Source organism: Vitis riparia, chromosome 5 (genome assembly GCF_004353265.1).
Source record: "Vitis riparia cultivar Riparia Gloire de Montpellier isolate 1030 chromosome 5, EGFV_Vit.rip_1.0, whole genome shotgun sequence".
Lineage (NCBI taxonomy): Eukaryota > Viridiplantae > Streptophyta > Magnoliopsida > Vitales > Vitaceae > Vitis > Vitis riparia.
In genome coordinates this window covers 8327789-8399877 of record NC_048435.1, presented here as the reverse complement: position 1 = coordinate 8399877, position 72089 = coordinate 8327789, and the positions used below count along the sequence as shown (strand labels likewise).

General features: G+C 32.9%; 5 protein-coding genes and 1 long non-coding RNA gene across 7 annotated transcripts; 3 read left to right on the top strand and 3 right to left on the bottom strand.

The window, feature by feature from the left end:
* Positions 1-4335: 4335 nt before the first annotated feature.
* Positions 4336-6234, top strand: LOC117913888. Its single transcript, XM_034828986.1, has one exon. The coding sequence runs from the start codon at positions 4822-4824 to the stop codon at positions 5269-5271; it is 450 nt and encodes a 149-aa protein (XP_034684877.1). The 5' UTR covers positions 4336-4821; the 3' UTR covers positions 5272-6234.
* Positions 6235-13423: 7189 nt separating this feature from the next.
* Positions 13424-16395, bottom strand: LOC117914093 (peroxisomal membrane protein PMP22). Its single transcript, XM_034829282.1, has 7 exons — positions 16219-16395; positions 15803-15901; positions 15591-15692; positions 15377-15452; positions 14300-14370; positions 14121-14206; positions 13424-13639 (listed from the first exon to the last, which is right to left on the bottom strand). The coding sequence occupies exons 1-7, from the start codon at positions 16288-16290 to the stop codon at positions 13588-13590; spliced, it is 558 nt and encodes a 185-aa protein (XP_034685173.1). The 5' UTR covers positions 16291-16395; the 3' UTR covers positions 13424-13587.
* A 3585-nt stretch (positions 16396-19980) lies between these two features.
* Positions 19981-29994, top strand: LOC117914404. Its single transcript, XR_004651280.1, has 2 exons — positions 19981-20271; positions 29527-29994. It is a non-coding gene; the product is annotated as an uncharacterized LOC117914404 (long non-coding RNA).
* A 4771-nt stretch (positions 29995-34765) lies between these two features.
* LOC117913930 (phosphate transporter PHO1) lies at positions 34766-40193 on the top strand. 2 transcript variants are annotated; one of them, XM_034829054.1, is made up of 15 exons: positions 34766-35110; positions 35818-35964; positions 36044-36278; positions 36617-36959; positions 37073-37121; positions 37339-37410; positions 37597-37726; positions 37850-37970; positions 38080-38329; positions 38410-38514; positions 38614-38658; positions 38732-38884; positions 39058-39336; positions 39418-39554; positions 39633-40193. In XM_034829054.1, the coding sequence occupies exons 1-15, from the start codon at positions 34874-34876 to the stop codon at positions 39721-39723; spliced, it is 2394 nt and encodes a 797-aa protein (XP_034684945.1). In that variant the 5' UTR covers positions 34766-34873; the 3' UTR covers positions 39724-40193. The 2 variants fall into 2 exon arrangements, with proteins under 2 accessions (XP_034684945.1, XP_034684944.1); XM_034829053.1 differs by having other exon boundaries at positions 34767-35110; positions 36044-36284.
* Positions 40194-52647: 12454 nt separating this feature from the next.
* On the bottom strand, positions 52648-56543 carry LOC117913939 (long-chain-alcohol oxidase FAO1). Its single transcript, XM_034829072.1, has 3 exons — positions 56190-56543; positions 55784-56056; positions 52648-54608 (listed from the first exon to the last, which is right to left on the bottom strand). Exons 1-3 carry the CDS (start codon positions 56397-56399, stop codon positions 52809-52811), a joined length of 2283 nt encoding a protein of 760 aa, XP_034684963.1. The 5' UTR covers positions 56400-56543; the 3' UTR covers positions 52648-52808.
* A 9634-nt stretch (positions 56544-66177) lies between these two features.
* On the bottom strand, positions 66178-70338 carry LOC117915409 (KIN14B-interacting protein At4g14310). Its single transcript, XM_034830990.1, has 3 exons — positions 68320-70338; positions 67305-67915; positions 66178-66989 (listed from the first exon to the last, which is right to left on the bottom strand). Exons 1-3 carry the CDS (start codon positions 70204-70206, stop codon positions 66458-66460), a joined length of 3030 nt encoding a protein of 1009 aa, XP_034686881.1. The 5' UTR covers positions 70207-70338; the 3' UTR covers positions 66178-66457.
* Between the last annotated feature and the right edge of the window lie 1751 nt (positions 70339-72089).

Below are 72089 nucleotides of genomic sequence, written 5' to 3'. Positions count from 1 at the left end.
TAAGTAGAAATTTAAATTACTAGAGCTGAATTAAATTTTACTATTAATCTATATTTATCTTCATCGTCATTTGTTTCTTATGTCTTTACTTTTTATTTTCATTTATCATAAAACTTTTTTTTTTATATACTTTTCTTTTTTCAACTTCATCCCACATTATCATTTTTTTTAGAAAAAGTAAGAAAAATAGTAAATTAAATAAAAATACAAACAAACATGTTTTAGAAAATAAAATAAAATATTTATGTTTGAATTTAAAAATTAATTAATACAAAGGTTACCTTCTTATTATGTTTGGTCACCCAAAAATTCTTAAAAAAGAAAAAAAAATATTTAAAAAAATAATTTTATCATATTAGGTTTTATTATGAAAAAATAAAATAAAGTTAAATATACTTAAAAATAATGAGATATTTATATGTTTTTAAATTATTTAATTTTTATATAAAAATTTAAATAAGTAAAAAGATTGAAAATAATATATTAAAATAATTTATTAATTTTAAATCTATTTCTTTTTTTTTTCTCTTTTTTTCCTCCATTTTACTTTTTCTTTATTATATTCTTCAAACTTTTTGAACACGAAAGATAACCTAAATGTTAAAAGCTAAAAAATCAAATAAAAGAAGAAAAGCAATATATGATTTTTATTACAAATTTACATTGACTAATGGAGTTAATATCATATTTAAAGTTGAACAAATTGAAATTAATTTTTTTTTTCATACACTGTTTTTTATTAATTTCTTATTAAATTAATAATTTTCAATGAATTTACCCATTAAGATTTGAATCCATAATTTCACTCTGATATCACTTGTAAAACCTCAAATATTGTAAACTCTCTTAAAAACAATAATTATTAATAAACCTTATATCATAGTTTTATAATGCATTTATCTAAATATTCGAACAAAAAAAGGATTAGGTAGTATTTATTTTTTGGTTGAATAGAAAAAACTAAAATATTTAGCTTTTGCTATTTAACTAAAACTAACATGTTGACATCATTCAACACAACTAAAATTAACTTATTATCAATATATTCAGTTTAGTTATGTTGGATGATGTCAATATATTATTTTTAACTTAATAAAAAAAGTTAAATATTTTGACTTTTTCTATTCAGTCAAAAAACAAAAATCACCTTAACAAACGCAATTGGTTAACCTATGAACAATATTCTATTATTTGTCGGTAATTGTAATAGTGGGTTTTATTAATATAATTATTATTTATGGTACAAAGGATGGATATTTGAAAAAAGAGGGTGTGGGAAATGAGTGGAAGGGCGCGTGAGAAGGGGAGAAAGGGGGGGACCTACACGTTTCATTCTTGAAACCAACATATCAGTGGTGGGTTGTTTTCCGTGATTTGTACATTTTTCCACAACTATATTTTGTAATTTGAATGCTTCCTCCCTATCCTCATTTATTTATTTATTTATTTATTTTTATTACGTGGCACCATTTTAACATCCCTTGCCTTTTCCTTTCCTAACCACCATTTTCATTGCTCCTTCCTCCTGCTTTCCGGGGCTATAATCATTCCTTTCATATTTCTCTCCCTTTCCGAACTTCAAATGTTAAAATAATTCTTAGTTTACAGAATATTAAAATATTTTTATTAAAAAACATTATATTGACACCTGTCAAAATTCTCTTTGCATCCACCATATTTACGCGTTCACTTAAAAGTTATCGTACAATTTTTAAAATACCCAAAACATTATTTTCCATTTCTCTCCCTCAACTCATTTTCGTTTTCTTCCTTTCTCTCTCCATATATGATATATCTCTTTTCAACCACAAACCTTAAGATAAAATCAACTTCTTTGAAATTCATTTGATAAAAATCTTCTTGTAAAAAAAGTTAAAGAATAATTAGAAAGAATTTAGAAGTGAGAAATTGTAAAAAATAAAAAAAAATTACAAAAAAAAAAAAACTCATCTTATGGTGTCTAGGGCTAAAAGGTTAAACCTTGTAGTAAAGTCCAAGTCAAAGGCAATAAAAAAGATTTCTAAACTTATAATTTCTAACATTTTTAAGATGTTTAAAAGTACAATATCAAACCATTGTAAAACGACTCTATAATACCTTCTTCTTCTTTCAACTCGAAAAATACTATAAAAAATATAGAAAATTTTATTAAAATAATAGAGTATACTTTTACACTTATATTATTATTAAAATGGTTATTTGTTTATCCATTATTGAGAAATATAACTCTCGTTTTAAATTTAGTATAAAAATATTAGAAGAGAATAAATGAAGGAAGAGAATCGAACTTCATGTGTTTTTAAGCTTAAGAATAAATATTAGAAGAGAATAAATGAAGAAAGAGAATCGAACTTCATGTGTTTTTAAGCTTAGGAATAGTTTAAGGATTCCTTCGTAGGTTTTTTTTGTCTTAAAAAAATTATTAAATGGGTGGATGTAAAAAGAAATTTGGTGCATACAAATGTAATTTTTCTTTGTTAAAAGGGGAAAAAGTTTATAAATATTATAATATCGTATAAAAGTCATATTTATATTATATTTATTATGTGTTATTTCATCTAATAAAAATTCATTTAGTATGGTTTCAAAATGATATTATTCAAAAAAAAAAAAATTAAGAGTAGAAGCATAAAAATGATTTTTTTTTTATTTAATTTACCACTAAATTGGTTCTTTTCCACTTTTTTATTAACCTCTCCTGGTACAAACAACAATAAATGAGGCATGTGACACACGTGCAGGGACTCACATGTGAAATTGAGGTTTGAGAATGTCACTCCCTAGTCCCTGCATTAAAACATGGGAAGATTCTCTATTCCAACAAACTTGACTTCATTTGTATCTCACATTTTATACGTTTATTCTTTTATAAATATGGCGACAAAGAAAAAGGCAATTAGATTAAATAAATTTCAACTTAAATTAAAATCAGATAAAAATTGTTTTTGATTGTGATTTTACTTGAAGTATTTTTAGTAAAAATATTTTTCAAAAAATCATATATCAAGTATTTTTTCGAAAAACATTAGGCTATGTTTTGTTGTCAGAAAATATGATGAAAAATGTGAGGGAAGAAAAGTAGAAGAAAAGAGAAAATAAAGGAAAATAAAAATATATTTAAAATCAATAAATTATTTTATATGCTATTTCAAACTTATTTATCTTATTTTTCTATTTCTATGTAAAGGTTAAATAATTTTAAAATATATAAATTTTTATCTAATTTTAATTATATTTGATTTTCGTTCTTATTTTTCATATTAAAATCAAATATGAGAAAATCATTTTCCTTAATATTTTTTTTAGTATTTTCCAGGAACCAAATATAACTAAGTAATTTTTCTACACTATAAATGACTTTTCAGATTTTTAAAAATATTTTTTAAAATTTAAGCTAAATATACTTATATTTTTTTTTTAATTTCAAAAACACTTTTTAAGCTACATATGTTTCGTAAATCACTAACAAAGGGACTCTACCTTATGAATAAGATTGTAATAATTGATAAGCTAGACTCAAAATGACCAAACATTCATAAATTAGCATGCTATATATATATATGTTTGTATGCTCACAAGTATAAAAAAAATAATTAATAAAATTGAAAATATAACGATCCTACATTGAATGACTAAATTTTTTAAAAATTATTTTCTATTTTTTAAAATTGAAAACTATTTTTAAATTCTTCGTCACATATAATCCAATAGAATCTAACATATTTGTGGGAGTTTGATTTTACCCATGTCTCAAAAATTTCAAAATATTTCCATATATGATGAATTTGATGATTAAAGTATGTCTATTTGGAAAAAATGGAATTGGATGGAAAGAAAATTCAATACTTGCTTTTAACATGATTTTACATGATAGTATGAAATTAATTATTTTAATTTGAAAAAGAAAATAGAAAAAGACATAATAGCCTTTTGAGAAATTATGATTTTTTATTTTTTTATTAGATTTTATATTTTATATTTTATATTATTTAATCAATTAAAAAACGACAATTTTTGTTTGTTTGTAAGAAAACACCACAAGAAATAAGAGGTAAAAATAGTTTTGGATTTATTATTTTTTAAAGTTATATATGGGTTGAGTTGACTCGCATTAAAAATTTTCAGCTATTATGAATAAGACAATTAATCTGAAGAGTTTCCTGACTACCTCTATATACTTATCGATTGTAAAAAAGAGGAGGGTATTTTGGGAAATTCAGTGACACAGGATGGCATTACAGGTATTTGTTACAAACAAGAGGGCAACTAATAAAGAGGCCTCCATATAAATATCTGGACCACGCCGCTGTACCACTCTCGCCTCTCCCTATAAATCCCCAATCCTCTCCCTCCTCCTCCTCTCTTCTTTTTCATCTTTCCAGTAATCTGAATCTACGCTCTTCCTCTCTCTTCTCTGCCTGTCAGCGCGGCGGCGACACCCTATCGCCTACCTCCGTGCACCTAGATCCGACCGTCGCTTCAGATTCCGGCGACGGTTTCCTCGATCCGATTTCACCCACTCTCTCGCTCTCAGTTTTTCTTTTTGTTTGTTTTAAAATTTAAATTCCTAATTTGTTTTCCTCTTTTTTTTAAAAAATATTTTGTGGAAAAAATGATTTGGCGATTTTACAGTGTTAGCCTTTAGTTTTTACAGTATTTTACCAAGCCAGCTGGTGACGTTTCCATTTACCTGATTCGGGCGTTTTTCTCGTTTCTCAATAAAAATGATTTGACGCGCTAGTCGAAATCAAAAGAAAAAAAAGAAAACATCTCGAGGGTTGGGTGCTGACGTGGCACGCTGAAGACGAAACGAACGGCTAGATGAGCCATCAACCTCGTCGAATTTTGACGTCAGGGGCGTCAAGAAAGCGCAAAGAAGTGGAAGGTTTCTACGCCAATAAGCCCTGCTCACCACCGGGTCCGGCTCCAGCTCCAGCCTCACCCACGGCTGCAACTCTTAAGGCCGCTGAGCCGGCTTCTTCTAACCGGCTTTTAGCCGGGTATATGGCTTATGAGTTTCTCACGAAGGGCACGCTTTTCGGTCAGAAGTTGGACCCGGCTCGAGCCGAGGCGGTGCCTTTGCCCAGCAGCGCAGCGGAGGGGAAGAGAATGAAGCCGAGCCAGATCGAGGAGGCGGCTGAGCCGAGCAAGCAGCACCAGAGCTACGGTGAGTTAGCGACTCTGCTAAAGACAGATGGGGCCCATATTCCAGGGATCGTCAACCCCACCCAACTGGCTAGGTGGATTCAGATGCGACATGCTCCACAGTAGGGCAGCAACGTGGCGCCTTTGTATTGGTCAGGAAATTCTTGGTCCACATAAGAGACTGAAAGAACCTCTCCCCTCAAAGCGTACGAAGGTGGTGAGTAATACGTTTTGAAATGGAACAATTCAAGGCAACAAGCCCCCTATCTCTCTCTCTCTCTCCCTCCGTCCCCCCTCTCTCTATCTCTTTCTCTCTCAAAATTTCAGGTAACGCCGGAATGTTATAATGTAGTCGGATTCCGGCGAATCCCATGAATGTTGATTTGGTTTCTTTGTTTTCCCTGTCAGTGGGAGAGAGAGGGAGAGAGAGAGAGTGAGAGTGAGTGATCAGAGAGAAACAAACCAACTCGTGTTGCCGTTTTGATTAGTGTTGTTAATTTTTGTTCATTGTGAATGGATATGCATGGGTGGGAAAAGTAGTATTGGATGATCATTGTGACGTTGATGTGGGTGTATGAATGCATGCATGCATGTTTGTGTGATGTTCATTTTTGTTCTTATATTACATGGGTATGAAATAGGAGAATAAAGATGGAAGTATAGCCAACTGGGAATATAGAGATGGGGAGTAGTTGAAGAATGAAGATGGTGTTGTTGGTTGCCCATTTCTAAATGTAAGAGAGAGAGAGAGAGAGAGAGAGTTGAGTTGATTTCATCAACCCGAATCTTCAACATCTTCTAATGTCGTCATAAAATCAAACATATTTTGTGTGCCGCTTTTATTGACAAGATGAAACACTCCTCAAATGATAACAATAACGTAAGAAGAAATATAATGACTGAATTCATATTTCTACAGGAGAAGCTGACATGTTGATGGATGTTGTTGCTAACAAAGGCCCATCTTTTAGTTGTTGTATATGCTTTTCCTATTTTTTTCTGCTGTAGTTGGTGTGTTGTGTTTTGTTTCTTCCTTGGTTTCGATCTTGGAAAATTTGGAGTTTGGTTAATTTATGCTTAATTTTTCAATTGGTGTGAATGATTTAAGTATTGTGTATGGCTCATGGGTGGCACTCAATGCAATAGCTGGGGTGTGTGATTCTTTGCTCACTGTTTAGCCTTAATCAGGACCATTGTCCAAACCCATTACAACCCCACACCCCAAACAATTCTTCCCTTGCTTTTATGATATTAATTTTTTCTGTAACTTTTATATGCTTGCTTCATGAAAAGCTACCATCATTTGAATTTTTGTCCTTGGCCTTTCCCTTTGATAAAAAGTTACAAAAAAACAAAAAGAATATCTTAAAAGATGGTACAAACAAAAACCCTAGCAACTGTTTTTAATCCTTTCATACGTTGTATTGTTTTTACATTATACCAATAATCACTCTTTTTGTATCATCTAACTTTATTTCACAATCACTCATCATACCCATCTCTACTTGTTGGGAAAGATGAAATTAAGGGTCCCCCTATTGGTGGAAGACAGGAAATTGAGGAGTGATTGCCAATTTTCCTTCCCTACCATTGAAGTTTATAGATATTTATACTTGTTATAAAAGTTAAGTTACTATTATCTTTCTGAAATAATGAATAGCAGTCAAATCTCCTTTCTTCTCCATTGCAGGAAGTATTGACCTATCCTTGAAACTGCAAGGGTTTTTATGTTTCTAATTAGAAATGGTCCATACAGATTTAATTGCAACAAATTTTGTTAATCAGCTTTCACATGTATGGGTGTTTGGTTGTATTTGTTATGCACGTCTGCAAGCTATTCATTTGGGTATTCTTCTAAAAATTGGCTACATTTACTGGAATTTGAAAACCCAAAAGTTTGTCATCTCATGGGATGTGCCATTTTTTGAATCATAATTTTATTTTCAATCATAAAATAATGATAGGAATCAATCTTAGGGGTAGTACATATCTGATTTGGTATCCTTATTACTAACTATTACAAGTGATAACACTTATTCGCATCGTAAACCCATCAGGGTAGTCCGGTTGGTTGGTTAGGACGAATATTAGAAAATATGCATGATTCCAGTAAATGACACATGGTCTTGGATTCGAATCCTATCATTGATAATATCCTGAATTTACTTGATATTGGTTGTTGCGGGACGATCAGCACCCTGAGGTTTGGGTCTTCATGGAGAGTCTTAAGGGCTTTGGTCTTGGAAGGTTTCTCGATTATAAAAAAAAAGACACTTATTCTCATGAAGATGCTCAATTTGAAGAAGTAACAAGGACACTTATTCCTATGAAGATGCTCAAATTAAAGTAACAAGATCAACATCAACAATAACATTTCTAGTCATTTCCAAGATATGAAAGGATATTTTTTTGCTTGTGACTTCTTAACCTATGGGCTTATATGACATATGACAATGTGACATGTTCCCATTCAACTTTTCTTTATGAGCCAAAGACTTTTAGAGAAGCTAATTCTAAGTTCAACTAGGAAATGACTATGCCAGAAGAACTTCAAGCTCAAGATGAGAACAAGACATGAAACACTGTTGAAATACCACCTAGAAAGAAAACGGCGAAATGCTATTGGATATACAAAAGAAAGTACAAAAGTGATGGGTCCCACATAAGGTGAGGATGGTTGCCAAAGGATTTAAAGAGATATTTGCTTCGATTCCCTGGATGAATATTTTTCGACTGCTAGTGTGTCTCTGAAAATGAAGCCCGAAATCCCAAATGGATCTTCAAAAAGCTTTCCTACTTCTGGTGTAACAATTCTTTCATTCTATTTCAATGATATGATGATTAGAAATAGTAACTATGTCCTAAATGGAAAATTAAGATTAAACCAATGGAGACATCTGTTGATAGTGGATGTAAGCTTGGTGATAATGATAAATTAATTTTTAATGTTAGTCAATTTCAAAGGCTGGTTGAAGGATTAATATACTTTTGCAATCACTATTCGATTGAGCATGCATGCTCTTAAAGTTCAATATATGAATAGAATATATTGGAAGATGCTCTAGGAAGAGGTATGTGGATGTGCAACAGTGTACATACCTCTATGTCTGCTTATCCTGATGTTGATTAGGTAAGATACCAAATTCACAATAAATTTACTATAAGATATTGAAAGTTCTTCTCTTCATATATGGAACAACCTAAAAAGGGAGAATAGGTAATCCAAGTCACACATCCCAAGATTGTAACCACTAGATGTAAAACAAAACAAAAAGAAAAAAAGAAAAAAAAGGGAGAAAAAGAAAAAAAAAAAAAAAAAGAAGAGGAAAGATCAACCTATTTTTCAGAAAATCCAATGGAGAAAACAATTTGGAAATCAAGGAGAAAGATTGATTTTTTTGGCAACCAAATACCCCAAATTTGGCATAAAGAGTGAGTACTCGTGTCTCTCGATAGGAAGCAATTTTAGATTATAAAAGGAAAGAAGCCTTTGATCCAACGACTAAGGAAAAAAAAAAACCTGAATAGATCTAGATCAATTTTGGAATAGGGCATTTAGACAAAAAAAAGGTTCTAATCTCCTCAACTCTTTTTAAAAAACAAATAGTTTAAGAAAAAACAATTTAAAAAATTTGATTAATTTCATTTTATCTATCTATAACCTCAATTATATACTCTAAACAAATTCAATATTTCAATCTTTATTAGACAAGCAGTTTGATGAAAGATTCAAAAAACTGAGTTAGGAGACGATTAAAAATTTTATCTAGAATTACCAATCTAGTTAAACGCTCACAACGAGAATTATAACTTTATTTGAAAAAATGCGTAAAACTAATATAATTTGCATGTCTTTCATTAATTTTAATAAACAACTAACTGATTTACAAAAAGTTTAATCACAACTAAATTTTAAGAGATATTGTTCATGTTGGATTCTATTAGTATTTTTTGCACCAATTTAAGGAGAAATATTAATAAAGGAGGAAATCGAAGGGTAAATTGTTGTCAATATTTCATTTTCCATTATTAAACTTGAAATTTGTATTTGTCATATAAAAATATCTATAATTGTTATATAAGTGGCACTATAGTAATCTTTGCTTAATAATGAACAAAAATCAAATCTTCTCTCTTTTCCATGCACGTAAGTCACTTTATTAGTAACTAAAGCATGTAAATTTTTGCCCATTATCATTATTATTTTCATATTATATTCTACTTCACTAGCCTAAGATAAAGGAATGCTCAAATGGCTTATCAAATTAGCAAAAGTAAGAAAAATGAAAAGAAAATGAAGAAAAATATTTAAAGTTCCATGAAAATTTTTAAATGTTTAAATTCATCAAATGTATCCCTTATTTTGAATCAGAGAGGGGATAAGGACGAAAAATATCAAATGATAAGGAAATAAAAGATATGTGATGAAATTTCAAACTAATGAGAGCTAGTTGTGTTTAGCCAAATCCTCGTAATATGTCAATGAAATTAACTTTATTTCCTTTCTCTATTACTTTTTTTAATATAAATTTTAAAATAATTTAGATTTATACATGGCTAGTTATGATAGGATTTTCGTGAAATGGCATTTGACTTAGAAAAAGTCATTAAAAGTTAAGCACTAGGATTATAGAATCAAAGTCCATCCCTAAAGTGCCTTTCATTAAAGTAAAGAATCATTAAACCCTCGCATCATAAAAAGGACTATCTCCCTCCAAATCATAAGAAAGTATAAACCTTTTCTATATACTAATATGCAGCTCATAGGAAAGATAAGAAATTCAAATTAATATTTTTTTTAATAATTCTAAATTTAGAACTTAATTATAATTTCACATTTTTATATTTTAACACTTAGAGGTTGTTTATTTATTTACTTAATTCTAGAACATTTTTAGAATAGTTTTTTTTTTTCTAACTTTTTAAAAATAATTTGTCTTGGTTAAAATATTGAATTTTTAATTTTAAAATTTTTTACCTTTGATTTTTTTTCTTTCTCTTTATGTTTTCAATCTTTAATTTTTGTTATAATATTTAAATTCATTTTTTCACACTAAATAAAACCAAATTTATTTTTAAAAATTTTGAAAAGTTCTTGTTCTAAAGACAAATTCCACAATTTCAACTTTGTACAATTTGCATGAATTTTTTTTTCTATAAATTAGTAAATTTGTTAAAGAAAACCAAATATAATTGAAATATTTTTTTTTTCATATTTTTAATTTTTTTCTCAAGAAAATTTAAGTCTAAAATTTTCTCACACTCAAAAACATAAAAATCACAATTGATAAGAAATTAATTTAAAATAAATCATAAAATTCCAAAAGGAACATCAAAATTCTTCTACCTACAATCACAATTTTTATCATCATATTTCATCAAATTATGAGAAAAAAAAATTAAATTTCATAAATTTTAATAGATTTTTCATTCAAAAATAAATAAATAAATAAAAATAAGCAACACTAAAATCATAAAGTTTAGATTAAAAATAAAATTGTTATTATTTTCAACATTCAATTTTCAACCATACAACAAAACCAATGTAAACTAGCAATCATCAATTACAATAATATATTAACAAAAGCTCCAAAAGATAATTAGGCTCTATTTAGGAACTATTTTTCAAAGTTTTTTTTGTTCTATTTTTCAGAATAAAAAACATAGAAAATACTATTGACAACCAAAATCTATTTTTTGTTTTTTATTATTAAGAATAAAAAATAGAGTATTTTCAAATAACATTTTTTAGTTGTTTTTTATTATTTTTACTTTTTTTTTTCTTAAGGTTTTTTTTTATAAATAATTATACAAACATGTAAAATAATTAAAAATAAAACATTAAATATAAAAATTTTAAAATATATTTTAAAATACTAAAAACAAGCTAAAAATATTTTAGATTTTCAAACAGACTTTTATTTTACAAAAATCAGATAACAGTTTTAAAAAACGGTTACAAAAAACTATTTTTCAAAATTGTTTTAAAAAACAGTTATTAAATAGACCCTTAATATTCAATTGAATATTCAATAAGATCAATCATTGAAATTAATTTTGAAAAATAAAAAAATTAGGATTTGATACTCTTTTTCAAATAAAAAATAAAATAATATTGAATTAATCTCAATAATAAAACATATATATTTTAATTACAAATCCATGAATAACCTTGGTCTAAATAAAATTTTCTTACACTTGCAAATAATATTATCAACAGAAGATCTAAGCAGAGAATAGCAAAGATATTGCCTTCCCTGTGTAAAGCTCTGCTAAAATATGTATATACCTGAAATCTTTATAGTAAGTGTAGTCTTTTTGTAAGCCCCAGTCCAAGTCTGTCCAAGTCATCATAGTTTTGCATGTCATCCACCCGTACAAAAGGACAAACACTATGGTTATCTGACTAATCTTTGGACTCTTATGGACAATAGTGTTTTTCTTTAAAAATAAAATAAAATATAAAAACATATTTGATTGTGGATTTTTCCTAAAACAGATTTTTGGGAATTATTGTGAGAGATTTTTTTTTTAATTAAAATGATTGAAAATAAATTATTATAGATAAAAATTATTTCTAAGAAATATTTTTGAAAACATAAAAATCAAATGGTAAATATTCCAAATTTGAAATAGATTTTTGATTTAGAAAACATCAATTGAACTTAAAAACAGTTTTTTTTATATTTTCTAGTACAACTTCAAATATTTTAAACTTGTTTTATATGTTTTCATATACTTCTAAAAATAAATTTTGTATATAATATTTTATTTTAAATTACTTTTCTCAAATTATTTTTTTAAAAAAACCCTTAAAAACTAAGTGAAAATAATTAAAATAAATTCTTAAAACATATTTGTTACATGTTTTCTATGTTTTAGATATGAAACATGTTTTTTTTTTTCTCTAAAAAATAGAAAAGTGCTTTTGAAAACATTAATAAACTAGCTTAAAGTTTCTTTATTTTCAATCTTAATTTTAATTCTTTCTATTTTATATTTTTACGATTTATTTATGAACTTATTTATAAATTTATAATAAAGCATTTTTTTCATGGTTTACAAGCTACATAGGCTTAAATACAGTGACCATGAGAAAGGCTGTTTGGTGTTCCATTTTCATGAAGCATGTTTTCTGCCGTCATAAAGCCTATTTATGTTGTGATGACAATTAGAAACAATATGAAAATTTAATGAAAAATAAGGGTGTGTTTGGTTGCTGTTTTTTAAAATTGTTTTGGAAAACAGTTTTTGAGAACAATTTTTTGTGTTTTTAGAAAAAAAAATTGTGTTTGAGAACTAAATTCTGAAAAATAGTTTTTGTTCTCAAAAACCAAAAAAACATGTTTGGTTGAGTTAATAAAAAAGTTTTTTAGAATAAGTAAAACAAAAAACATGTTTGAAAGTTATTTTTTTAATTAATAAAGTGTTTTCTTCTATTAACTTGATATTATAAATATATAAATAATTTTCATATGCACAATTCATTTAAATTAAAAAAAAATTATTCCATTTTGAAATTTTTACATCAGTTATAATTTTCTTAAACAAAGGACGACTTTGTCTCTATGTGTAAGTATATTAATTTCAATAATTTAAAGAATAAGAAAGGGTTTGCGGGTAGAGGTGTCGTGGTTGGGTGGAACTCACCTTTGTGGAAACACAAAAAACAGCCAAGAAAACACAAAAAGAAGGAAGAGAAAACACGAAAAACATTCTATTATTTGAACGGTGAAAAAACAATGAAAGCATCTTTTTATTGTTCTCAAAAAAATGGTTTTTGAGAACACATAAAACACAAAAACACACCCCCTTTTCCAAACAAGTTTTTTGTATTTTTTGTTTTCAAGAATAGAAAATAGGAACCTAGCAGACCCTAAAGCACCCATTTGATAATGTTTTTTCGAACTTGTTTTTAAAAGCTATTTTTTATTATTTAATTTTAAAACAATTTTTACAAACATGTTTAAGGAAATATGGCCAAACGGATCCATGTTTTTCCTTTGTTTTTAAAAACATGCCAAAACAACTCCTTATTCTCTAAAAATTGGTTTCTCTATTTCACTTTGTTTTTATAAATTGTTTACAAAGAGCAACAACCAAACAATATTAAAAAATTTTAAAACAGAAAACTGTTTTTAAATAACACAACCAAACAGGTTAAAAAAAGATTTTGTTTTTTTTTTTTGTCTTAGAACTCATTTTCAGGAAATGAAGCGTGAGAGCAAAAAAATATATCCCATTAGCATTCAAGGGAGAAATTTTTAAACAATACCAATAATACCAACAATGCAAGCCCATCATAACTTATAGAGGAAAATGGTTTCAAAGGAGTGATATTGTAGTTTTGAGTACAAATATAAAGATAGGGAAAAAGTGGAGTCTATGAAGAGAGAAGAGAAAAGAAAAGAAAAGAAAAGAAAAAGAAAAAATTCCTCCATTTTAGGCCTTCTTAATGACAACAGATCTTGCTTTCAGATTCAGAAAGATAGCCCTGAAGTAGCAACCAAAGGAGTATATTAGCAACAACCATTCATATTTGAAATATACACACATGAAAAAAGCTTCGTTAACAAATCAACCTGTCTCGAACTACTCTAAAGAGATTACAGTTTAATGACCTGCTCCTTCCTATGTGGGTGTTGCTTGCAAAGGTATAATGGACTCTCAGAGCTTAAAAAAGCGTTTATATATATGGTATTATAAATTTTTTCCTCTATTTGATATGAGATATCACAATCATCTTCATATAAATATAACGTCCTCGTCTCAACTATATAGACTTGTTTGTGTAGACATGTTTTAAAACCGTGAGAGTTCATTGGACCCAAAGTGAACAATATCTATATGGAAGGGAATGAGTCGTTATATACGGACTCCCTCTTATTGGAAATTTCATATATACTAAGAACATGCATGAGTTGGTAGAGGAAGGGAAGTGAAGTGAAGGTGAAGGTGAAGGAAAAGAAGCATACCAGCATGAGGCAACAAAGCTGTGGAAAACAACCCGGAACTGTAGAGGCATATACTGGTAGTTTACCCAACCAACAATAGGCCAAAACTGCAATCAAAGGCATCAACACTTTGTATTGTGAGTTTAACACACCACTCAAATTTCCTTATGTGCCAACCAAAGAGGTTCCCATTTCCTTACCTTCCATGCAGTCAATTGTACAGAAGGGTAGTCTTTCCGAACTTTGTTCCTCACTAACCCCCATCCTCTTCCTGCGATGCCAGATGATTGCCTTAATTTCTAACTTAATTTACAACAGTTTGTGTGAAATCATCTCTCACATTCTAACATAGTATTTGGAAATCAAACCTATCAGAACATGGAATATATACATAGGCTACTGTAAAATTCCAACAGCAGAACTTTATGCACATTCGAATATTTGCAAAAGAAAAAAATTCAAGGATTACTTGAATCCTATTCAAAACATTACAACATCTTTATCCAGTATTTTTTTTTAGCTGACACGATTATAGAAAATATACCATTGCACCGATCACAATCAAGCCAAAGAAAAAGAAAGAAAAAATAGGAACAGAAATTTTCAGGTTGTGCTGAGAGTGAAAAGCAGAATTGGACTTTGAAGTTGGGGGAAACATCTCTATGTGGAGTGTTTTTTCTTGGGTTTTAAAAAGCATAGGAAATAACAGAAAAATACTGATTCTTCTAGCCTATTCTTCTAGCATTTCATTGATCTGTTTAAGTGTTCCAGTTTCTAGGCCATGATGATGAGGGAACTCATTTTTTGTCCTTCAACATCCATCAGGTAGAATTTTCACTCTGTAACCCATTCATTACTTTCCCTTTGATCACATTGTGATTGAACTCAAAATCAAATCTCAATTGAAAGAATGATCATACTGAATACAAGGGTCCTCTGTGAATCCGTACATTCAATTTTAAAAGGTATCTACATTTTCTTTGACCTGTTACTGGACAAACACAAGCAACAAATTTGTGATTCATGATCATCACCATCTCAACTCAACTTTCCTTCTCTCCCATATAGCCCGTGTTTTTCGAAAGCACAAACCATGATTTGGGGCACAAACCCACAAATCATCTAGCTAGAGATGGTCCAAGTCACAAATGGAGAAGTGGAAAATGAAACATCCCCATGGAAGTTGGTTTTAGTCACACTAACTTTGTAAGAGATAAAAGTATTGAAACTGCTCGGAATCGAAACAAACAGTATATCTAAGAAGGAAAATTGAATACCTTCTACTACCAAGCCATAGTACATCATGAAAAACATGTTGTTCCAGGGAGAAGAAGTCAATTGTTCCAACACCACCTAAAACAAAACAATTGATCTGTCATTTTCAAAATAAATACAAACAAGTTTTTCATGGAGACAAATATTAGAAACACACATCAAGGGCCCATAACATTTATATGCTAAGGCTTTCAAATCCATATAAAAGGGATTCACCTTTTTAGCAACTGTTGTATTGTCCTTCTTTCCCCTAAAAATAATATCCATCAATTTGTGGAGGAAGTGCCCAAATGGCCCAGAATACGCAAACCCATATAGCTGCGTATCAATTCAACCATCAAACATAAATCATATTGCAAATTTAACAAATCAAATGGCCAGAATGATCAGCGAATCTGAAGGGGAAAAATAGAACGACATCTGCATACCATCATAAGAATCAGTCTTCTCAATTGAAGCCTTTTGATCCCAGAAATCTTCTGAGCGATTACATCGCTGCATCCAACTAAAACCCCAGCTGTAATTGCCTGAAAACAACATCAATCCCATGAGGATTCACAGAACAGACTCCGATTTAGCTTTGACATATTCCACAAGAAAAAAAAAACATATATAAAGCAAAGCTCGGTTTGGTTGCTGAGGAAACGGAAGGAACTTCAAAGTCAACTCAACTCCAGCCAATCCACGAATTCAGGGAATCCAAAACCACAACAGCCATCATACCCAAAAGCTCAAATTTTCCTTTTCTGTCTCCCCACTTTTCTCAGCAACCAAACATGATGGGAAAGAAGGTTCTGAAGTAAAAGGAACGCTTAAATGGAAGAAAATGAGAATGAGAAGAAACCTTAGTTCTGAGAGGGTGGAGTTGGAGTTGAAGGAGATAGTTTCTCCATGCTGCTTTGATCGAGTCAGACATGGTGTAATCAATCTGCTCTCTGTGTCTCACAAGTCACAAACCTGAACCTCCCCAACCCTTTATACAACGAGAAGAAAAGAGAGACGACTCGACCTTTGGAGAGGGTGAGCCAAAGGAAGAGTCGTCCAATTTTTTAACGTATAGTTTATATTAAAGATAAATAAAAATGATCTAATTTTATTATAGACTAAATTATGATTAAGATTTCATTAATCACCGATTAGAAACTTTAATCCATGTTTTGTGACCAATAATTTGAATGATAATTTTTATATTAAGAGTCTAAAATTTTTAGATATTAAGGAAATAAAATAATTAAAAAATAATAAGTTATTCACATCTATAATTAATTCATAATGTGTTCATATGGTATTGTTTAAAGTGAAGCCGCCACGTGGGTCAAAGTCAAAAGCATGGATAGTAGAATTTCAGAGCCCCATGGGGTTCACGATGATCATGTGTTTCATGTGAACATATTTTACATGCCTCTTAACATCTTTTGTGAAGTCCCACTTTAAGTTGAGGGAAAGAATTTTCTGACATCATGTGTACAATCGGTTGTTGGAATTTGCATTATTTATTTATTTTTAGGAAGGTTAATATTTGTATAAAATTACATATTCGGGTTTGATTAGGATGAACAAACTATAAATTTATGGTCAGAGAGAGGGAAAAAGAAAGCAAAAAGTTGAGAGATAGGAAAATGGTGTATTGGATTTTGAGTTATAAAAAAAAGATGAAGAGAGTTTGACGCGTGTATTTTTAAATTTATTAATAAATTTGATTTTTTTTTCTCTTATTTATGGACATTACATTGAATCATATAACATATTTTAAAGAAAAAATCTAAAATATGTATTGAACGTTTTAATAGAAAGAATGATTTTATAGTATTATTAAAGATATTTTGAAGCAATAAGGACATTTGAAAGTATTGCAAGGCAAGAAACCAAAGAGTACGACAATTGAAGAATGAGAAAAATTTAAAGTAAAAGTTGTAAATATTATTAATTTAAATATAATATTTTGAATAAGAAATCTTCTTCCTATTTACAGGAGAAGTTAGGAAAAAAATTATATGTTAAAATCTCTAACAAATTCAAGAGTTTTTTCTTTTACAAATTATTTCTTTGAATAAAGTGCTCTAATGAAAATTTTGAATTTTTTAAGATTACTTTCTCTTCACATTCCAATTTTAAAAATAAAACACTTTTTGAAAAATATTTTAGAATAGACAATTTATTCATCAAGATATTACTAAGGTTGACATTCTTAATTATTTTAAAATATTAAGTAGTAGAAGATCTTAGCAAAATCCATAGCCTCTATTATCAAACCCATTTTGATTTTGGACCATCACTAACCCAAAGAATCACCATTATAACAGATGAAACATAAGGAATCAAGGGATATGAACTTTCTAAATTGGATAAGACTAGACATATTTGTAGTAGGAGTAATCACCCTAATGGTGAATTTTTTTACGTGATTATCAAAGATAATGGTTATATTATTAACTTGGATATAAAGTGGTTGAATCACCCAAGGAGGTCTCAGTGTTAAATTAGTGTATATCTCTAGATTTGTGTTCAAACTTTCTCAATATATCTTATGTATGTGATGTTATGCATTAGAGTGGATATTTTCATTGAAATTTTTAATAAAAAAATCCCATTTTTATCATTTAATTACTAGAGTACATAGCATACATAATAATTTCTTTTTTTTTTTTAAAAAAAAAGGGAGAATAAAATAATTTAAAATCATGAAAAAAGTATAGAATTTCATAAAATGTTAGTGATATGAAGTTATTATCATGACATAAAATTTGATATATTGGATGTAACCTAATGAGTGAATCATTGCAATTTGCTAATTTATGATCATAAACTTGAACATCTGCTTAACCAAAAGAAATCAACAAATAAGTTCATTAATGAGATAATCTGAATGAATAGATAAGTGTATTAATTGAGTTTAAAGCTATATATTGGCTAACAAACATATAGGTATCACCAAATTTTTTGAGAAGTAAGAATCCTAGAAAATCTTATTTGTATTGCTAGAATTAGCCCTTGACTTGCGATCCAAGAGATGATAGGGAATGAGAAACCCGAATAACACTATTGTATGGAAAATAGGCTCTCTACAAGTGCTTATATTTCCTTTATTAAATAGTAGACTTACAATCATCTAAATTACTTGTAATGACTATTTTGGGTCTTGTTCTCCCTTCAAAATAATAGATGATGAAGTTGGTTATTTGTATATGGAAGGAGGCATCGAGGGAGGTGCATTTGGGGTTCAATCCATCCTAAATAACAACAACAACAATAATAGCAACAACATATCATAATAAATTAATAATAAAACTTTGATTTATAAATTAAAAAAGGTATATCAATCGAACAGGCAATTAGTCAATAAAAAGAATTAAGATCTTTGGAGGGGTTTAAGCCTCTATTTTTGAGCTCAATGTGTCCTTGGCAAAGAGCACATGTCTCACAACAGAAGTGTACAAAGAGTCACAAAAAAGCTAGTTGGTAATCCAAATTTATGGTGTAATTTCTCTCTGTAAATACATGAATATATTCATTGGATTCATCAACACCCAATATATGCATCCATGTACACAACATGCTGCCAACATACCCTTTGTGAGTGACAACTTCAACTCTACATTACAAGTTGAAATTTGAAAGAGACAGTCTTTAAGCACAAATATTTCTTAACTATTACAAGTGGACTTTTGGAAAAATATTGTCCTCAAGGCATTAATTGGAGTCAAAATATATATATTTCAATCACACATAAATAATAAAATTTATACAATGCAAAAGTTCAAATCAATCAATTAACCGTAAATTAGTATTGAAATCCTAATTATAGTGTTAGTGTCGTTCCCAATTGAGAAGGACACGTGGAGGGAAATCTCCCACATATAACACTAATATTTATTTTGAATCTAATTTCAAGATAAAGAGATGAGAAAGATGCTAAGTAAATAATTCATCTTCAACCAAGGTAGAAAGGGGTTCAAGCATTCAAAAAGAGGAGATTTAAGATTTGTGGAGGAAGATGAGAGTTAAGAAAAGCTAAAAAGAGCAAGACATGGACGTGAAATATAAAAGACAAACTATGAAGATGATTAGCAAGAATGAAATTATGCGGAAAAGGCTAAATTCGCATTGTGGAGCTCATTTCAAAGTAGAAAACATCAATTCGACGCGAGGAATTGCAAAGGAAGAGGAGGGCAGTGGATGAATACAAAATATATTGAAATTTAAAGATGCTGTAGACCCCATTTTGGGCCGTCGGCGTGGGACTCTCTTTTTGGGCCACCTTTGGTTTTCTGGGGACTTTTTTTATTAAGCCACCCTGGAGGAGACACGCGGCAGGGAAAGGGTTTTTTAATTTTTCTGGTAAGAGTTTGTTGGGGGTGGGGGGTAGTTTTCTGCAGTTGGAGGGACAATCTCTGCAGAGGGCAGCACGTTTTGGAGGGGGTCCTTAGAGAGAGAGAGAGAGAGAGAGAGAGAGAGAGAGAGAGCAGAGGGGCTTTATTTTCCAAGGGGTTTTGGAGAGGAGAGGGAGAGAAATTTTGGAGGGCAGAGGAGAGGAAGAAAAAGAAAAAGAAAACTTGGGGAAGGAGAAAACCGAAAAGGGTGGGTGGGGGGGATCGAGAGAGATGGTGAGCTGAACTGTGAGAAAATATTCTTGGAGGGGGGCAGATTCTAGTCTGGGGGACCATTTTCCGGTGAGGAGCTGTTGGAGAGGATCCATTGGGTAGCTGTTTTAGAGAAAGGGGTAAAGAGGGAAGGCTGTTTTTGAGAGAGAGAGAGTAAGTGTGTCTTGGAGGACAAGAAAGCAGAGCAGAGAAGAAGAAGAGCAGAGGAGAAGAAGAAGCTGGGAGTTCTCGCTGGCTTTGGAGGAAGAAAGAGTGCTTGAAGACGAGCACACCTTGCTCGGGGAGGAAACTTCCAGGTATGGTCTCTGTGAACTTCACATTTCCTCGTTATCACATTATTCTGCTAAATCTTTCTGCAGATTCCTGGGTGTGATTTTATTGATTGGTTTGGGCATCAAGGATTACTGCTTTGTTTTGCTGAATCTGTTTGTGTGCATATATGCTCTGTTTGATTTTATCTTGGTTTCCTTGACTCCTTCTATAAGTATCTGATGTATGGCTTCATCCCTGAACTCGATGTATAAAAATCATGCTTTGTTTCCTGTTGATTCCACCTCCTCCTTTCTTTGACAATCCGTGAAATATAGATAAGTTCATATCCTGTTTCTATTTTTTTTTTTGCTCCTCTCTGTCTATTGCTCTGTTTCTTGTTGATGGTGGGGATGAGGTCATCAATGGCCAAGTTGCTGAGACTGGAGAAGTGAGGTTGTGAAGAGAAATGAACTCAATGGAGGGTTTCTGTGATTATATCTGTGCTCCAGTCTATTAGTCCAAAATATTGGCCATGGAGCTGAATTGGAGTTTTGTATTTGGGATTACTTTGCCATCTGGGTTTGATAAGCCATATACTGGTAGTGAAGATGAGACTATGAGGATTCGGGATTGTCAAGCTGGTCAGTGCATTGGTGTAATTAATCTTGGTGGAGAAGTTACTTGTATTGATTAATGAGGGCTCATGGTTGTTTGTAGATATGCTGAATGTTGTAAGGCAATTCATTGGGTTATGTCATCAAGTAAACTCACTAGTGTCCCTGCTCTAACCAGAATCGCTGAAAAGCTGCAGGAAGCTGTTAGAAAGGGGGTCCTTATCCTGCAAGAAAGCTTCAGGAAGCTTAACCTGAAGTAACAACAGTTGAGATATGTCAGGTTCCTCTTGATAGCCGTAACCATTTCAGTTCATCTTGAAGCCTTATTTCCAAATCTTACATTTTCCAACATAATCTCACAAACCTCATCCGAGAGATCTCCGGACTCCCATGCCTTTAAGGTTACTCCAATGAAGTCATCCGGCAGTGTGACCACTCATTCTCCTGTTTCTTATCTACTCAGTTGCTCTGGTTTCTACTCAGGGATCTACAAACTGAACCAGCTCTTGTCAGAGACTCTCAAAGCCCTCAGCACTGTCTAACAACAAACGAACACTTGCTGTCAGGAGCAATCTTGCAAACCCAGTGCATGATTAACCATGGTGCACTTCCATGCCTTCTGAATCCGTTGACCCGTAGTCATAAAGAGAACATCAGGAAAGAAGCTAGCCTACGCTCGTCAGCTTTTTGTCCTTCACTTGTAAAGCCTCCAGAATATATGCCGGAGAACTTGACACTGTATTCTGCATGGGGTTTGGAAATCGGGTCTTTGTGGGAATTCCTTGGGGATCCAGAAGTTCGATGTTGCCTGCTTTCTCCAGCTGCTTTTGATGATCCTGAGAAGGGACATAATTCTCCCAAGTTTAGCTGTTCTGTACAAAGGGGAACAAAGTCGGAGATGTCAGATTTTTGTGCCTGAAAATTCGATTTGATGCAAGGGTCATTTACTTGAATGAACCATCAGAAGTTGAACAAAGATCAGAGGACTTGAATACCATATCCAATATTCACTTCCTAAGTCCCCGGCTCCCATGTGTGCATGGCCACCCTAGTGTGTGCTACACTGACTTGGTCAACAAGAATGAAAATTGCTTTAGATGCAGCAGAGGGTCTTGCTTTTCTTCATGGTGCAGAATACAGGGTACAGGTTGCGGCTATGTGGTGTTCCATGTGAGGTTTGCTGAAAACTATAGGCTATACTCAGGCATACAACCAAGGCCGCAGTTCAAGATTTCCCCATAGCTCCTGATGAGATAGTTAAACTTGGGTTGATGAAGCTTTTTGCATCTTCAATGCTGAAGCTCACAGAGAGTCTGTCAGTACGTGTGGAGCCGTCAAAAACTAAGGATCACCTTCTATCCACCTTCATGAAATACATGCAGATTGCTGTCCTTACAAGGAAAGAAGATACTATCTCTTTTGTGCAATTAGGACAATTTAAACAAGATGGTACAAGGGAGGCCAGATTCCAAGGAACACTAGAAGAGAAGAAGGACAAGGTGTTATCTATTTTGAGTATGGCTGTAAGCTCTCTGTACCATGAGGATAAACATAGTGTTCTGGGTGTTTTTAGTGATTTGGCCAAAAGAAGCAGTGCAGATAACAGGTTGCAGTCTGATTCTGAACTATGTTCTGCAAATTTGAAGAGCAAGTAGAGAAATGCATACTTGGGAAGGCACCCACAATGGCAATATATAGCAGCAACATCAGCATAAGCAATACAGTCTCAGTTACACTCCTGCATGTACTTTGCATGGCCATCTTCCTTCCCCTTGGTGTGCTTTTCCTATCTTGATGAGGATTTACAGGTTTTTAAATTGAATTTTCAAAACTGTTTTCAACTGAAATAGTCCCAGTTTTAAAAATTCTTCCTTAAAAAGACTTTTTTTAGGACTCTAAAATCATTTCAATAAATTTTTGCTGCCAAATTTTTTTCCATCATGCACCTTTTCTTATTTTCTTAGATTTTAAATAATTTTCTGATTTTTCTTGATTTTTAATAAACATGAATAAATTTTCTAATTCCAAAAATAATAAAATTCATCCAAATTTCTATAATCCCTTGTGATAATCAATAAAATGGAATTAATTGATGAAAAATAAATTGAGCTTTAGTGGGCCCTACATATGAGTTTTCTCCTTTGATCATCGACTGTTATGCTTAATGAATATTGATTGGTCTCTGCCTTGCTTTGTGACATACATAGATATTTTGTGTTTGTTATCATATACTAACATAATTTCTCATGAAACACTCACCTTGTTGCCAAGATACGGTCTAATCTCCATCTTATTTTTTTATTTACACCCTATGCATGATTTGCCTTTATCCTATTAGTACTCATACATTAACTAATAAATTACCTTATTTGCCTTAACTTGATTAGGAGAGACTTGATTTTAGGGTTTAGAGGAGTGTTATGGTTTATCACCATATTTTTTCGATAGGTAATCTAATCCTGGACCTAGACTTGGTTTTCATAAACTTGCTTTTCTTTCGGGAGTTTTATTTTGTTTTTCCTTCTTAAAAACAAAACAAAAATAAGTGGCGACTCTAAAAACTTTTCTAACTATATATATATATATATATATATATATATATATATATATATTTTTTTTTTTTTTCACACATAAAAAGCGAGTCACACAAGTGAGTGGGAACGCATGATAAAAATGTGGGTCCTTAGATGCCCATTGCCATTTAGATTTGCATCACTTATGATTTCGAAATGATTTTGAATTCACCCTAAATTTTGAGATCAAGGTCTACAAAGTTGGGATCAAGTCTCCATCCATTTCAAAATCACCTTCTAATCTTTTTAAACAAAATTAATCAAATGAGTATAAAAATTTTATTTAGCTTAAAAAAGAGTTTTCAACTTATTCAAAGTAGAACAAAATAGGGTCATAGCCTTGTAAATATTTTAATATAATTCTTGATTTTAAATCATACCTTTCCTTTTCATGATAATGTTTTTCATTTCATTTCCATTTCCATTAGGCTATGTTTGGTTTTTGAAAAATACTAGGAAAAGAAAAAAAATTATTAAGGAAAATAATTTTCTCATATTTGATTTTATCATGAAAAATGTAAAAGAAAGTTAAATATAATTAAAATTATTAAAAAAATTGTATATTTTTAAATTTTCTAATATTTATATAAAAGAATTAAATAGATAAAAAAATTTGAAGGAGTATATAAAAATAATTTATTAATTTTAAATCTTTTTTATTTTTATTTTTCTTCTACTTTTTCTCTTTATTTTCTTTCCCTCTATTTTCCCCTAAACTTTCCACTAACCAAACATGACATTAGTAATTGTGGATTGGTCTCTAATGGGAGTTGGAATAGAGTTTTAATTTCAACCAACCATTTAAACCACTTCTCCAAAACTATTGCTCAAGATGGGTCATTTGTGACACGTTTTATTCTATTTTATTTTTTATAATTTCTCTAAAACCCGATTTTGAAATTATGGCTTCAAATTTAGAAACTGCATGTTGGAAAGTATAACTTTCCTTGAATTAGGAAATGCTATTTTGAATTTGTATAGGATTGGTATTTTCAAAATATGATTTTAAATTAATTTTAAAATAGTTTAAAAATAATAATAAAAATATTAATTTTCACAATAGTTTGAAAATATGCCAAAAATCCTATATTTTATTGGGAGGAAACCTATCAGAGCCAAAATAAGCAAATTGAACATGGAATCTACACCAAAACAGTGTCGTCATGAAAGGGACAACCACACTCTGAGTTTGACTGAGCCAACGCGGTGCTCTCACTCAGTCAGCCCTATCCGAGTTATTCTGGTGAGAGTCGGCTCCCATGAATGTTACAGTTATCTTGTTTTACAGTGATGATGGTGATGCCGATGAACTGTAAGGACCTCTTTACCATGTTTGATTTTATTTAACAAAACCCAGTTGTAGATTGGATTTAGAACAGAGTTTTATGCTAATTATTAATATAATATTTTTTAATTTCTCATTTTTTTTTTTGTCCTGATCTAATGTTTGAATTAAAAATATGTGAAGGAGCTAAATCCAGTTGTTAAAGCACTTAAGGCTATCCCCAATTGGAGTCTCTATGGTAGTTTCACTAATATTTGTTAATAATTTCAAGAACAAGGGTTTGTTCTCAACAAAGCCTGAAAACCCAAGTGCTTAATTTTGGTTAAAGTAATTACCCAAGTGCTTTTGGTTGCAAATTTTGGGAATTCAAAGTGTTTTTTTAAAGCCATAAGGTTGAATCTTAACCAGCTTGCCAGGTAGACAATTTTAGATCCCCAAATAGTTGAAGCTTGCTTAGATGAGAGATGTAAGAATTGAGTCCCCATATATGTTTCATCCTCCATTTGGAATGAATGTATGGTAGAGCAATGAAAATGGTTTGCTGCAAGGGTTGTCTTTGAGCTGATGAACTTTGGCAGTAGTTTTTGGTAACACTATCTGCTTATGTGGTAATGAACGAGAATACACCATGTCGCCCTTGGCGATAAGAGTAAACAACTCCTAAAATTCATGATCAACATCATACCAGGTGAAACATCTAGCCACCAGTGGAGATCATCTACAGCTAATTGAACTGTCCACAAGGGTCCTATAATCCACACACTCGATTTCTACAAGAATGGCACTTGTAATTTGTCTCCCACTTATGGAAGCACCTTTAGCCAGGGAAATGGTGTCACCCAAAACCCTTTTCAGTCTACTGGGTAAAATATTTGAGTTATCCTTATAAGGGCCCTTTCCTTAGAAAATAGGTTGAAAGTCCTTAAAACTTACAGAACCCCTTTCCTTTGCAATCTAGCTAATCAATGAACTTGATACTGGTGCCTTCATTGACAAATGGAATGCTTTAGAGATCTTCCTCTAATCATCTTAATAATATCCCGGCAACTGAGAGACAATCTAAAAGGAAACCTGTCTGAGTTTGGATCCTATCCCCCACCAGATTAAGAAAGAAGCCACCTTCTTAACTTCTTCTAGAGCCCATCAAAATAAGTTTCAAGCTCAGATGCTCTGCCAGCATTATTAGGTCTCTAGTCCACACAATCAACTTGGATTTTTATCACTCAAATCAACTAAAGTTAGAAAATAATTAACTATAAGCTGATTGATTCTGCCACATAAGGCATTCAGCAATATTTTATCTACTGAAGCGTCATAATGAGGTGTATCTTTCTCCATTCGGGACTCTATGGAAGAATGTTTACTGTCCTCTAATCTAGTTAAACGTGGATTCTTTTCCCCCATCTTGTTCCTCATGGTGAAGGTTTCTTCCATGCATGATGAAGGCTAATTCTCTCTCTAGTAGGACAGGGTATAATTCTATTTGACGATACTTGGATCTTGCATGTAATGTTGGTTTTTGGTAGCATTTGAATTTCGAGGGATCAATCTAATCTACTAGAATGGTTATTGGAGAAAATGGAGATGCCACTCTAAAACAATAGCAAATAAGTGCACTAGCGTCTTTTCATGCAGTTCCAAAAATAAGCCTACATGAGTTGGAAAGGAGTCATTTTTCAAATGTTGTGTGAAAAAAAGACACCTTTAAAATTCTTCATGAAGTGCAATGGAAATGTTCCATTTCCATGGGTCATTCCATGTCGCCCTTACTACCTCTAATGATGATTATTCAAAATTCCTGCACTTGCCACATTAAAATGGATATGGTAATAGTACAATTTGTGTGGTTTTCTCGTAATCCTTGGATCCATTGGCCATTTTACAGCATGTATGAAAAAGAACAACAAGAAAAGGCCTGTGACATGAATTGTGACATGAAATGTTCCATTTCCATGGGTCATTCCATGTCGCCCTTACTACCTCTAATGATGATTATTCAAAATTCCTGCACTTGCCACATTAAAATGGATATGGTAATAGTACAATTTGTGTGGTTTTCCCGTAATCCTTGGATCCATTGGCCATTTTACAGCATGTATGAAAAAGAACAACAAGAAAAGGCCTGTGACATGAATTGAGTTCATTGACCATCAACAATAATACTCGCTTTACTTACTGCATGTAATAAATGCTCCAATAAATCAAACATCAGCCCTGTCAAAGGATTGTGATGCAGTGATTCTCTGTTTGATATATTTCTTTTTCTTTTAGTTCTTTTCTGAATAAGACATGAAGGTTGGACATTTCATGACCATATTAGGAATTATCCTATTGATAAATCAAAACTGTGTTGAAAATGGAACTTCAGAGCCACTAACTACATTAGAAAGAGTACTTTTGAGGTAGGTATTACTTATGGGATTCAACTTTCCTGGAGCATTTGGATTTCTGATGGAAGTTGAACAAGTCAATGTATATAGAATTTGAAATGAGCCTATTTAGTTTCTGATAACATTCTGGTGTCTGTCTTTTATTTTTCTGAATACTTCTTCAAATTAGTGGCACTCAAGATTTTGTCACATGATCTCACTGCATCCCAATATCAAAGAACAAGCAGTTTGATGACATGAAATCTGAAACATGATGCTTCATTTCTATACCCATGTGATGCTGTGCTATAATTAAGTGAAACTGGAGCTCTTCTTTTCACATTATGCTGTTATGGACATTCAAGCAGAGTGGAATCCTTTGCCGACAGCAAGATAGCTTTGTAGATTATTACACATGTCTATAACTGTTGAACTTGATGCGGTATTGTCTGTCATGCACATATATTTGTGGTTTTTTGTATGTGCACCAGAAGAGCATAGAGCTTCTTCAAACTGAATAAATTATCTTTATGAAGCAAGGGAGATGTCCACTCTGTTTCATCTTTTTGCTAAGGAAATTGTGTTGTCTTGCAAGGTCATTTTTACCCATTCTCATTCTTGAGAATCTGTGGTCCTCTGAAACTAGCATTTTTTAGGATTAAAAAAAGAATCCTGGATCAAATGCCTTTCCCTGTTATGTGAAGGAACACTTCCTTGCCTCCAAGTCAAGTGGATTCAAGTTGCCATTTATCAAAATGTTTCTTCATTCTTGAGCAACCTCCACCACCCAAGAAAAGAAAAAGAACATTCTAACAGGGAATGAAGAATCTAATAATGTTTGTTTACCAGTGGGCTGGCCCGGCCATATGCTGATTTATGAGGGTTCCATGATGATGATCGCGTCATGACTGCATCTTGATCACGTCAATTTATTTCATCTGGCATCCCATGGACATGAACCAAGGTGTAATAGTCTCATTTGTCGTTCTTGTATTATTGAAGCACGTCCATTGTTTGAAGATGAAAGGCTGTTGTTTGATTCAGTGTGTATGGGATGCCCTATGCAGCTCTTTCATAACGTGAATTTGACATCATGTCTTAGATATGCACTTCATTGACCTTTCAACACTCAGATTACTTTTCTGTTTGGACAAAAATTCCAACAGATCCTACCTTTATATGATCTCATTATTTTAGTGCTTGTGCTGTGAAGTCCTTAATGGGGTTTTCTGTGTGATACTTGAACGATATGGTGTTATGGAAGAATGACTTGTTCAATGACAACTTAGAGCACCAGAAATCCTATTTTGCCTCAAACTATTGGTCAAGCATTTCAAAACATGGATCTGATATTGATATTTATGTATATTTTATTTTCTAAGCTTTGAATAGAAAATGATGCATCCTGATAGAAGTTGGGGTAGGTCTTGAGAGGTAAGTGTTCTGATAGACCCACCAAACAAGGGTCCAAATAATACTGTTTTTACGCCCACTAATCCTTTCTTTCTTTTGCTTGCTTGATTTAGTGGTACTGTCTCTATCATTGTTTATAAAAAGTCTCCACTAATATATCCTGTGTGGTGATGAATTGCTTCTATTAGCCTTAACACACTAATGCATTTCAATGTTCCCCACTTAGTGTTGGGGCCTCTCTCAATTTCTTTCCTCTTTCCTTTCCATTTTTTTCCTTAACAAGGCACCAGTAACAAAACATACCGTCCATATATGGGCACCTAGGGGACCCCTTCTGCATCGTCCTTCCCATCCATTTCAGAAAGTCAAGAGTAGGAGTTTTGAGTGCCTTCCCACTGACTTCCATTGGGCATGTGAGTGTGGGATGAATCATCAAGGCCTGGAAATGGGTCTAGCACTGTGGCATGATTCAGACTTGTGTTACATGAGAAAGGTATTCAACATTGAGACACTGGGTCCAGGGGTTGGTGCTGCTAACAAGCTTTCGGCATGCTAAAGCTTCTTAAAGGATGTAAACAATGCCAGCTAATGTAAAAGAAACCAAAATGACGAAAAGGAAAGTGTTGTAATTGCTTGACATGTCTTTTCGGACTAATGATTTTCCTTCACGTAAGGACAAATTGACAGAGATATCAAATATGGAGCTATGCTCTCAAGTAGTATCATGCATGCTCAAAACGTGGATTGTGACTGTAATGCTGGAAATTTGGAGGGCTTTATTGATATAGAGAGGATAAGACATTTTTATTTTCCTGTAGATTTGAGCATCCGAAAACAAAATATGCCACTGGTTCAACTTTAATACTACTGACAGTAACACATACTATTCCCATGAAGTACCAACAGTCCATGTCCAACGTACTTGGCACCAATCCTTAATTAGGAGAATCTTCTTGAGTTTTCGCCCTCCTTTTTTCCTTCTTTTGATTGGTAAGACAATCTGTTAATCATTTTGAGTTGTGAGTTGCTGTCTTTTTATTCACAGGATGCAGGGGAGGAAAAGGGGTGTGATGATTATTTGTTGAGGTCATTGGGGTTGTGACACAGTACAATGGTGCCTTCAATGATGGACTTACATAGAATTTTTGGCCCCCATCATATCTCCGTTTACATGGTGGAAAAGCCTATTATGGTGTGTAAAGTGATCTGCTGTTCCAAGGGATGTCCTGTTGCAGCTTCACTCGCTGGTTTTCAAGCTTGAAGCCTCAACACCTCAGAGTTTGGAGTAAAATGTTGTCAAACTCTGCTTTTTGCTTCATCTTTTCTAATATTTCCATCTTATCATCATTTTATCCATGAAGGGGGAAGGAAAATTTTGATGTAAACAAAGTTAATACTATTGCTGGATTCAGTGAATATTGTATTTAGTATACATAAGTTATCTGTACTATGAGACCATTGGAGGGGTCCTAATCACTTTCTATTTGCTGAATTGATATATTTTTTTCTCACAGAATGTCGTGTAATGCACCATGCGTTTCCTTGTTGCTTGATCATCTGTGACTGATATTCCTTGTTGCTTGATCATTTGTAACTCCTATTCTATGGATAAGTAATATATATTTGTGCATAAAGTGCCAATCTATTAGATCATTTGAGTCAGAAGCCAGGAAAGAAAGACGATAAAAAAATTGGCAAAATGGTAAGTTGCCTAATTAGTGTTTGGCAAATGGATTGGCTTTGCCCTTGTGGTGGTGTATTTAGGCCAAATACCAGAAATCAAATCTGATAAAATTGTTATATAGTATGGTTTGGTTGTGGCCTCCATTATCTTTCACTAGTATCTTCAAACTTACCTCTTTTAAGTTTTTGTTGAGCTTGTTTAATAAGCCTAACCATACATATCCACATAAGAAAATGATGGGTAGATCCAAATGTTTCTATAATTTGATTCTTGGATAGACATAAGAGTATGGAAAGCAAAATTTTTTATGAAAAGATTGAGGAGATTTACATTCTTTGCCTATTGGGAGAAGTATTTTGCAGAACCAAGTTGATGTGTATGAACACACAATGAAGCTCAATAACCTAGTATTTGACCTCTGCATGGTAGCTTTAAAAAAAAGGAAGAAAGGGTGGGGGGAAAGGAAAAGATATGTGATTTCCACCAGCCAATGTCCATGGAGCCTTCCACGATGCCAATACAATGGATTACAGAGCAGTAACTGGCATTAGTTTTCCTAAAATAGTCCTCTTTTAAGATTTAAAAAAAGCCCAAAAGACACTGAATGAAGAAGAAGAAAAAACAAATAAGGCACCATCTGATAAAGGGAGGAGAAAATAAAGGCAGATAAGAGAGGCTTAGTGGGGGATGCATTAGAGTTTTGGTTACCAAAAAAAGTACACATATTAATGGAAAGGTGACCTAGAAAGGGCCTTCTCATTCTTACACAAATTGCCCCATTAATCTCTCCTTTGGTGGAAAGTGAACACTCACAGATTAATTAACCTGGTGAAGGTGTTACCCACTCATCACTGCCTCTTGTTGCAGGATAAGGTCATTTTCTTAACCTTCCTCCCTAAGTATAAGGGCACCCCTTTAACCCCATATGATCCTCATTGACCTTTTCCCAAAGGGCAGAAGAGTCCTAAGAAGGGGTCTAATCCCTTCCCAAGTTTAGGGTCACCTTTGGACTCAAAAGGTGTCCTCTATCCAGATGGTTCCCCACTGCAATCCAAATAGATCATACTTCCACTTCAAGTACACAGGTAATAAACCTCGACCCCGAGTGTCCTAGAGCCAAAAGGGCACACAGCACTATCCCATTAGATTATTGTTCTCCAATCCCAAGTGGTGACTGGTGAGTGAGCCCCCCTCCCCTTTTAAGGCTTACTACCCTAAAGCCTTAAAGCCTGTCCCTTCAACAAGAGGGTAACATAGAAAATACCGTTAAGTTAATGGGTAGCACCATCCCCACTTCAAGTACGAAGGTTCCCCTGAAATGTCTTTGGACTCCAGGACAAGTCTCACAAGGACCCCAAAGGTTCTTGACCTGCAAGGACACACAGCACCATCCCATTAGATTATTGTTCCCCGATCCCAAGTGATGAAGAGGCCTATAAGGCTTAATACCCTGAAGTCTGTCCCTTAAGCAAGAGGGGGTAGCCCCATAGAATCCCATTAAATTAATTGGGAATAGTGTGATAGTGGGGAAACACAAAGAAAAGGGAGTTCAATGTTGCAACGTCAGACACCCTCAAAGCCAAAAGGAAAGGTGAAGGGTTGCACAAACATTCATCAGCAAATCCCACTACACAACCGAAGGCAATTTGTCCCATACACTGTAGAATTCAACTTTTCAACAGTCACAGATCTTCTTCAGCCCATCATTTCCCAGTTGGCAACTGACTGCATATTCTGGCAAAGAATCTATACACGTGTTTCCACCCACCCAAACACTCACCACTATTACTCTTACTGCCATGTCATCTACTCATCTCTGAGTTGGATCCAAATACCACCATTTCTACTATTTTTTCCCTCTCCCTCCTCGTTTTTTTTTTCAGTACATGTACATTTGACAACAAACCACATTTGCATGAACACACTCAAATCCCTCTTTAAAAAAATACCCACATTAGACTCAATGACTGCGTTACACTGTTAACCAATAACCAGTAATGCCCATCAGCAAATGCCATGCAAAGATTTGATATGCTCTACACTTCCATCATCTTTTTCCCAATTTTTTTTTTTTAAATTTTTGTCACTAGGAATATTCTGGGTATATATGCCCTCTACTAAATCTCAATCTCCTTTATATCAATAATACATAGTGGGATTAATAAAGAACTAAAGCTTAAACCAACAGATTTTCAGCACCATCTCCATTAAGCCATGTCTACTTACACCAGCTTGTTCTCTTGTGTTCTCTTTTCTAAGCTTTTGATTATCACTTTTAACCTAAAATTTATTATTTATTATTTATTTAGTGCTAGTTTAAATATATTTTTTATTATTTTTTTTTTAAAAAAAATAATTTCTATATAAAATATAATAACTACCATATAAGAAAATGTACTTATGCCATGTCTTTAAAAATTATTTTAAAATTTAAATAGTTAAATTAATTTAACACCTTAATTTTTTAAAATTATCAATTTTTTTAAGTAAGTAAGTGTAAAAAAATTCTTATATTTTACATAAGAATTACTATGATTTTTTGTTTTTTAATAAGAACTTTTTTTAATACTTCAAATTTTTTTAAAGGTTAGTAGCTTTTTATGACAAGTATGAAAGGTTATTATATTTTATATAAGAATTATTATCATTTTTCTTTTTTAAAAAATAGAAAACAAAAATGTTTTAAACCACACATTAATTGATTTTTTTAAAATTTCAATTATGTAAATTTATTTTTTTCTGACGTAAGCAACCATTTCATGGTGACGTGGCTCTTCCTGGGCATCCACTCTCCACTTTATTTAGGAGCCACTTGATTCGGTCTCTAAGATAATTGGGGCTTCTGAAAAAAATAAGATGATATTCAGGATGAAAAGATATAGCTTAGAAAAGTGTTTTTCATAATGTTAATTAATTTAATGAAACAACATATGTTTAAAACTTTATGATATCATGAATTCATAAGCCATGGAGCTTAAAAAATTAAGGTGATGCAAAGGGTTTGGTCACATGGGATCTTAATAGATTCTACAATCATTTTTAGCATAATGCAATTAAAATTACAACTTTCTACTGTCATTATCATCGTGGTCTAATCTTAAAATTCTTTAGGAGGTCGTGGGGAATGACTAAGGTCCTCAAAAGATGAGAGGAGATCATACGACTCTTTATTTATTTATTTAATATTTCTACAAATAAATATTTTTTACCAACTCAGAAGTTACTTCTTCTTCTTCTTTTTTTTTTCTTAAATTGATTTTGATGTATCTTCTGTTTTATGGTTTTTAAAATAATTTTTTTATATAAAATATAAGAATAATATATATATATATATATATATATATATATATATATATATATATATATATATATATATATATATATATATATATAACATCGTGAACTAAGTTTTATTTTTAGTAGGGTGATCAAGTTTGATACAATTCATCAACATCACATGAACTCAATGTCCTCACAGGTTTGAGTTGAGTATAAATAAGTTAGAATTTTGAGTAGATGAACCTGACGGTTTTTTATGAGTCTAAATAAAATATAAATAAGTTTTGAGTTAAATTCGTGTCAATCTGTATATCCATTTAATAAGTAGGTAATTTTTTAATCAACCTATATACATGAATTTGATCCGAATTGACTCACTTAATTATTTTCCTATTAATATAATTATATATTTAAATTATTTAACTCATATTTAACTCATTTTAAATTTATTTTTAAATAAATAAATCAATCGAGTTATAAACATATTAGTTAAGATATTAATTATATATACATATATAAAATATAACTGATTATTAGATAAAAGGATTTGATTATTAAAAAAGTTAAATGGGTTACATGTTATGTTATCTATTCAATAATTAAGTAGTGGTTGAGTTTATAATTTTAACATGATTATTATTTGTATCGGATTTGGATTGAGTTATATAATAGAATATCTTTTGTTTTATAAAAAAGTAAGAAGAGTTTTAAAAAATTATTATATAAAATAGATTTTTTAAAACTGTTTTGAAAACAGTTACTAAACTTCCATAACTTTCAAAATTTCAATTCAGCATAATTGTTAATATGATTTAATTTTTTTTATTGTTAAAATTCAAAATAATTTATGTAATTCCATTATTGTATCTGCAGTCCAATGCATCGATTAACTATTAACATATTTTATGCTTTATTTTTTAAAAAGGTTTGTCATTAACTACATACAAATTCGTTGAAAGAGAGAAGGAAGAAAAAAAGTACAAACAAGAACACAAGGATTAACTCAAAGGATTAAATAATATTTTATTTGATTAAAATGGATAAAATAATAAAATATTTAATTAAAATAATCAAATATATGACCCTATTATGTTACACTAATATTCATTTAAAAATAAAAATAAAAATTCAGTACCAATATTTTCATTTTTCAGTTCTAATGAATTCTAAAACGTGCGAAATAATTAAAATAATTTTTTAATACATTAATTAATCTATTTAATTTTAAAATAAAAGAAAATATGTTAGAAGGTCGAAGTCGGAGATGGGAATATTAATTTGAAACAAAGGAGTGATGTCTCGTCTTTGTCCCTCCCATCCCATGCTCTGTATTCACCAGTCTTTGTGTATATAAACCTGGAGGCCGTCTCATATATCCGATCTCTTCTCCTTCTCTTCCCCTCCACTTTTTCATTCTTCTTCCATAAAAATGGTGAAGTTCTCCAAGGAGCTCGAAGCTCAACTCATCCCAGAATGGAAAGACGCCTTCGTCAATTACTGGCAACTCAAGAAGAACATCAAGAAGATTAAGCTTTCCAGAATACCCAAACAGACCCAAGACATTGACACCAATTTCGGTCTCTCCATTCTCGATCCTATTCGCTCCCTCGTCAAGAAAATCCGCCATAAGTTTCCCAATCCCCATGACAAAGCGGACACAATTCAGGTATAAAAGTGTGAACATATTTTGATACGATTAATCTCCATTAACTTCAACCATTATAATTCGGACCGGAGATTAATGGGTTCGGATTCCGGTTGCTTTTATAGCTTCTCCGGCCGTTTTACAGAGTGGGTTTAGCTTATTCTTGATTTTCCGGCGAGTTCGAAACTTGAAACTTTTCTAAAAGTTGACGAAACTTGCAAAATTCATATTTTTCCAACCGAAAAATGAGGGAAATCCGGTTTTCGTAATTTGGGGAATGGAAAAATGCAAAATTGAGGTCATTTGCAGGCATAAGTTTCGGGTATCCGGTATTCTGATACCTAAACTGATATGCCGACACTCCCTCTTTTTTGGCTTCTTAAACTTACTCTCTCATCCTTTTCCGGTTCTTCTCACCAACCCCAAACTCTCTCTCTCTCTAGACTTGTGAATGACTTTTGAAACTTGGTTGATTTCACACTAAAAAAAAAGGGGAAAAAACAAAAGGGTTTTGTCTCTCTCTTTTTCTTTCTCTGAGTTTTCATGGCTTTTGAGGCCTGCCATCTTTTTGAGTTCCTCGCTGTCTCACGAAAGCAATGAAACGGTTGGTTTTGCACCTATGATCACGAAATCATCGTGAACATTTGGAAATAAAATACAACCACAACACGTAAAAATATCAATGACAGAGACGCTAAACAACAAGAAATCTGTTGGTGAATATGCAGGTGAGGAGCAACAAAGCCATAGAAGGAGGAGAGAAAGATGAAGACGAAGAAGAACAACAACATCATCATGGAAAGGAAGAAGAAGAAGAAGAAGACCAAGTCTCCGAATCTGATGAGCTGGTTCAGTTGTTCTCCGAAGAAGATGAGGTACCAAAAAACTCGATGAAAACATCAACAAAAATGGTTTTTTTTTGTAGATCAATTTTGAATCGTGGTGAACTCTCAGGTGAGGATGTTCTTTGAGAGGTTAGACGAAGAGCTTGACAAGGTGAACCAGTTCTACAGAACCAAAGAGACCGAGTTTCTTGAAAGAGGAGAGAACCTCAATAAGCAGCTGCAGAATCTGCTTGACCTCAAGCAGATTCTCACCGACCGCCGGCGCAAGAATTTTCAGTCCCGCTCCAACTCTGGCCATCTTTTTCGTTCCTGGTCATCTTCTGCCCGGAACTCCGACTTGTCAGGTGCCGGTGAGGGTTTTTTTAGTTATTACATCGAAAGTGTGGGGGTGTTATGGTAATTCATTCCAGATTTGACTGCATGGTCCTTTACGTGGTCTGCGACAAATTTACTCATTACTATTTGTCAACCCATATCTTCTGTTGCATGGTGTGGCTTCTAGAGTGCCATGTCCTTTCAAAAATATTAATATTAAAAATTTCAGCCAATTCTTAGATAATTATTTCTGGCGGAGTCAGTTTTCCACCAAGGGAAAAAAATGATTATTTTAGAAAATCCAAGAAAATTATCCAAGATGGAATGTAGAAAAAGAAAATCAGAGGTGAATTTCTTACTTGTGCAGAAAGTCCAACTGAATTCGAGGAAACTCCCGGACAAACCCCAGAGACAGATAGCGTTATTGCAGCATTAGAACGAAATGGGGTGAATTTCATTGGGTCTGAAGTACGATCCAAAACAAAAAATGGAAAACCAAAGATGTCCATGAGAATTGACATTCCAACCACAACACCTACTCGTTCCATTTCAGCCGTTACATCTATGCTTTGGGAGGATCTAGTAAACAACCCCAAAAAGGAAGGCGCCGGAGATTTCATTAATAGGAAGAAAATTCAGTGTGCTGAAAAAATGATCAGAGGGGCATTTGTGGAGCTCTACAGAGGCCTCGGTTTATTGAAAACTTACAGGTTTTTATTTTTATTAATTGGTGCACATGGTGCCTTGCAAGAGAATTTATTTATAGTTTCTACGCAAAAGATTTCTTTAAATTGGGTTCTGATCAGCACTCCATTTTTGGCAGCTCCCTGAATATGGTGGCTTTTATCAAGATACTCAAGAAATTCGATAAGGTAAGATTTGTGAAGCATTAGATCAAACATTTCGTATATTTGACCATCGGATGGTAATAGCCTCAACCCAATTCAATGGGACTCTACACCCTCAAGGGCCTCGTCCCCCACCCAAAGTGCCTAGGCCTAATTGTTTTCTAATTTCATATGTGTACTATACGTGAAGAGGTATTAATTAATGAGTTTAATGGCCTACTGTTTTCTTATGGGTGAGCAGGTGTCGAATCAACAGGCATCAGGAAATTATCTGAAATCAGTGAAGAGATCTCATTTCATTAGCTCCGATAAGGTACATAGCTTGGAAACCCTTTTATATTATATGCAGTATCTCTGATTTATATGTTGCATAAGTATTGTGTGGAAGACATAATTGTTGAGTATGAAGACACCTTTTCCCACTTTGAAAAACAGTTTCTTAGTTGTTTTCATTAGTCATATATATAATTTGTTGTTGTGATTGTGATGATAATTAAAGGTGGTTAGACTAATGGACGAAGTGGAGTCCATATTCACTAGGCACTTCGCCAACAATGACAGGAAGAAGGCAATGAAGTTCTTGAGACCCCAACATCACAGGGACTCACACATGGTCACCTTCTTTGTTGGTACCATCTCCCTCTTTTATCTCAATCCAAATTAATATTTCCTTTTCCATTCTACCTTACCTTCATCAAGCTTTTAACGTCAATTTTTTTCTTGTTTGTTTGTGTTTTGTTCCGTGCATGCAGGGTTGTTTACAGGTTGTTTTGTAAGTTTGTTCAGTGTGTACGCAATCTTAGCCCACCTAAGCGGTTTGTTCTCCCCTGGAACAGAGGCGGGTTATATGGAAACTGTTTACCCTGTTTTCAGGTGCATTTTTCACTCCTTTTTAAAGTTCATATTTGAATTGAATATGAAAAAGTAGGTTTTTTTTTTTCTGATGTACGATAGCTGAAGCTGTAAGTGTAATTGTGTGCAGCGCATTTGCATTGCTAAGCTTGCATTTGTTTATGTATGGATGCAACTTGTTCATGTGGAAGAGTACAAGGATCAACTACAATTTCATATTTGAATTCACACCCAGCACAGCCCTCAAGTACAGAGATGCATTCCTCATATGCACCTCCTTCATGACAGCAGTGGTTGGGGCCATGGTCGTTCACCTCCTCCTGCGTTCCAGTGGCTTTTCTCCAACCCAAGTTGACGCCATTCCTGGATTTCTTCTTTTGGTTAGTATTGGTCCAAAGATTCAGAAAAAGCAAGAGTCAATCCTTTATATCTTTGTGCTAACTGTCAATCCCATTTTCAGTTTGTCATCGGGCTGCTGATATGCCCATTTAACATCTTTTATCGTCCTACTCGCTATTGCTTTCTTCGGATCATTCGCAACATAGTCTGCTCTCCATTCTATAAGGTACATTTTATTTCTTCTCATTTCATACATTTATTTATATGTGGCTGAATTACTTCAACAGTGGCAATTAAAGCATAATTGATGACAACTTCTGTGCAGGTTTTGATGGTGGACTTTTTCATGGCTGACCAACTTACTAGCCAGGTAAACATTCTTAAGCCTAAAACTCAATTTCGTAATTGTGTTATAGGTACTGATTGTTTCTTCCTGTTTGTAGATTCCTCTGCTGAGGCACATGGAATCCACAGCCTGCTACTTCCTGGCTCGAAGTTTCAGAACGCATCGCTATGAGACCTGCAAATCTGGAAGGTTATACAGGGAGCTTGCTTATGTCATCTCCTTTGCACCATACTATTGGCGTGCCATGCAGGTAACCTTTGTGAATATAGTTGTTTTTATTTCCTTCATACCATTTCAAAGGAGTTTCTGTTTCTAATTTGTGTTTACTCTTGGTCCATATCATATATTTTCCTCAACACTTCCCCTACAATAACTTTATACTACTAGTCTAATTAACAAATGTTTTTTTGATGTAATTTCAAGTGTGCAAGACGATGGTTCGATGAGTGTGACCCCAAACATTTGGCTAACATGGGCAAGTATGTTTCGGCCATGGTAGCAGCTGGTGCCAGGATAACGTATGCTAACCAGAAAACCGAACTATGGTTGGTTGTGGTCCTGGTCACCTCTGTGTTGGCCACAGTTTATCAGTTGTATTGGGATTTTGTTCAGGACTGGAACCTTCTAAACCCCAAATCCAAGAACCCATGGCTCAGAGATGATCTGATTCTCAAAAACAAAAGCATCTACTATGTCTCCATTGTGAGTTGTCTTTCCTAAAGTGAAATTTAATGCTCTGTTAATTTTTTTATATTCTGAAAATGACAAGAAACTGGTCCTCAGGCCTTGAATCTGGTCCTGAGAGTTGCTTGGGTGGAGACAGTCACACGATTCAATGTTGGAATGTTGGAGTCCCGGATGCTAGACTTTTTCTTGGCTTCTCTTGAGGTTATCAGACGTGGGCACTGGAATTTCTACAGGTACTTTTGGTGTCACTTTAGCAGCTGTTTTGTATCCTGAAAATTAGGCTTCTGATACTGATAACCCATGAACCACAGGTTGGAGAATGAACATTTGAACAATGTTGGCAAGTTCAGGGCAGTGAACGCTGTTCCTCTACCATTCCGTGAGACCGATTCAGATGGTTGAGGGCATTGCTTAGACCATTGTACAGACGTCCCCTTACACCAAGGGGTACGCAATTTCCCACTAGCATTGACTCAAGGGATCCACATTGACAAAGTGTAGAGTCTCAACAATCAATCCTCATTCATGACAATCCAACCGAAGAAGTGAACCGCAAGGCTCCAAATTTATTGAACAACAAAGGGGGCGCTGAATAATATTTGATGCCCATTTCTAATTTGGATTCCATGATATCAATGTACCACCAATTTTTAGAATTTTCTTCCTTTTTCCACATTTTCTTCTAGGGCTTTGTTGTGTTGAGGAAAAGGGTTGATATTAATGAATTTTCAACTAGCTTGGCAGTTGGAAAATTGCTTTAGTAGGTTGGAGTATTTAGATCCAGTGACAAGGACTGGTCAATAATATGTTGTGGTTAATTTTGATTGTATATAGAGCTTGTCATTCATCTAAATGATATCAAGTTTATAGAATTAAGGAACCAGCCATTACTGACAACTCCCATTTTGAAATTGAACATTGCTGCCAAGCAATTTGTGAAATGATGCTTCTTGAAAACAATTTCTCCAGTCCTCAATTTCGAATGGCAAGAGGCCAACCCAGTATCCAAAATATTAATAAGGAAGGGTTATGGTACCTTGATCTACTACCAATCTGGTCCCCATTTTGAGTTTCTATGGTTGGTTTCTCATTCGAAACTCAATATATTTGGAATACTTCAATGGTCCATTTTTCAAAAGTTCAAATCATTGTTGTATGATCAGAGAAAATTATAGGACTTTGTAGCAAAAAATCTGCTGACATACTGCAAATGAAAACAGATGACAAAGAAAGAGACCATGAACCTTCTAATTATGGACTTGTGGCTGCAACTAACAATATGCTTGTTTGAGCCTCAACTTTTCAGGATCAACCAGTTTTCTTGTGATTGGGAAATCTCTCTTTATTTTGTCATATAACGTGTTTGCATCATGCATCCACTGAGGATACGTGCAGGAAAGAACAAGGAAGGAGGAAATATGCTTAAGAACAACACGAAAAAGCAACAACAAAGAGAAAAAGCCATAGGGTCCAAACAAAACTACAGAATCCATCATAACCCGAGTCAACACTGCAGATTGTTCACTTTTTCAATAACTCCATATTTGATTAAGTGGGCATAACCGTTTTTAGTGTCTTTTAGCCTTGTATATATATTCCCCACAAACTTGCTTGTTTAGTTTGCAATGTAGCTTTTTAAAGTTTCTCATATTTCATGCACTGCTGAGTTTTTTTTCCATCTCAACACGGTGTGGGCCTAGGATGAAACAAGAACCAACCTTATGGATATTTGCACCATCACTTTTCTCATGATGAAAGGGAAGGATTTAGATTGTGTCCAGAGCACATAAAATAATGAAAGAAGAAAAGAACGAAGAAGCTAGGCTTTTTAACTTTATTTTTCCACAATAAGCTCTAATCTATAGGCATACCAGAAACAATAAAAATCTTCTAAAACAGCCCCTGCCAAATATAGTAACATGTTAGCTAGAGAGAGCAAGTTGGATGGGTAAAATTGTTCCCTTTTTTTTGGCATGCATTTATAAAGGGAAAACAAATTTTGGAACTCATAGAAGGCTTACCATTGATTCAAGGCAGAAGAATAAATGCCAAAAGTCATTTAAGAAGCTTGACATAGAGGGCTTACCATAATCATATTAATCGGAGCTTTCTTTTGGAAATCATGGAGAAAATGGGCTTTAGGTAGACGTAGGTGGATGGCTGTTATCAACCACATTTTTGGTGAATGAGAATCCCATCAGTTTCTTCCAAAATTTCAAGGGCCTATTCAACTACCTTCATAAGCTTCATTAATTTCTCCCTTGCTAATCAATTTGTGGTAATGGGAAGCAATCTTTTAGGCAAGCTGACCGAATTTTTCTGTTGTATCAAAATATTTAACCTTTTTACGTAGCAATTCTGATAAAGAAAAACTAGAGAAAGAGTCACTACGACATTTGTAGTATTCTGGGTATCATCATCAATGACTGACTTATGAAAATTGTCAACACTAGAATAAATGAACTGCTTTCGTTTAAATCCTAAATGAAAAACAATATGAGAATAATGTGAAACTAATTAAAAGAAATTAAATTAATAACAAAATGGATATTGATTTTAAATTCGATTGATTCAAGTTTGGGGTTTTCCACAATCCAACTTAGGGTATAGAAATTAGAGAAAACAAGGGTCTTTTAAGTAATATGATCTTAGGGTTTTGGGATCCTTGGCCGCTTGCAATCAAGTTGAGTTCTATAACTCAAAATTGCATTTAAAACCTAATTTTTCCTTTTTAAAACATATTCCTAAAACTATTAAATGAATGAGATTGATTACCGGTTTAAGATTTGATTTTTTAACCATTCCTACTCCTTATAACGTTGTTTTGGGGCAAATAACGATAAGGAAGACGAGGATAATTAATGATCAAGAATTACCAAGAGTCACTAGTATCGGGTAATAACCTACCGTATCATTCCCTAAACTAACTTAATGATAGAATATAAAAAATTGATAAATTGTCACCCAACCAATAATTAATCTCATTGTTATAATAATTTACCCATCGTCCTTATAAGTTTCCTCGCCTTTAGGTTTTCATGCTTCAAGCCCCAAGTTGGCTCTTAGCCTCTCATGGGGGTGATGTTACATTCACAATCCATAATAAGGTAAAAATCCATAAATTGAATCAAAAGAACCTAAAACAATATATTTAATAAAGAAGAAAAAGAAAACAAACCAAAATTCTCGTCTTTTTCCACCTTCAATGTCAAACTCTCTAAAAAAAGATCAAAAATCCTCAAAACCTAGAACTAAGAGAGTTTATATAATATTATCAATTACCTAACATGTGACACACTCTCATTCACCACTTATTACAAAAAATTACCTAAAAATCAAAAAATAATAAAATGGTGATTTTTAGTCGTGTGGGGTCCACTTAGGGCGGATGGAGCGCCCTAGATGCAATTCCCAAGGTAGAGGAGGTGAAACATCAAAGTGGTAATGGGTGAATTCAAAATTGGTGTCATTTTGAAGTGGATTTTGAATTCGTAAGTTGAATTTCGAAATCATAAGTTGAATTTCGAAATCATTTCGAAATGATCCTTTAGCTTGGTGTAGTTGTCTTTAAATGACCATAACTTCTTCATTTCAGCTCCGATTTGTACACCGTTTGAAACCTTGGACTCCTGACTTCTCGAGATTCGAAACGATATATAGTATGTATAAACTAGATTCTAGAAAGTGCTCTAAATTTGTCCTCAAATTCAAAGTATATATTGCCATTAAATTTTTGAGTTTTAAATTTCCATGCAGCTGAATCTTGATTCATGCCTCATTTTCCATGTTTTCTTGCCTTCTTTCTTACTCCATAATGGTCATTTCTCATATTTCAAACTCATAATATCCTCTTTTTGTCTTTCCTTATGGTCCATGAGTCTTGACTCACTTATTTCATCATTTAGCCATTTCTTGATCTTTCAAAATCTAAAGTAAATTAACTTGCATCATTTTCTTCCCTTGAACCTGAGATAAGTCTCCAAAGTGCAAATTAAACTCATGGCTAGGGCCTTAGCATCGATTTAGGTCAAGTTTGGTGATTTGAATGTCCTTTGGTGCACAAATCATATCGAATATGTGCCATTAGAGCACATATTTTAGCTTCAATCACAAGCTTCATCATTCATATTTGTGTACTCCATGCATATTCTCCACTTTTCAATATTATTAGGAACAATAACCACTACATTTGCTAGCCACTTTGGGTATTGAGTTTCATGTATGAACCCAACTTCAAGTATTTTCACTTCTTAAGGGTGACTTCTTGTTGCTTCGAATGAAATTGATGTTTCTTTTGTCTCATGGGTCTACTCCCATGTTTGATGTTTAGTCAATATTTGACTATGGTGAGGTCGATCTTGGTTATATCATAATGTTGCTAAGTGAATACATGAGAGTTAGCTCGCAAGAAAGCAAGTAACATATCAACTTCATTCAAAGACTATTATGTGCCAAGTAATACCTATTTACATGGTTTTGAAGTAGACAAAGGGTAGAATTGCAACGACTGCTTGATGATGGGAAACTTTTGTTCATCAAATAGACGAGAGCCATATTGTAATTGTGATGATGGGGAACTCCTATTCATCAGGTGGATGAGAGCAATATTGTAATTTCTATTTGACCAACTTCTTGGCTTCCGCACCATTTTTGTTTTTCGTTGTTAACGTGATGTTGTAACAATGCCTAGACAATCTTTGATTTGCGTACACATTAAAGTTGATCCCAAAGGACAACAACCTAAAATATTACAAAGTCATAGTAACTCTATCTCTAGTTTTTCTTGGTTAGAATTACTTCACATTTAGGCTTTAGTATTCTAATTACTATAAAAATTTGCAATCAAGAAAATGATGTTGTTACCAGGGATCAACAATATTTAATTAGTTGTTTTTAATTTAAAAAATTAATTATTTGCTATTAGGTTAGATTACGTTTTTATTTTTTTTATTTTATATTTTCTTTTATTAGATTTCACATTTTTTGTATTGAGATTTTTGTTGAAGTCAAGTTGCTAAAGTTTAAAATTTGAGTGCTACACTAGAATATTGAAACAACACTTACTACTGCAATATTGGAACACCATTTGAGCTTGCACTACTTTATAAGACAATGAGAGATTACCTTAGTCCTAGGCTTATATTAGATTTTACATCAAGAATAAATCACCTAAATTTTGACCCTACTTAAGGGTATAAATCAACCATGAACTTATATCACAAGTTGTTTGGTAAATAGCTCATGGATCGAATCAATAAGTATTAAATATCTAGGTATGTCATTAATGGGTGACATATCACATAAAGGAGTGTGATGATTTATGAGTTACTCAAAATAGTGAAGTCAATGTTATAGCAAAAATTATGCACATTTCAAGTGTTTAACTATAAGAACCCTAAGTTCTGCAAATTATGTTTCTATGGAGTCATCATTGAGATATGGGATCTTAGTTATAATATGTTCGAGATTCTAGTTTTTAAGTGCGATTGGATGTACAAACAAGAGTGGCATCAAAGTGGATGAATTCGAGGTCACATTAGTTAACTTCAACAAGTTAAGCCACAAATCAAATCCTTTTATTTTAGCTTCTCAAGCTAAGAAAGTCTTCCATGTGCAAGAACAACTTAATCTCAAATGGTCAATTGATCTATTACCACTTCAAAAAGATTTTTTTGAAAATGAGGATGTCGATGATCTAACTAATGATTGCAGGGAGTACCATCCTTATGTTAATCCATCACCAAATGTTAAAACATTCGATGAAATGGATGAGTTTAGGTTCACATTGACAAACTTCAACAAGTTAGGCTACAAATCAGATCATTTTATTTTAGTTTCTCAAGCTAAGCAAACCTTTTATGTGCAAGACCAACTTAATCCCAAATGGTCAATTGTTATATCACCACATTAAAATGATTTTGTGGAAAAAGAAGGTGTTGCTAACCTAACTAAATGATTGTATAGACCACCATCTTGTTATCAATGCATTACCAAATGTTGAAACATTAGATGAAATAGATGTGCTCGATGCAATATGCATGTAAGAAAATTGTAGGGGATGATTATTAAACCTCAAATCACAAAAGATAGAAGTAAAAGAATCAAGCTTTTTGTTAAATGTAGTGGCCGAGGTGCACCTATGGGGAAGTATTTTATAGATCTAACAAATTACTTAGGTGTTTTGGCATGTACAATAGTTTCCTTTAGTTATAAAACATCACATGATGTGCCTAATGATTTAAAAGATAAATTGTGGGGTTGCTTTCAAGTATGTAATATTCACACGTCAATTAATATTTTTGTTACTTTAGTCATTCCCTACAACTTAAATGTATTAATAAATTTATTTCACCTTCTAAAATGCTTTTACTATTGATCCACATAGTACAAAGAATTTTATGATATCCCTTGGGATAAAGTTTAAGAATTTCAAGAATAAATTAATCACAAAGTGCATTCTTCTTTTTTGAAACTAGCTAGAGCTTTTAAAAGAATCACTGGCTATATATAGTTTCATTAAGACAACAGTTTGGCAAGAGCTTGATGTCACGGACTTAGTTTTTTCCTAAGCTCGTGCGACGATTAGACAAGTCAAGATCCGTGATCTTGCTAAGTTAGTCTTACTCCTGATACTTAGCTTACTAGGCTAAGATGCTCATGACTTGGAAGCTGTAGAAGGTGTAGTAGGCAACTCTTGAAGAATTGAAGCTTTTATTGCTCTCAAATGATGCTTTACAAGTGCTTTGAAAGCTCACTTGCTTGGTTAGGGAGTGATTTAGGTGGTTTTGGGTGATGTCTTGGCCAAACGAGGCCTTGACCTATTTATAGGCACCTTAGGAAGTATCTAGAATCTTGGAGGGTTCCTTACAAATCAAGAATAATCTAGAAACTCCTACACTAGTCTGTGTATAAGATGCCTTTGGAAGATTCTAGAATACCCCACACTATTCCAATGCTCTCCTAGCCAAGTGTAGAAATGCATGGACATCTCTAACCCTCTCTAGAAGCTTCCATACTCTTCCACTTTGTAGCTAAGTGTAGATGTCTCCAGGGGTCTCTAGAAACTTCCTACCTCCTATATAAGCCCATGTGGAGGGTCATTTGAAGCATCTTGTGACATTGAGGTTTCATGACAAGTTAATTTACTCCCATAAATTCTTTAACCACAATATTTAGTAATTTACTATTTATAGAAGGTAAGAAAAAATCAAAAAGTAAAATAAGCAAAGAACATATATAATCATTAGATTAGTAGAAAGGGGTATGCTTGGATGAAGTATGAAATGGTAAGTGACTGATAATATAATAATTTTACATTAAATGTTTGTTAAGGCTTTGTAGTAGTCTTCAAAATTGATATTGTCTAATGAATCTAACTTGTCAATGTGTAATAGATAAAGCAAAATGGATCCAAAGATTAACATGAGCATATTATGGAAGAAAGCTTGAGAGTAGAATGGATAATATGATGGCCTCAATTAACCCGTAGTTGATAGAATAGTAAGTAATGAAACTTTACGTAATTACTTAGATGACTATTTTAGTTTAATTTTAAGTTTTTGGTTTTTTTTTTATTACACAATAACACAATATTTGATCTACCATGTGTAGATATTGATAATAATTTTTTATAAGAATTAATGATTTTTATTTTCCTGTTATAGCATGAGTTCTTATAGAACTACTTTGAAAAAAAAATGGATAAAATACCATGATCCAAATGATATACTTACACAAGCATTGGGTACACCTGAATATTTTAGTCAAGTTAAGGGTAAGAGGGCAACATGCAATACATCAAAGCTATTGTCATTGTCCAACAAATCTCACTAATAATGAGATGAATGAGTTAAAAGAGAAAACAGTCATAATGAGGCACAAGATAGAGTCGAGACCCCAACAACACCTTCTCGCACCCCATTCTAATATTAACAACTCTAATATTTGATCTGAACTAAATCCGATTACGAATGTTATAGGAAAACAAATTGAAAATGTTGTTGTTGAGGTGACACCACCACAAAAAAAAAAAAAAAAAAAACCCACCTATTATGGTATACATTATTTATTATGTTAAGAAAATATAATACTATCATTAAATATACATATCCTTATAAATGAATTAGTGTATTTATTATCTTAATGATTTTTTTTTTTGTAGTCATAAAAATGCAATTTAATAGTGGGTAAAAAAGGAAACATTATTGCTATTAGGACCCTTATTGAAGATAGAGATTATAATCATGTGGTCACTTTAAATTATCCTTTTCAACTTAATGTCTCATTTTGTTTTCCAATTCTTGGACAAATGAATATTGTTAGGGAGACAATTGACTATCACATGCAATGACCAATTCATCTGGTGATATTTGGCTATGTGTTGGGAAACCCTAGATTGTTCTGTTCCCATGTCCTGAATTGTTAGGGTGCATAAGAATTTATCCTAGGCTCTCTAAATTTATTGCAATGAAAAACTTGGTATTCAAAAACAATATTGATACCATAGAAAACATAGATTTAGAGAATAATGTCACATACCTTTGATCTGAATGTTCCCAAATTGATTCCAATCGGTGTAAATATTCTAAAGTTGTAGTAGATCTCATAAACACCATAATCTTTTACTTGATAACTCTTCTTTGGCTCTAGGCATTAAGATGGTGGAGATCTCAAGGCTGGAAGTTAGGGTTCTCTTTTTGGATTGTAGAAAGAGAATGACAAAAGTTAGAAACTCCAACCCCTAAAAGGGTATTTATAAGCTTCCTACTAGGCTTAAGTGACTTGAGTCTACTATTGGCTTGGATCACATAATCTAACCCAAAAAAGTTGCTAATTTATTAATTAATCACATAAGGTTTCAATTAATCAATTAGTATAATCTAGAGATATTGTTCACTTACTCTTATGTAATCTTACGCGATTACCAAAATGCCCTTATGTACAAAAATGAACTAAAAACTCATCTAACCCTCATAAACTGTGTTATTAAGGAATATGAGCTCAAACGGGGACTACTGGGACCCATAGGACGTGTTGACTCCCTCAAAATTCAATTTTGAGGTTGACTTAACATCCCATTATAGAAAGTCAACTACACTCCAGTATCCTATGTATATTACATCGAAATACCAAGTGTTCAAGTCTATGACCTACCATCCACTATATATAATCCCCTTATGAATTGGTTGTCTATAGTTTAACAAGGTGAAAGTTCTCAGTCTTTCAAGACTACCTTTACAATCCTTGAGTCATAGATTTTCCTATTATGTGATCAAATGACATACTTGACCTCACTAAGGGCATATATCAAATTCTACAAAAGGAATTACTACGAGCCCATAGATTTCATGATCACACATCCTTAGGATCATTCAAGGGGACACACTATCTCAAAGTCCATGAGATATCATGATGTCTCTATTAAGAATGCTTATTGCTATAAACTTTCATTAATAATGATTCAATTCATAGGGAATATATGATCAACTTATGATCTCACTCGTAGGTCAAAACCACTACTAACTTTTGCACAAATTTAATAATCTTTCAAGGTTGAGAAACCATATGGTATAGCAGCTTGGTAAAGTTATGATGACTCGATAGTTTTATGTTATGACTCACCGTAGGTCTTGTCTAATATGTAATCATGCGCACTAGTGCACCCACCATGGGAACCTTATCCCGACTGCCAATGCTAGCAATCCCTCTAATTAGGAGGTGGTGTACTATAACCTCAAACGAATTGCCTAAGTCCACAAATTGACTATGAACAAATCATCTACTTGTAAGGAATTCATGACTTCAATCTTTTATGCAACTCATAATGCACCTCAATCATGTACAATGTAAGAGATGTTAGGTTAGAATACTTATAAAGTATTATGTATGGATTATGGATAGATAAAAGTGAACATGAAATATCATTAAAGGAATAGCGTATTCCAAAAATATTACATTATGTCTGCTTTTAAGGGTTCTAACTTAACAGTATGTATTTTTCTATGTCCTTTTATAAAGTTTTACTTTTCTCTTGCTTCATTATTTTCATAGGAATTAATGAAAAAGAAGAAGAAGAAAAGAGTTGTAAAAAGTTCCATGAAATCTAATCTTGACAACCCATAAGATATTTAAAAAAAATTGCTTTGCTAGTTTCACTTTTAATGAAGAATGGTAACATAATTGAGTTACACTTCCCCATAGAGTGTTTTGTGTAGAGTATGATATCATTTTAAGAATTGTCTACAAATTGCATCTCATTCTATATGTACGAGGATTTTACATTTACTTTCTTATATGTTTATTTGAAAATTTCAACATTTTTTCCTTATATATTGTGTTATGTTTCACTAGGAGCTTGTATAGAAAGTTAGTATTGTGATGAATGAGATGACGTATTACTTTTGCCAATCCTACAATAGTCTCCAAAGCTTGATCAAAATCATACCAAATTGAAAATAGAGCACAACTTATTATAGACATATTGATAAGATCATAGCAAGATGATTATATTTTTGTCCCGTTGTATTTCAATATATCAATGTTGTGGGAATTATGACTATAATATATTTTTCTTATTGGTTCTAACTTCAATGTTTATAATGTTAAAGTTTCATTAGGTTTGGATAGTTGTTGAACCCAAAAATGACATCATACCGCTTAGACCCACTAATGCAAGACCATGTGAAGATCTCAAGGAGATTATTACTAAGAAGTTTGTTCGTTTCTATACATAAATACAATTTACAAAATTCTAACAATAGTGTTTTGTTAATGTAGAGGACTTGTAATCTATGCACTTGAGAGAGAGAGAGAGAACAAAAAAAATAAAAATAAAAATAAAAACCATCTAAAAGGGAACTTGATTGGAGATTTGTGCCAGTGAGAGTGCTTCTAAACTCATTCATGATTAGGTAAATGATATTAATTTAAATGTTATAGTATTATATTTATGTTACTGTCCAAGACAAGAAGGTGTTATAAAATGTGAATACTTTGTCATGGGATATATGAAGGAAATTATTGATGATCCAACCCTTATTGCATCAAAGGTTTGTGTTTAATGAAAATTATGATTTTTTTATAAATAAAAAAAAAACTTGTATAAATAATTGATTAATAACAATTTGTGTTTTAACTTTTGATAGTTTAAAGGTCATCAAATATACTCCCAATGAGAGATTGATTAAACAAGATTTCAATGGATATCATTTGTAACTGAACTGATGCTCAATAATGCTATACTTTCAATAGGTATGTTAAGCTCTTTTCTTATATTTGTATTATCTATTTTTTGATAACTTGAAGAGACTTAAAAGAAGATAGTAAAATATTTTCATAAAATATGACTAATAAAGAAAAGAGTTATGAACATGATTATAATAAAATTAATTTTTTTCCAATTTTGTCTTATCAAAAGTAGTGCTTGGATTTATCATATTGATGCCTTGTAATTGACTTGAGTTTTGTTTTTGTCATTATCATACTATCCATGTTTTGTAAGACAATTCTTTTGTTGGTTGGTTGTTTTCTTTATGTTTAGAATTATTTTGTTAAAGGAATTTGTTTAGCGAATTTGTGGTTTTTGACTATTTAATCATTCTATACTTTGTGTTTTATGTGTTTTCTTCATAATACTCACTTCGGTATGATGCATATGTGAACTTTGAAGTAGGTCATTATTATGAAAGGATTAGATGAATGATCTATATCATTTTTCTTGTATATCTCTTTTGTAATTAAGATCTATCTCCTATAAATTTGATTGACCTTCTTAAATAAAATGTTATGTTGTCAAATAAGAAGAAAATGACAAAATTGATGGCTTTCTTCAAAATGGAAAATGAGAATTGATTTATCCATTCCGACTCTTTTAAATTGTATTATTGTTGTTATTACTAGAATTTGATGTAAACAACTTTTAGATTTTCCTTTTCCATTTTCTTTGCTAGATTGGACTTATCTTGAATTCAATATATGCTTAGAGCTAATGATGTATATAATCTTGAAGGGTAATAGGTTATATTAATTATATTTAAAAGTAATGTAAACTTTATTATGAAAATTTGTGAATAAAAATAATTGCAAGGTTTTCTAAATAATTGACAAATAAAACTTTAATTTGCATTTAAAATTTTTATATATAACGGATTGAAGATTATAACAAAAGTTTTGTCCTCATTTCAAAAAAGTTAGGGAGTTTGTTATTTCTTGCTTTTATATTATTTCCTTTATTACTGTTTTGAATTCCACTACTTCATTGATAAAAGAATTACATAGCAAATTCTTGGTGTCATTGAAAGTCATAGGTTTGGTTGTGCAGAGTAGATTGTTTATCCAACAAAATTATGGGCTACAAGAGATTTATTATATATAGATCAATGTTCAAATTTTTTTTCCTCACCATCACGTTATATTTTGTTAAATATAAAATATGAGTGATCTACCACAATGAATTAAAGTCCCCAATAGCATTATAACAAGAGCCCAATAGCATTTCAATAGATCCTAATAGCATTTTTTTATTTAAAATTAAAATTTTTATCATGATTTTTCATAGTCAATAACAAATACATAAAACACAAGTACATATGATCATTTTCAAAATAGTCATTGCATGATCATAATGATTGAGAAAAATATTTGGTGAGTATGAAAAATAATTATCAATGAATAACGATAATAGATTAAAATGAACATTATTAAAAAAAAAAAAAAAAAAAAAAAAGATGATCAAAATCATTACAAAATGATGACCGGAATAAATGATGAACAAATAAAATAATGAAGGTTAAAAATATACATCTTTGAAAAAGAAGATGACCGTAAAAAATAAACAAGATAACTCAAAGAAATTGTCAACGAGTGGCTCCCCAATTGATGAATCAATTGACAGAAAGATATCTCTTCTTAGAAAAATAATCTTTGACAAAGATGACTTGTTCCCTACCATTCTCCCTTTTTTATTTTTTTTATTTTTTATCTTGTAGTAGTGATTTGAACTTTGCTTGAGGCACCAATATTCACCAATAACCAGGTGATACATTTTTAATATGATGAAACATGTTCCTAGCATAAACAAAAACTTGCACATTCTTCACGAGCTTTTAGGGTTTTCCAGTAGAGTCATTGTGGCACCTTCTTAATATCATTAGCCTTACGGACTTTATTAGAAGTCACTTTGAGTTCCTTAATCCACCTCTCTACTCAATTTTATGTGTGCTTGTATGTGTGTTTTACTCAGACATGTAACTTACACAAGGGTTCCTCAACGTAAATATTATGCGTTCCATGCAAGCATGCTAAATTTAAAGGAACAGAGAGAGAAGGGGAAGGAGAGGACGAGAGAGAGGCTTTCTCATTTTATTTTTCTGTTATAAGTACAATCTATTGATTCTATGGAATCCTTAAAACCATAAAAACCCTTCTAAAAATCGAAAACATAATGACATTTTAGAACTAAACTTCCTTCTAGATATGAAAATAAAACACTAATTTTCTTTTTTTTCAATTAAAAGAACAGCTGATAACTCAGAATTACTGGAATCGATTGCCTTTACTGATCTGTTCAAAGAGTCTGCTATCTTCTTGGAGAGACAATAAGCCGTTGACTGGATAGTGATCATGGGATTGACACCTACAGCAGTTGGCAGAACGCTACCATCACAAACAAAGAGTCCTGCTGCTTCCCAACTCTCCCCATTCTCATCAACCGCACCTTCTTTCTCACTCTTTCCCATTCTACAACTCCCCATCTGGTGGGCAGTACCAGTTATTGTCCACTTATCTACAAATGATTGTGGCCCTTCTGCTGCAGAAACTGAATCCAAAAACTCCTCCAATTCCTTTTCATTGATCCCTTTACTTTTAAGTCTCTGGCCATCGCTTCGATAGGTACCCACCTCAACGGCTCCTGCTGCTATCAAAATTCTGAGCCCCTGCCGCACTCCTGCCCTCAGGTTTTCTTTGTCTATTGCACTTAGGTTATAGCTTATTCTTCCTTCGACCTTGACTTTTCCAGTCCCCTCATCCCTGACCATAGCAAACAAGTGAACAGTCCTCCCGTACCTCACCATCCTTTTCTTCATGTCGAGACCTGACTCCCAAGGACAAAGTGCAGCAAATGATCCCGGCCCCAAAGCAGGAGTCTCAATGATGGCTCTTACTTGGCAGTCCTCGGATACCACCTTATGCATGGACGTGATTATCCCACCCTCATAGGCTTTTCCCTCGAACTCTGAATTGGAATCTGGGAAGTATCCCCAAACCATTGCAACAGGATGGAGATGAAGGTTTTGGCCAATGTGCTGGTTTTTTAACCCACTAGAGATCATTAGTGGGGGTGTCAAGAGAGACCCACATGCTGAGATTGTTACTTTAGCCTCGATTTGAATCCTGTTTTTTATGTTGTTATTTAGTGTTTTTGCAATCACTCCCCGGCATTTCTTTCTTTTCACCCTTCCATACTTGTTCGTCTCCAATATGAATCTCTCAGCCTTGCATCCTGTTATGATCACGGCACCGCAAGCCACAGCATCAACCAGCCAGGTAGAATCAGTCCCTTTTTTATCTCCTGACCTGCAACCATAACCGCAAGAACCACAGTAATGCTTTTCGGAGGAGTTTCGTGGCACCAGATCGACTTTAAGACCAAGGTTTTCACACCCTTTCCGGAGGACTTGATTTTGGAATCCCTCCTCAGCACAGGTCTCTGTAACCCCAATCCTCTCACACACAGCATCCATGGCAGAAAAATACTGAGAACTCCCAAACAGTGGAAGCTTGTGGTCTTCAGCCCATTCCTGGAGAACAGACTTGGGTGTTTTGATGGATGCCGACCAGTTAATAGCAGAGCCACCTCCCACTGTTGAACCTGCCAGGATCATCATCTTCCCATCGACAGTTGGAAGGATTCCTCCTGATTCAAATAGTTGATTCATGGAGGGACCTTCCAAAGAAGAATAATCAGTAGCAGTAAAGTAGTTCCCTTTCTCAAGCACAACAACCTTGTGACCAGAACTCGCCAGGACAGCAGCTGCAACACCTCCACCACAACCTGACCCAACAACCACCACATCACATTTGATTTTGTAGAGTTTCTGTTCAGGGTCTTCCACTACTTTCAGACCTTTCTGATTAAGGGACTGAACAAGGGTTGATTCAGTTTCTTGCATGGTTTCTACCATTCCCTTCTGAAGCGGCCTCTCTTTTGGGACTTTTGACCGGTTCCCATCAGTGTCAGTATGATATCCAATGGCTTCCCATGCTGCATTTTCTGAATTTTCATCAGCCTGCAAAAAATGTGGGCATTGAAAATTTTGCAACGTGTCTACATCTATAGAAGATGAATGAAAAGAGAACAGGATCAGCTAAAAGGTAAAACAATGAAGAAAGTACTGTAATAACAACTTTACAAGCAGTAGTCACTTTGAATTGTACCTGTGAGGTAGCAGTTGGAATTAAGACCCTAAAGACTCCAACAACTACCATATCCTGTATGGTGGATTGTGGTCCATGCTTGGCTTGTGTTGCCTTTTGAAAAAAAACAAATTGAAGGTATTTTTTTTTGTATACTACATGTAAAATAAAAAATGAGTTGAGAAAATTATTTTCTTTTCCTTTGAAATTAAATAGAGCGTTAGTAAAAATAAAGTGATGACAAATTGAAAAGTTAGTTTGAAGAAAAGGAAAGAGGATTTCAGTCATAGAAAGGACAAATTACTATTTACTTCTTACAAATTTGTAATTTTTCAGGACAAATTGGTTTCTCTACGTGGAACCATTTTTATCATCTCTACGAGGCTTGTGGTATGAAGTACTTGAGATCTTTGGTTCCCGTATTATTCTTTCAGCCATGCATTTTTTCCTGCTCCAGCTGGACTAGCAGAAGAGGACCGTGTTTCACACTGCATTTAATAACTAGGAGAATCCATACCACATATATATAGACCCTCCATGCTTCATTCATAGATATTATGTCCTACCATGGAAAGGTAACTTTTAAAATTTTTAAACTCTCATGACGAATATGGTTAAGGTGATGTCATATAAATACATCTTCATATCTTATGATTTTATACTCTAATCTCATTATTCTTGTATCTTGATCTCAGTTATTTGTGTTCTAGTTTGGATTTCACCAGCCATGTAGATTCAACAATCTAGATAGAATTAGTCGGTACTGATTAGGTATCCTGGCATTTTCCTAAAGTTTAGGATTTTCAAGCTATGGCTTTGAATTTGGGTGGTTCTCTCACCCATTGGATAACCTGTCTTTCTTTCTTTCTTTTCCTAATATAAATCTTGGTTGTAGTTGAACCTTCTCATGAAATATAGATCCAAATACTACTTCCCCGTCAACAAATTTTCGTAACTACACCCCCAAGAACACCAGTGGAGCCAAAAAGTAAGAATTGAACCTCCTAAAAGGCCGGGGGACTGAGAGATATGTAGTGAGAAATAATACCAGAGTGAAGAAAACGTATAAGCACAAGAATTTGATATAAACGAATGCAAGTCTGATGGGTGTTAGCAGCCGATGTCTGAACCATCTCTGGAGGATCTTCTCTCTCTTCTCCAAGGAGATACTTGAGAAGTTGTTAATGAAGGGCCACTTGTCAGAGAAAGAAAGAGATCCACAAAGCAACAATGTCCCCAATCTGGTGGAGAGAATTATTAAAACTACTCTCACCAGGATCACAGCTTCTATTAAGGCCCTCTTCACAAAAAGCTCTGCACCCTGTTCTCATTCCCCCACACAGAAAAACAAAAACAAAACAAAAAGAGTGAGTAATAATTAAGCATGTGAATCACATACTGACACACACATCTGTAATTGCAGAGAGTGGTTTGAGACTTTGAGTAGCTATTACCTCATCAGGTATTGGATGCTGAGACCCAGAAGCTTGATAGAAGGATTGGACAGCCTTGCTTGGTTGGCCCTCTATGGAATTCAATGGTAAAGGAGGTAAGAGAACCTCACAGATGCTAGCCAGAGATTGCATCTCAGCTGAAGAAAACCCATGAGTATATTTGCCCTCTCTTCTCCCACCCCTCAGCAGAGGATGGCATTCTCTTCTCATTTTCTTTATCTCTCTCTCAACTCAACTCAACTCAACTCTAATTTATTTTACTATATCCCTCCATTGACTATTTATAGAAGAAAACTGAGGGAGATACCACAGTTCATATTTGAAAATGAAAGCAAACCATACAAAAATGATGCCAACTGCAATGCTCCCCTAATCTTCTTTTCTTTTTATTTTCATTTGTTGACTTTGTGATATATATATATATAGATATATATATATATATTAGAAAAGCATGCCTTCCTCTCATCCAAACCAAAATTTTGATCTGCCCACTTTCTTACGTCATTCTTTGATCATTGTATGCATGCTAGAAAGAGCTAGATTTTGCTATATAGTTTAGTCATATGATGTCTAAATTTTATTAATGGTCAATCTTGACGGTGGCTTCATGCACTTGACCCCCACCGACACCATCTGTAGCCGTATGAGCTCTCCAAGTGACTCAAGCTTGACTGCTTGAGGTCAAGAGGTAAAATATAAAAAAAAAATGTTGTCCCCTAATCCTAATAAATACCACTCAAATGGGCGACTATAATGACCTATTCTCTTTGATAGGGATATTGTTCCGCCTAATGATCCTTAGTTTAAAGCCGTCGACATGATTAAAAAGAGTTTACTAATGAAGTGCAAGAAATTCTTTTTTCACGTTCGATGTGGGATATGATAATATAAGTTTATAACCATAGCTTATATGGTGTGTTTGTTTGTTGAGACAGATTTATTTGGGTGCGGTTAAGTTTGATCTGTTTGTTTAATTGCTTTGGCAGCCCTTGGGGTGAGAAGCTTCTGTATCCTGTTGCAGTAAACTTTGCCTTTCACGCTCAACATATGTGTTGCCAGAATCAGTCAACCATACGTTTCTGTGATCAGGAGTCTGAGGTGATATACCTATAGAGCATGCAATATCCTTATGACTTTTGCCGACTAACTTCACGTTCCCCTGAGACTCTCCTCTTTTCTTTTGACTTGAACTGCAGTCTGCACAAACCACCACAGTTGATTTTTCCATATTTTGTTTTGAATCAAAATGCAGGATGTGGAAACTAAGCTTCTCTGTGCGATGGTCTTTTCCTGGGACGAGTGTGGGCATGTGGCATTTGTTTCTAATTGGTGACATTTCAACTAACATAAAATTAATGGATTGAGAAAGCAGCAAGCAACTGGATCACACTTTAAGGGCACTTTTAATTAATGAATGGGGGCCAAGAGCAGAAACCCTTTGGCCTACTTGATTTGTCATATACGCTGGCATGAAGAGGTCCCATCCTTCGAAGGAATCGATGCTAGTGTCTAATGAGTAATGACTATTGAACTGATTTGAATAACAGCTTTTTAAGGGTGAGCTGGAGTCATATTCCAAAAGTCTTTTGTTTTTGCCCACATTCATTAATTTACTTTTCTCACAAATTAAGTTAAATTTAAATTAAGTTAACAAATTAAATTATTTATTAACCAATTAAGTTGAATTTAAATTAAATTATTTTTAAGTTATTGAGTTAAAACTTATTATTTAATTATTCTTTTAAATATTTTCAATGTTAAATTCTAATTTGAAAATAATTATCTCAATTTATTTTTTATAAAAATAATACAAAGTTCTTAAATTATTTTTTTATATTTTTAATCATAGCTCAAGATATTATTAAAAAATAATTAAAAACAACTAAATTTGTTTAATATTTTGAAAGGTGGGCTCGGATGGAGCCAGCTAATTACGCAAGCAAAGTGGCAGATTCTCTGAGTAGTGAAGACATTAATGAACGGACGATCGTTGGCTTCAAAACCTCTCACCAATTTTTGAATGCCCTTAAATTGTGTTATCGTGTTTACTTATTTATTTTTGTCTTCTTCGCCTCTACCCCAATGTTTATACGTAGAAAGAAATTATATAAATATTCAACATACTTTTTTCTTCTTCTTTTTTTAATTTATTCTGGTCAATGAGTCAAACTCATGGATGTTATTCTAAAGAGGATTTGGGCAGACGACTCTGTCATTTCCTCTTTTTAATGCCTATCCAACTAGACATCATCCAAATGCCTACAAATCAAAGGTAAAAGAAAAAACAATCATAAATAATTAGTCATTTGAAGTTTTTTTTTTAAAATTTTTAATTTAGGTTGTGTTTGGTTTCAAAAATTTTGAGAAAAAATATGAAAAAAAGAAAATAAAGAGAAGAAGCGGAAGAAAATAAAAAATAAATTTAAAATCAATATATTATATTTATATATTATTTTAAACTCATTTTATCAGTTTTAACTTTTTTATTTAAAATCATTTTATAAAATTTTAATTATTTTTCAGATAATTAAATATGAGAAAATCATTTTTCATACTATTTTTTTTTTCTTTTCTTAATATTTTCTATGAACCAAATATAACCCGAAGGTTTTAAGTTTTTTTAGGATATGTTTAATTTTATTTTTTTTCTTTTACCCTTTTTAAAAAAATTTAAAACATTATCATCAAAATTTTAGAATAAAAAAAGGTGCTTTTATTTTTAAAATGAAAATAAGGGTTTTTTTTTTTATTTTTCCTTTTTTACATTATTTTAGGGGTTAAGGATAAAAATCGAACCGAGCTTCTATTGCAGCTTTTATAGCATAGTCTTTCCTCTTTTTTCTAATCTCAAATATCTATATATGTTTCCAATAGTCTCTCTGATGTAGGAACTACTAAGGAGTTGTATTCCCATAGGCTATGTTTGGTTCCCGGAAAGTACAAAGGAAAGAAAAAAAAATGCTAAGGAAAATGATTTTCTCATGTTTAGTTGTCCTATAAAAAATATCAAAGAAAATCAAATATAATTAAAACTAATTAAAAACTTATGTATTTTTAAATTATTTAATCTTTATATTGATGAGTTAAAATAAACAAAATGAGTTTGAAGTAACAAAAAAAATAATTTATCAACTTTTAATCTATTTTTTTATTTTCCTTCACTTTTTCTTTCCTTCTACTTTTCCTTTGTATTTTCTTTCCCTCGCATTTTCCCTCAAATTTTCCGGAACCAAACATAGCCATAATGTTTATTAAAATAGAAAAAGTCTTTTCCGTCCTTTTGAAGGATTTTTCCACCTTATATCCCAAGTAATCTTTTATATATATATTTCTAGATTGTTATCGATATGAATGTAAGGATTTTTCCATGTGTTATATTGTGACCCTACTAAGTGTCAATTAAAGTTGTTAAGTAGTTAGCAAGTTGTTAAGTTATGTTATCTTACTTAGATTGTTATCGATATGAATATAAGGATTTTTCTAGAGGTTAACTATTTTGTTCCGAGTGTCAATTAGAGTTGTTAAGTAGTTAGTAGGTTGTTAAATTGTTTGTAACTAATTAAAAGGTTGTTAGTTATTTGTAACTAATCTTTGAATTTTTGTATATAAGAAACAAAGCACTTCTCAGGTGTAGTTGTACAGTTTTTTTATTGTTTTTATCACTCTGATTTTCTCATCTCTTCTTTTCTATATATCTCTAAGTCATTTTTCAATGAGTGTGTATACCCTCATTAACCAATTCTTTTATAAGCTTAAGTTGTTCCTATAATTCGATCCTAATTCATTAATCAAGGAACCAAGAGCATAAATTTTTAAAACTAAACAATTTTAAATTACAAATCCATAATTCTATTAAAAAAATAATTTATTTGATGTAAAAAATAATATTTTATCCCATAAATTATATAAAAATCAAATTGAATAAAAATAATTTACAAATAATGATAATTTATAATAAATGATAATAATTTAAATTTATAACTTCATCATTTTTATATTATAATTTATTAGGAAATGTATTTATTTTAATTTTGATTTTTTTTTATTTCCTCTTCAACAAAACAATTATAGTTATTTAAAGCTTAAAGGGTTATAATTTTAATTGTTGCACTAATCAAAGATTTGATACTAGTTGTATTAGAGGAAACTTCAATACTAGGAGTTAGTACAAAACGTAAAGATCTAAAAAAAGAAAATCACACAAAGAAACATGAGGTTTTATCATAAGAATGAGAATCATTAATATTACACTCTACCGTAAAGAATATTACAAAGGATGTAAAAAGAAAAACTAAGTATAATTATTTTCTAAAATACCATATGTCAAAAAACACTTTGCTTTTACACCTTAAATCATTTGCTTTCACTCCATCAATCTTTCTTATTCTTCCTCATATTTATATCTACCATATATTGTCTTCATGAATGAATTTTTAACTTAGGACTTTTTCACTTCATGATATATAATACCTATAGGGGTGTTTGGTACACGGGAGTAAGGAGTGAGAATAAATATCTCATTCATTTTCTCTCTTATTCCTATGTTTGGATGATGTTAAGAAAGCAGAAATTGAATAAAAAATTATTCAGGCAGAAATCAAATATAACTTATAAGTCGGATTTGAATTCATCAAAAGTAGGTGGTATTCTGATTCATTAAACCCTTTTGATAATATAAAATAACCTAAATTTACTATTTTACCATCTTATCTCATTCTTTAAGCCCGATACTTATCTTCTTTGCAAAGCTAGAGACCCATCATCCACTTCTATGCAACAAGTGATTCTCTCAAACTGAATCAATCAAACCTTCCACGATATTTAGAAAAAGAAAATCAATTTCTAATTTCTAGGGTTTTGAATGAAATTTGAATTCTTTTATTTCCTCTTTTGGAAATAGGAAAAACATTTGCTAGCTTTGAGAATTTAAATATTGTAATAAATTTTTTTTTCTTTTTTTTTTTGGTAAAATATAATTTTATAACTACTTAAGCATGACAAATTATTCAAATTTTTAATAAAAATGATAATTGAATATTTGTACATTAGGGTTATATGATTTTTTATGGTTAATTTTTTTATTTATTGAGTATATATATATTTTTAGTCTTATTATTTAATAACAAAAAAAACTCTCAAAATTTATTTTTAAAAAATAAAAATAACAATAAAAAATTATTTTAAATTATATGGAAGGATATTATTGTAAATTTATTTCTTTTTCATTTTCATTCCTATTATTATCAAACATTGGAATGGAAACAAATAATCATTTCAATATTGCATTACTAAGTTCATCCAAATGCTAGAAATGGAATCATTAAATTCATTTCTATCCACTAAGAAATAGGAATGAAAACAAAATATTCATTTTCATGCCCTATTCCGACGTACCAAACACCCCCATAGAGTATTCTTAGCAACTTTCCTTATTTTGTGCATCGGTGTGTGTGCTCCTAGAGTTAGGTCGACAAATGATTTTGTTCAAAAATGTTGGATGGTGACTGGTCACCTTACTATATGTTGTCAATTACCTTTAATAGGGTGTGGTTGGAGCGATCCCCTACTATACTCCTCTAATGGTCAAGTTAGAATCAAATTGCAAATGAAGGACATATAAATAATTGATCAAGGACTTAGATAATGAGGTAAGGATAGAGAAGATGAGAAGGGAACAAGAAGTATAAGTGTCTATTAGAGAGGTTGAGTTTCAAGCATGTCCTCTTTCTAAAGGGCGATCAGGTCTCATTTATATAGTTTCTATTTGTCAATTAAGTTTTGATTAGTTAAGTGAGAGGGAATAGGGTTAACTCTCTTTTCATGAAAGAGCAACAAATAGCCAAGCCTAAGGTGTTGTGTTGAGTTCGTTATTGGTTGGTCAAGTCTAGGTTAAACTATGTTCAACTAGTTATCAAGGATGTCTGCTATTGATGGGCATGCCTCTAACAAAGGGTCGACTTATCATACTAAGTCACAAATACAAAAGGTTAGGTAAGGGAAAACGAAGAAGGTTCGAGCCAAGATGCTTAGTTTCAAACATGATGCTCTTGACAAGGTATCAACTGGTTACATTCATTTGAACACATCCTCAACAAGCTTGATTAGTGATATATCAGGTTGACACGTGAAGTCTAGCAATGGTGTTGGTAGTTTTTCTCCTAATCGAACAATAACATTCAAGGGTAGATGGCATAGATTATTAAGTCAAGACAAAATTGTTCGATTGACGTTGTACGGTATATTATTTGGGTGTCTCCCATCCTAGTGAGGTTAGGCCAAGACATATGGCTCAGCTCATTCCAAGTACTTCCAATATGGAACTAATTATACATTGAACTAATTGGAAGCTTCAAATCTCAAACCAAGTCTTTTTAGGCACTTTAAAGTGCAATTGGTTGAGGAAGCTTAGAATCGATTAAACAGATTAGGAATCAACTTAATCGATTGGTCTGACCAAACAAGGATCAGTTAAGGTTGTTACAAATTTTCTTTCTTTTCCAACAACTGGTGTGTAGTCAATTAAAGCATAGCCTTGGTCCGTCAAAGACTAGTAAAGGGGCGGTTGAGGACTGGTTGTACCTATAATTGAGCTCAAAAACCCTAACGATCATCTGTAAAACATTTAATACTTAATGATTAGTCAACCAGTAGAACTAGTGCTCAATTGACCGAGGGTCTTTTGTGAGTTTTAAGACTTTCGAGCTAGAAACCTATAAATTGAAGAGTTTTAAAGCATTTATGAAGATGAGAACAATTGCATTCAATTAGAAAAACTTTTTTTTCTCTCATTCAAAGCTCTTCATCTAAGTGCATGGATTTTCCACTTACAAATTCCATTAGTGCACCTCTCAAATTCATCATAGTTTCCTTTCTATTATGAGCCAAACTTATATCTCATATTAAAAGTATTAAAACCTTCCTTATCTACTCATTTTGAGTGAAAAGGCTTCAAGTAGGTAGAGTACTTGAAGAGATAAGAAGCACTCATTGGAGCCCATGAATCTAATTTTAAAGCTTGAAAACTGTTGGGTCTGCCTTTTCATTGTGGGTTAGACTAATGGAGGGCTTTTGGCCCAAAATAATTTTTTTTTTTTTTTAAACAAAAAAGTAACAGAATGAAAAAGTGATGTAGTGAGGAGTTTGGAGAAAAAAAAAAAGTGGCAGGACATGAAAAGTAATGTAGTGAGGAGTTTGGAGAAAAGAAAAAAGAGAAAGTTAGGGTTTTTGGGGTGTTTGATTGAAGATTAAGGGCAAACTTTGTCCGTTTTGACTAAAATTTCATGTGGTGAATCCTTGCAACAAGCTTTACAAATTCAACAGTTCAGATCTTAATTTATCCTCTCTATGGTGCTTTCTTGAAAACCCCACTTTGGTGAGATTTAGACTTTTCTTTGTTGAAATCCATCTAGTAGATGATGATATAGATGTTAGTTAACCAATAAATCTTATTCTTGATGTTGTTGTGAGCCTCTAGTTATTCTAGAAAGAATTATTGTGAACTTATTATTATTATTGGTGATAGTGGAAGTTTGACTACGGTCCCGTGGTTTTTTCCCACATTGGGCTTCCATGTAAAAATTCTTGGTGTTCTCTTGGATTGTTTTATTGCTTTTCGTTGATATTTATTTTATTACTCTTGTTTGATATTTGATGAGGATCCTATTTTAGGCACACAAAGAAAGGAAAAGAATTATTCATTGTGTTGTTTTTTTGGTTTTTCCCAACAAAAACTTGGGTTGGAAATCTTGATGGTGGAACCTCACTTAATTAAGAGGTTAAGGAGAGTGGACATATACAAATTGTTGAACCACTTTTAGGTGATTTACTTAACCAATTTTGGTCATTTTTCACATTCTCTAAACTACATTTTTATTTCATGTCATAACTTCTTGTGCCATGATCTCCTAGTGCATCATAGTTTTCTCATGCATCCCAAATTACAACATTTAGACGCTTCCCAGTTTCAACATTTCAAAATTCACTAAATGTATATAAGAAACTAATCTTATTCTCAATGACAAAATAAATGCTCTGCACATCACATTCCATTAAAGAATGACTAGCTCTAAATTTAATAAAAATTCGTTTTGCAATTTGTCAATGTGTTTCATTCTTCTTGACTCTTCCAAAAGATTTGATATCACTTCTGAAAAAAGTTATGATACTATTTGTACCAATGATAACTTCAATATAATGAGTTAGTGCAAAACATAAAGATAAAACATAATCATATTAAAAAAAAAAAAAAAACATATGAGACTTTAACATGGTTTAGCCAAACATATTTACATCCACGAATAAAAAGGAATTATTTAACTATACCATAGAGAAATAGTACACAGGATTAAAAAAAAAGACAATTATTAAACTACATTTACACCCAAAATAGTGAGTTTTTGCTCCACTAAATGTCTCTACTCTTCCTTAGATCCTTATCTACCACATATAATCATAAAAGATTCATCTCCATCTCATAAAATTTTTCCCTTATGACCTATATCATTTACATAGTATTTCTAACTAACTAATTTTTCAAGGAAATATTAATAGATAAAATGCCCTACAGATCGATCTTTTACCAAAAGAATATATAGCAAATAGGAATTCGAGACACTTTCTAACACTAATGAGAAATAGAAATATAGACATATTGTAAATTTTATAGTATACAAAATAATACTTCACCTTTTATAGTATTACAAGTCTATTAATTTAATGTGTTAGTATTTTTCTTATGTTACAAAAGTTATTCCATTGTAAATACCAAACTATATAGTAATAATGTCACACATGATGTACTTGAATTTGCGTATAGATATAGATAAAGAGAGTAATAAATGTGTTGGGTATAGCACAGTTCTCATTTTTTAAAATTTATCTAAAAAGTGGTTGGGTATACCAACTTCCAGCATTTTCATTTTATAATGGATTATTTGATGTGCATTAAATCCCTTTTGACAATTTGAAAGTGGATAGCCATATAAACGTGAAATTCTACAAAGCTAAAGCCGATGCATCTGACCTTTAATTTGACTTCAAAAGATATAAATACAATGTATTAAACATGTTTAATTACTACCTGACACTGATGTTTAAGACATTGAAGAATTGAAATCTATATTTATTAATCCTTGTTTAAAACAGCTAGATTCGAGGATTAATTTTGTCTACCGACTTTACTCAATTCTGATACCAATTTAAATTTAGCATTTGCTCATATTTAAGGAATCAAGAGATCCTACAGCACATAATTCACATGCTCTGGGTTAAATGCAATAACAGAGCTAGAAAATAAGTTGAGGAGGGTAAGAATAACAATTTATTTTAGGGGGACATAAAATGGCAAAAATCAGCTGCATAGCTTTTTACCCTATAACCAAGGTTTCCTGGTAAACCAAAGGGCAAAGGTTCAAACGCTCATCAATGAAGAATTTTTCTTCCAAGAATTGAGGCAAATGTGAAAAACAATCCATTCATGGCAGTTCTTGTCAATGTCACCTATAATACTAGCAATATAGGAATAACAGCTAGCCAAGATGAAGAGAAATCATGAGGCCTTTTCACCAGTGGGCAGTCATTTATAACTCCCACCTGTAATCCTGTGAGACACTGTATTTTAGGTAGTTGAGAGAGTTGTGACCTTGCATGTTGCCCACCACTCACTACATGTGTTTTTCACACCATACTCGTGTTGCCTTCATATCCAAATATGTATGTGTTTGGACTTTGGAAGCTGGTAGAGATTTGGATGCCTACATTAAATTTAGATATCAAATATAGATGACCCATGTACTCCGCACATATTTTCATCATGCACAGAGAGAGGTGAACCTTTTACTCTTCTTCAGACTTGAGAAACCTGATTAGAAACTTATGAGAGACAATATTCAGGAAAGGTATTTATAGATAAATGTTTGGCTGCAGTTTATGCAAGGCAAATCAACAAGGTATTTAAAACTCAACTGGAAAAATATCTCAATCCTGATGATAAATAACACAACATGGTGATCAAATAAGCTGGTAGGTCAGAAGGTAAAAAGCAACGTTAAAAGAGACATACTCTTTTCTCAGCCTCTTTTTTCCAAGCAAAATGTATGATATAATAACACTCTAATCCATATTTCTTATATTAAACAGCTCTACAATATAAATAGCAAAGCTATCCAATGTCTTGCACAGTATGGGAAACATAACAAAAACACAAACAGCAGCACACTGTAGTACTAATTGGACATGGTGCAAACTGTCTCCAAGCATGCATCATACCCCTATGACAAGTGCCTCCACAGAGCTGGGCGATCTCTTGATATAAGGAGAGCACGAGAACTCGAGTAATCAAAAGAAGGGGAATACAAGTCATCTGGACCAATAATTTCCCTTGCTTTTTGGGTGTTATCATAATCGATATTGTAAGACTGCAAACCATCATCTCTCAAGGCATCAAACACAAACAGCCCGAGTCCACAAACACCCATGACAAGGTTTGAATTTCCCCAAACTTGTGTTATGGCAGTGTGCTGGATGTGAGCACTGGATTCTGGCAAAGCATATGTGCTGACTAACCTTTGTTTGCGAATGGAAAATTGTTGCACCTGTGCACACGGCTGCTTTTTTCCTGCAGACCTCACACTTGTGCAGCCAAGAAAGATAGAATCCCCACGAGAGAAAACTGACTGCACATTTAGACCAGGATTGGGTATCCGATGACCAATACCAGTTGGATGGCGAAAATCTAAGGTATTTATGAAATCAGGGGTACAGAACACACCATCATTTCCTTCAGCTTCTGATGAACTTACCCTGCATTGCAAATATAACTGTTTCATGACTGGTAAAAGAATTTTCACATGGTTTCTTGGTTAATAACTTAATATGTGCATTTGTTACAGTATGACTATTAAACCCCATTTAAACATTCAGAAATGCTATTACAATCACCTTAACAACAATAAAGAAAATGTTAAAAGTGAAGGATATGAGCAACAACAAAAAGTGGAAGAGAAAGAGATTAAGATTGCCTAGTTATCCTCATGCATGTTGAAAAAAGTGTACCGAAATATGCAAGTGAAAATATGAGCATATTGGAAACTAAATGAAAGCATGTAAAGGTTTCACCTTTGCCTAACTCCGCCACCTAATTCTGCATCTGTGTTATTCACATGAAGAGCTGTGATTTTTTGACCAGATGAAGAAACAGATAATAATGCTTGAGGAGTGAGAGAGCTGACATCCCATAGAGAAATAGTTTCTGCTTCAGCTACAACCACTTTTCCTCTGTTTCTCCATTGCAAAGGACTTGAATAGTCCATTGTTAACACAGGCTTTTGAACCTCCCACATCATGATTTGCTCTCCATCACGGATATCATAAACTTTGACAACCCTCTGACTGCTGGCAGTTGAGACAAGAAGAGGTCCACAAGGTTTATACCACCACTGTCGATTTTCAGGGGCCAGAATGGTAGACAGAGCATTTCTTCTGTAGACACTGTTGTTGGATAAGGGGCCAAGTACAGTCCTGGTTGTTGTTCCTTCCTCAATGTGGAAAGCTCGCACAGCTTTACTATAGAAATCCCACGAACAAAAACCTGAATCCATAGTATTCCCAGCAGATGCAGCTACAACATATCTTCCTGAGCAACCATCTGCACCAGGGGCACGTATTATCCAACAATCTCTCCATACATTAGGCGAGACTCCAGATGGGGGTTTGTATTCAGCCTTCTCCTGAAATGATGATATAAGAGAACTTCAAAACCAGGCATAAGTATGTTGATATCCATGTTTGCAACAATATATGAACACTAACATGAAAGCATAAAAGTTTATAAGATACTCTTTTCGAATTGGCATACTCCGGGTAAAAAAAAATCAAAGAGTTATACAGTGAAAATAAAGCATCAAAACAATAAACCAAGCAAACTCAATTAAGCAACTGAGTGGCAAAGCGATAACATGAATGACAAAGAAGTAAGTAGCAAAATATACTAGGACTACACATACTCTAAAACATGATTTTAACAATTTCTATGAGTTATAAGCAGCTCAAGGAAAAAAAACAATTGAGATATGGACTAAGTTTGGAACCAAAGAATGAAGGTTCAAGTTTAATAGAAAACTAGAACACATACCTCACTGTTAGCAATATCATGAAAGGAACATGAACCATCATCATGAGCAAGAAGAATGGACTCTCCCTCTGACACAAACCATCCTCCTGTTGTGGTCTTGCGACCTATTTCATTCAGAAGATAAACACAAGTCTCTTCTTCAGTCTCCTCACTAATTACCATTGCTTGTCTATTTTCCTGATCAGCAAACTCATCATCAAGTGTTTCATCAGTTGTAAGAATGAGCTCAACATTAGGCTTTCCCATAATTCTGTTTTCACAATCTTGTGATGCTGAAGTGGTTGCACCATCCATTTCTTTTACTTCACAAAACTCAGAACCAGCATGCCTATCCCTCATGGTGACCTTAGAATTATCCTCACTCAATGAAGCCAAGAACTCCACTGCAATAGGGTTCTCATCAATGGGGCTCAACATTTTTTCTTCGGGCTTTAGTTGACCAGCGGATTCTACGTTATGGGATTGGTAATTTTGAGAACTTCCCAAAGATGCCTTCATGGATGTTCGGTTCCTAATCAACTTATGATGAGGAAAGAGCCTCGCCTCTAACTCTTCACCATTCAATCCCTTAACTGAACTTGTCCCATGATCTGCTTGTTTATTTTGACTCTTCTCAGCTGTTTTAATCTGCTCCTTATCATTTCCAGTACTTTTTGAGCAACCCGCATTAGCATCTGAATCACTTGCTACATGACCCATAGCTTTCTCAATTCCACAAATCTTATCCTGAATACCTGAAAGTATCACCTTCGAAGTGTCTGGATTATTCATCTCCAACATCTCTTTTGTCCGCTTAATATCTGATGCAATTCTCTTGACCTTCCCTTCTAAAAAGGCAAGCTTCTCATGAAGCTTGCTTGGATACTTGTTACCACTCCGACCACCTACACCTTCACTTGCTCCTTTCTCCTTGGACATCTCCGAAACCTTCATAGCATTCAATGATTTTTGACCTGACCCCCTACAACTCGAATCAACACCCTTTCCAATTTTACCAACCACATCATCAGACTTTGAAACAAAACAATTTTCCTCCCTGCCTCCATCAGTAACCCGACTGCCACCCCGAAACTTCACATTTGAATCTGAATTTTGCCCAAGCTTAGGACCCTCTGAATTACTACAAACACTTGGCTTTACTGAATTTAAGCGTAAATTAACTTCCTCCATAAAGTTATCAATAGCCACAACCCCATTCGAATTCTTCTTACGTTCATCTAATTTCAGTTCAGATTTCTCAGCAATGTCACCATTTTTCTTCAAATTCACGTCAAGATTTTCCGAATCATTACAACCCGGAACAATCCTTAACCCGTTTACACTCCTTTCATTCACCTTTGGACTCGAATCCCTGAACCCTTTCTTCAAAACCCTGGAACCATTCACACCCTTCCCAACTTTACCGGCGGAACGATCACTCTCACCGCCCGAACTATTTTCGCACCGATCCACTGAAACCCTAGAAACCCTACCCCTACTGACCGAACGATCACGCTCACCACCTGAAACCTTCTCGCGCCGATCCAAAGAAACTCTTGAACCCTTATCTTTGCGCAAATCAGACAACAACCGAGTAAAATCAGAGGGACTAGAGCTCCTACCTCTGGGAACCGACGACGTCGACCACCGAACCCGCGACTCTCCGTCACTGCCGTTCCCCGCCGACAGCTTGTCGATCCGAGGCATGGCCCGGATGGCCGGCTTCTGCGTAACCACAGGAAGCCTAGAAGTGGGTCTAGGGTTTTCCTTTCCGGCGGATGACTTCCTGAAAATCTCGATGGGCGCTTTGTCAGAGACTGGGGTTAGGGTTTTGGATGGCCTCATCGCCGTTACCTTGCCTCCGGCTCCGCCGCGGTCCTTTATCCGGCGAACTGACGACGCGGACATGTTATTTTAAATTAAATAATACAACGATTTGTTTTTCCTTGGTTCTGGGAAAAGATTAAGATCTGAAGAGCAATGGAACTTCGACTGAATGGAAAGTGATAAATGTGAGGGTTTTGGGCGGGAAACGAATCTGAATCTGAATCTGAATTTGAGTTTTGAATTTTGCCTTCTCTGTAGATGAAGAGGGCAGTTTGGACTTTTTAAGTACATTTTGTCTTAATGGAATTATTTAACCATTTAAATTTTAGAATTAATTGATTAAAAGGAAATAAATAATTTCTATATTTGTAAATTTAACCTAATAACCCTTTTTTTAAATAAATATCTTTCATTATTTTAAGTATTTTCATTTATATTTAAAAAAAGATGTAGACATTTATGAAATATTAGATTTTAAAATTTGGGTTTTTACGGATCATTTTAAGCAAATAATCCTAAATTTTAAAAATAGCAAAAAAAAAAAAGTTAAAAAAACTAATTAAATAATGAGATTTTAAGGAAATATATATATATATATATAATAAAATTTAAAGAGGAATGTTTAGATATTTTTAGACCTTTGTCTTTTTTTCTTTTTTTTCTTTTTCAAAATTTGTGAACAAAATAGAAGAGAATTTTATATATTTCAAAATTGGAGAGATGTTGATTTTCAATTTTTGCATTTCTAGCCTTTTCCACTCATTTTTCAAAAAAATTTATTTTTATTTATTCTTATTATTTCATTTTTCTTGAGATTGCTTTGTAACATTTGTATGTCCCACATTGGATAAGGGAGGAAGTTCCTAGTGCTATATAGTCGATCCCTGACCTCATAATCCCATGGGACACAACGAGGACGTTGTGTCTGCATAAGAGGTATATGATGGTTGGGTGCGGGTCGTTACAACACCCCTCTACAAAGCCTAAGGAGACATGGATCTTTTTCTTTGGATTTTTAAATAAAGAAATATATAAAATCCTTGTTAGTAACAACTTAAAAGATAGTTCATGAGCACATTATGGCTTGGGGAGTTTACAAGGAAAAGAATAGAGACATTACCAAGTGGCTTCTTAAATAAGATATCATATCCCTAAAAGGGCTTAAAACTAGGTTAGGTTTTTTTAAATTCCATTACACACTAATTTTAGAAAGTATTTTTTATCTAAAAAAAGCGTTAAGAACTTGTTTGGCACTGCTTATCGTGAAGTGTTTTTATTATAAATGTTTTCTATAACACTTCTATGAAAAATGCTTTTATGAGAATATGAAAAAATAATTGTAATAGTATTTTTTATTATATATTGCATAAATACAAAAATGCATTCAATAATAATAAATTACTAAAAAAGATATTTATTACAAAAATAAAATATTATAATAAACCAAAAACTTCTATTATAAATATTTATATCGTTAAAAAAACTAAAAAAAAATATTTTTATGAAAGTGAAGTGAAAGAGGAAGAGATGAATAAGAATAAAGCGGATAGTAAAAGGAAAACGGAGGATAGTGGGAAATGGTATTTTAAAAATATATGAAAAATTTTAAAGTGTTTTTTTAAAAGAAATGCCTCCTAAATGCTTTTCTACAAAAACATTTCAAATATTTTTTTAAACTTTTCAAAAGTGTTTTTTAAAATATTATCAAATACTTATTTTTTTTACCTTAAAAACATTTTTAAGTGTTTTTAGAACTAGAAACACTTTTAAAAAAACACTCTCAAACTGACTCTAAATGACAAAATTTAATAAGTATTTTTAAATTTTTAAAAAATCATTTTTAGTGTTTTTTTTTTTGAGAAACCTTTGATAAGTGATTCCCCAAAAAACACTTCTTAAAAAAATACTTTTATTAAACCACTTCAAGTAGAAACACTTTTAAATGCACTCTTAGGTGTGTTTGG

Bases quoted from the DNA above. Each gene is read 5' to 3' on its own strand.
- LOC117913888 (XM_034828986.1), top strand. From the start codon at position 4,822: ATGAGCCATCAACCTCGTCGAATTTTGACGTCAGGGGCGTCAAGAAAG.
- LOC117914093 (XM_034829282.1), bottom strand. From the start codon at position 16,290: ATGTCTGACTCGATCAAAGCAGCATGGAGAAACTATCTCCTTCAACTC. The intron at 14,371-15,376 runs GTATTCAATTTT...CTGGCATCGCAG, and splicing joins CTATGGCTTGGTAGTAGAAG to GAAGAGGATGGGGGTTAGTG. The intron at 14,207-14,299 runs GTAAGGAAATGG...CTTTGATTGCAG, and splicing joins TACAATTGACTGCATGGAAG to TTTTGGCCTATTGTTGGTTG.
- LOC117913930 (XM_034829053.1), top strand. From the start codon at position 34,874: ATGGTGAAGTTCTCCAAGGAGCTCGAAGCTCAACTCATCCCAGAATGG. The intron at 35,965-36,043 runs GTACCAAAAAAC...GTGAACTCTCAG, and splicing joins TGTTCTCCGAAGAAGATGAG to GTGAGGATGTTCTTTGAGAG. The intron at 37,411-37,596 runs GTACATAGCTTG...TGATAATTAAAG, and splicing joins ATTTCATTAGCTCCGATAAG to GTGGTTAGACTAATGGACGA.
- LOC117913939 (XM_034829072.1), bottom strand. From the start codon at position 56,399: ATGAGAAGAGAATGCCATCCTCTGCTGAGGGGTGGGAGAAGAGAGGGC. The intron at 56,057-56,189 runs GTAATAGCTACT...GAATGAGAACAG, and splicing joins AGCATCCAATACCTGATGAG to GGTGCAGAGCTTTTTGTGAA. The intron at 54,609-55,783 runs GTATTATTTCTC...CATTTTTTGCAG, and splicing joins TATACGTTTTCTTCACTCTG to GCTGATGAAAATTCAGAAAA.
- LOC117915409 (XM_034830990.1), bottom strand. From the start codon at position 70,206: ATGTCCGCGTCGTCAGTTCGCCGGATAAAGGACCGCGGCGGAGCCGGA. The intron at 67,916-68,319 runs GTATGTGTTCTA...TCATCATTTCAG, and splicing joins ATGATATTGCTAACAGTGAG to GAGAAGGCTGAATACAAACC. The intron at 66,990-67,304 runs GTGAAACCTTTA...TTTGCAATGCAG, and splicing joins GGTGGCGGAGTTAGGCAAAG to GGTAAGTTCATCAGAAGCTG.